The sequence below is a fragment of the Haliotis cracherodii genome, unplaced genomic scaffold (assembly GCF_022045235.1).
Source record: "Haliotis cracherodii isolate W230 unplaced genomic scaffold, xgHalCrac1.p SCAF_3, whole genome shotgun sequence".
NCBI lineage: Eukaryota > Metazoa > Mollusca > Gastropoda > Lepetellida > Haliotidae > Haliotis > Haliotis cracherodii.
Window position 1 is genome coordinate 48,218,666 of NW_027266286.1, and position 72,089 is coordinate 48,290,754.

General features: G+C 40.3%; 4 protein-coding genes across 6 annotated transcripts; 1 reads left to right on the forward strand and 3 right to left on the reverse strand.

Moving 5' to 3' along the window:
* Positions 1 to 493: 493 nt before the first annotated feature.
* On the reverse strand, positions 494 to 20,943 carry LOC139475487 (uncharacterized). The gene is made up of 8 exons (XM_071258688.1): positions 20,925 to 20,943; positions 20,075 to 20,107; positions 5,970 to 6,056; positions 5,300 to 5,344; positions 3,664 to 3,999; positions 2,927 to 2,989; positions 2,253 to 2,343; positions 494 to 970 (listed from the first exon to the last, which is right to left on the reverse strand). The coding sequence occupies exons 1-8, from the start codon at positions 20,941 to 20,943 to the stop codon at positions 550 to 552; spliced, it is 1,095 nt and encodes a 364-aa protein (XP_071114789.1). The 3' UTR covers positions 494 to 549.
* Positions 20,944 to 21,857: 914 nt separating this feature from the next.
* On the reverse strand, positions 21,858 to 29,435 carry LOC139475488 (uncharacterized). The gene is made up of 6 exons (XM_071258690.1): positions 29,399 to 29,435; positions 28,669 to 28,713; positions 27,517 to 27,870; positions 26,197 to 26,271; positions 25,531 to 25,612; positions 21,858 to 22,998 (listed from the first exon to the last, which is right to left on the reverse strand). Exons 1-6 carry the CDS (start codon positions 29,433 to 29,435, stop codon positions 22,758 to 22,760), a joined length of 834 nt encoding a protein of 277 aa, XP_071114791.1. The 3' UTR covers positions 21,858 to 22,757.
* A 2,096-nt stretch (positions 29,436 to 31,531) lies between these two features.
* On the forward strand, positions 31,532 to 36,920 carry LOC139475791 (uncharacterized). Its single transcript, XM_071258994.1, has 6 exons — positions 31,532 to 31,709; positions 32,709 to 32,756; positions 33,962 to 34,315; positions 35,354 to 35,419; positions 35,713 to 35,797; positions 36,029 to 36,920. The coding sequence occupies exons 1-6, from the start codon at positions 31,592 to 31,594 to the stop codon at positions 36,285 to 36,287; spliced, it is 930 nt and encodes a 309-aa protein (XP_071115095.1). The 5' UTR covers positions 31,532 to 31,591; the 3' UTR covers positions 36,288 to 36,920.
* A 9,720-nt stretch (positions 36,921 to 46,640) lies between these two features.
* Positions 46,641 to 52,561, reverse strand: LOC139474078 (uncharacterized). 3 transcript variants are annotated; one of them, XM_071256941.1, is made up of 3 exons: positions 52,418 to 52,561; positions 50,370 to 50,424; positions 46,641 to 49,275 (listed from the first exon to the last, which is right to left on the reverse strand). In XM_071256941.1, the coding sequence occupies exon 3, from the start codon at positions 49,057 to 49,059 to the stop codon at positions 46,771 to 46,773; it is 2,289 nt and encodes a 762-aa protein (XP_071113042.1). In that variant the 5' UTR covers positions 49,060 to 49,275; positions 50,370 to 50,424; positions 52,418 to 52,561; the 3' UTR covers positions 46,641 to 46,770. The 3 variants fall into 3 exon arrangements, with proteins under 3 accessions (XP_071113042.1, XP_071113040.1, XP_071113043.1); XM_071256939.1 differs by lacking the exon at positions 50,370 to 50,424; XM_071256942.1 differs by lacking the exons at positions 50,370 to 50,424; positions 52,418 to 52,561 and adding an exon at positions 52,288 to 52,383.
* Positions 52,562 to 72,089: the final 19,528 nt, after the last annotated feature.

Genomic DNA, 72,089 nt, shown 5'->3' on the forward strand with positions numbered 1-72,089 from the left:
TGCGTATATTTCTGAAGCATTCTATGTTGGACTAACCTCCCACAGTTAACACTCGTTCCAATACTTGTCAAACACGCACTTACGAGACACACGAGTTTTGATTCTAATCGGAATCGATAAATCCAGTCGATGAGAATATATTCAAAAAACCAGCCGTGATATTGTTTGCGCATACATGTATATAGATATATGCAATTTAAAAGAAGAAATGACAAACTTGTGTGTGTGCGATATCGATAGTGTGACGCCAAGAGCACATAAAATATGCATCACTAATTGATTCCTGAACGACAGACAATTGCTTTCATTTAAGAAATAACAATTCTATTTTATTGAAAAATAAACAAATAATGTCCGTTCAAGTTACATAATCACTTTTTATGCATGTAGGAAAACCACAACACATTTGAGAGCCACAAGGCAAGTTATATCTTCAGGCAATTATTGACATATTTGACATTTTTTTATAATTTGTACGTTTTAACCTGGACACTATTAATTCGGTATGGGTACTTCCCTCTGTGCATGTTCGTAGTGCTTAGCAAAACCCTATTTTCCACCAACACAGCTTGTTTCATAGAGCATATTATCGACCATTTGGATTTCATCTCTGTCGTCATCCGATTTTCCTACTCCATCACCTTCAGCAGATGGACCAGTCTGTGCATCACCATCAGGTCCCCCGGACTCCCCAAGGGTCCCCGTTTCACTTGTCGGCCCAGCGTAAGAATATCCACCATCTGAGCTCTTGTTGGCCGTCGCTCCGTCATGGATGACCTCATAATGGGAGATACTCGCTCCTTGACCCGTGTGGTCTGGGAGTGCAGGGTCGCATCCACTGGACATCCTCTCCAGCCCCTCCTCCGCCGCTACAAGCCCCTTGTCCTCTCGCCAACTGGATGCCTTTTGTAGGGCTGTGAGTATCTCATCCTGGGTACGGGTGCTGAATCTGCCTCCACTTCTCATCCGCCTGTGAAGTTTATGTATATTTCATGTAAAGCTCTCCTAGTATATGACAACATGTTGAAAGTATGAGTGAACTAATGAAAGTAGATTAAAGCTCTGTTCACCAGTAGCAATATCACAGTTTCAGGTTAACAGAGTATACGCAACCGTTACCAAGTTGAATGGGAGTCAGACACATCTGTAGCTGATATTGAATTGTCCATATAAAGTGAGTGAGTGAGATTGGTATTGCGCCGCTTTTAGCAATATCCCAGCAATATCACGGCGGGGGACACCAGAAATAGGATTCACACATTTTACCCATGTCGGGAATCGAACCCGGGCCTTCGGCGTGACGAGCGAACGCTTTAACCACTAGGCTACCCGACCGACCCTGTCCAAATAAAGACTCGTGGCAGATCGAAAAACCAGTTGGGAGTCAATGATGAAGCTATATAACGTCTGGAGGTTAGATAAGCCATTAGTCAGCAACGACAAAGTTTTAAAATGAGTGAGTGGGTGAGTATGGCTTATCGCCGCTTTTAGCAATATTCCAGCAATATCACGGCAGGGGACACCAGAAATGGGCTTCACACATTGTACTCATGTCGGGAATCGAACCCGGATCTTCGGCGTGACGAGCGAACGCTTTAACCACTAGGCTACCCGGCCGCCCCGCTTTAAAATGACCCGAGTTAGGCAAACAAGTAGTTGACAATAGTGACGCTTTATAAGGCATAAACCAGTGGCCAACAATGATAAAGTTTAAGTGTCACACCAGTTAGCTCTGTCTTCAAGTGCGGGTGGCTGTCAGAGAACTCTCTGCAGCCATTGTGGTCATCTAATCCACATTAATTCGTCCTTTCCACAGGCATGAGATGCAGAAGCCGCCCCTACTTCACCCCCATGCATTGGTAAAATGAGATCAATAGTACTTTACCATCGTATACCGTTAACAGTATAAAATGTCAATAGAGACAGCATTGATGTGTTCTTTTTAGAGACTGAGGACTTAATTATGAGCGAAATATTACAGAGACAAATGTCCGTTTTGAGGAAATATAAAGCTTGTTCAAACAATGTCAAAACTGTAAATATTGAACGATTGTAACACAACTGCAGCAATGGCCTTATGATAATCAGATTTGAACAACTTGACCGAATTGGGATGTCTTCAGTGATAGTAAAAAATATATGAAGTTTCGGCGTTATTGGTCCTTTGACTTATGAGAAGGTGCTTAACGACGGACAAAATTGTCACGACATCAGCCAATTTGACATTCAGGTGAGCTACCAGGTTTGTTTACCTCTGTCGTCTGTTAAAGAACACCACAGAGACTGTCGTGACAGCGAGGGCACCAGTCAGAATAGACAGGAAAACAATGATCAGTGTTGTGTCTGGAAACAACGTCAATACCCGTGTAAGTCATCGAAGCAAATGATACAATGTGACGAACTTGGTACTATTGTGGGATGCCATTTAAAATGAACACACGGAATTCACTTATTAATAATTGACTTGAAGATGTGTTACTTCAAATACTGAACTGTATGCTTAAACTGTTAAGACCTCAACCATTAGGTTAAACGCCGCCTTAAATATTATTGCAGTTAAATAGTGACGAGCATGCGCGCGCGTGTGTGTGTTTGGTGTGGCTGCTTTTAAGAGTCGGACTAATTCGATTTTATAGTGAGATATATACCATGCCGCAGTTTACCATTGATTCTCCACTCTCACACAGTATACAGACTCCGAACCAACCAGTCCTTCTTTTAGCCCCTTTAATAATGCCGAGCGCCAGGCAGGGCAGCAACAAGTACCATATTTTAATGTATTTGGTTTGACGCGGCCGGGGATCGAACCACCGACTTTCCATTCGGTCAGATGATCTATCCACGAGACCACGCAGGCGTTCCAACTATTACGATTTAGAGATGCGATTTATGTTGGGCATGTCGCAACCGATTGTGTTTTACATACTCGCTAACTTGTCCGTGTCAAGTTCCATGTTAGAGGTCTGGCATATAATGGAGACCGTTGTACCTGGTGGTAATATAAAACGAGAAAACTGAAAACGACACAGGTTATTGTAACATAAAGCAAAAATCATGGCGAATCTGAGATTGTTTTCTGGCAGGTACAAATGACGATAATCGTGTCAGGGAGTCATAGCGGCTTACTTAGCAATATTGTAGCTAGGAATAGAAGAATGGCAACATAGTAGCTGGGAATATGATCATTACAACTTAGTAGCTAGGAATAAGGGCATTGCAGCATAGTAAGGAATAGAGGAATTGAAACATATATAGTAGATAGGAATAGGGGCATTACAACATTCTAGCTAAGAATACGAGCATTACAAGAAAACTTGGAACAGGGGCATTCTGACATACTCACCTAGGAATAGAAGCAAAGTAGCCAGGAATAAGGACATTTCAATATAGTAGCTAGGAAAAGGTCAATTGCAACATTGTTGCTTGGAACAGAGCCATTGAAAAATAGTTGTTTTACAATGAGTAATTCAACATTTGTATGGAATACAACTGGCCCGCTACATATTAGATTCGCCATTTCGACATGTGCATCATAACGTCAATGCAAGAGAATAACCAGTCTTGATTATCAGACGAAACACATTAGACAGTGTTTAACAAAACATAGGCCAGCGTCAATGTATGCATGGATTCTCATATACCTCTATATATTTATATACCTACTTCCACTGAGAACTTCATAGGTGAAACACAATCCTTGAATTGTAGGGAGTTCTACTTTCAGATTTGCCTTCGACAGGTACAAGGTCCAGGGTATCTGTTTAGATATATTATCCTCCCAGTGCCCCTTCTTGCCATTTATACTGCCACCGTCACCCCTCGCCAAGTCGAAGACGAAGTCATATGTTGCGTTGTCTATAGTCTCTGCATACTGCACATTCAGTGTTACCTCTTGGTCTGTTGCTAGGCTGCAGTTGCACAGCACAGGGGAGGCGGACATGTTGTATGTGAGAAAACCGGAGTCCCGATTACCAGAGCTGCTTTCGCACAGTGATATTGCTGTAAACAGAAACACCATACCCTGTGACTACATGAACATGCATACACCTCAAAAGAAGTTAAAGATCACAAGATTTCTTTATCATATCCCCAAGGTTATTCTGCCTTGTCACTTAGTAGAACATGTATATTACGATTCTGAGAAATTTAATCCACTGCCCCCCGTTAATCCCGACTTCATTTTCATATCTATAATACTAAGATAGTTTAAATTTATCGTTCATTGAGAAAAACCTCAGCCATTGTTACAGAATTGAAAGGGGATATCATCAATCTTTGATTTGAGTTTCGATTAAAGCCATTTTTACAGTATTCCAGTTATATCACGGTATGGCAGAAACCCACGAGCACGGGTATGGTGCTGACAAATGTAGAAATATGATCATAAAGGCGAATAATTGATCTGAACATATTGTTTTCCAGTACGCATAAGGGAGGCAACTCTTCATAGCTACACACATGATAATAAATAAAAAGCACACTGTCATAAAACAGCTAAGTTAAGATAAAGTTCAGTTGAACGGTAAGGAACTAAACACAACAGATAATGTACAACAAACTATAAAAAGCTCATGAATATTTCCAAGAACAACGGAAATATTAATAAGCTTTCATATCATACTTGTTGCAATAAACTCATTGTCTTTAAGACGCCGCGATATAACTGTAATACTGTTAAAAGCGGCGTTAAACCCAACTCACTCACTCACTCATTGTCTTTAAAACTTCACGAAAAGGATTACGTACAAAACTAAGGTATGTCGGAGGGGACAACATAGCAATGTATATCATATATATTATAACAATTAATATTACATAACGGCATTCATCTTCAGTTAAAATAATAATCATCAATCGATTTCATAAAATATTTTTATTTTAAATTGATTCATTTATTAAATTGAAAGGTCCAAACGTACGTTACATTGTAGTACACGTATTGTGTATAGCGAGACAGTTGCAGCCAATAGAACAGATGAAGATCAGGGTAGAGAACAGGTCTTCAGCAACCGATAATTGCCGTGAAAGGCGACTAACTGGATCGGGTGGTCAGGCTCGCTGACTTTGTTGATTGATGATGCATGTCATCGTATCCCAATTGGGTGAATCGATGCTCATGGTGTCAATCTCCGGATCGCCTGGCCCAGACTCGATTATTTACAGACCGCCTTCGTATACCTGGAGTATTGCTGAGTGCGGAGTTAAAAAACAAATAAACAAATACAGCAAATTGGAAGCTTCATTCACTCGCTAAATATGCACGTTTTGACAGAAACGTGACGCAGTACTAAACACGTACCTTTTTTGTTTCTCTCACACGGCTGAGTGACGCTTTGTGTTGAATCTGGAAGGAAACTTAACCTTGATTCGCATACCTTCCGATGTCCTCTTATAACACTCAAAATAATTCATAATTGAATATTAAAATAATATGACTCTAACCATGCACCGGTCCAAAATAAAAAAAATAGGTTACATATCACATTCACAAGTCAATCCTGCACTTCCACTCTGGAATTTTCGAAAACAATATCCCATTTAAACAAACCATATACTCGAAGAAGGCAGCTTCATATAAGATTGCCCCTTATTCCGAATTTAATCTGCAAACACCGAGACTTACCAACTGCACTGAAGATATAGCACAGTATTTTATGATTGAGTGAGTGAGTATGGTTTGAAGCAATATTCCAATATTCCATCAATAGCACGTCAGAGAATACCAGAAATGGGCTTCACATTAATTTTTTACCCATGTGTGGAATCGAACCCGGGCCTTCAGCGTGACGAGCGAACGTTTTAACCACTAGGCTAACCACCGCCCCCACAATGTATAATGACGCCGTTTGTGAGCCCCTTCGAATTTGGAAAATATTTTCTCCACATTTCTAACACCTTTTAAATAAAGAGCTGAAACGTCATATTGTGAACCACATCTTATATAGAATTCAGTTGTAGGAAGTTGTTACCTTTGATTTCACTGTATATGATGCTTGTCAACAACACGAAAACAACAGGATGTGACGTGCTCTGTTCCATTTGTGCCAGGAAGATATCTGAGGAAGAGTTGCTTCTTAAGTGAGAAATGTCATTATGTTTCTAGGACAAACATTGATTTACAAATATATCAAGAAAGTCAAGAGTTGAACAGTAAACAACGGTTATAACAAACCCTAAGGGACCACTTATTTGTATTCGTTATATACGTTGTTCGTTATAAGCATACAAACAGCATATATACAGCAATTGGGCGGGATCAAGAAATAGTTCGTTATATCCGTCAGTTCGTTATAAGCGTAGTTTACTCTAATTTAAATATACGACGTAATTGATAATCCCGATCAACCTATTCTTGTCTTACGATGCAAATGAATGTATGAGGTGGTCAGGTTGAACGATTACAATGTATGTCCTGGCTGTTCATGTGTCATATCCTGATGGCGATGGTCATATCCTGATGGCGATGGTCATATCCTGATGGCGATGGTCATACCCTGACGGCGATGGTCATACCCTGACGGCGATGGTCATACCCTGATGGCGATGGTCATACCCTGACGGCGATGGTCATACCCTGTCGGCGATGGTCATACACTGACGGCGATGGTCATACCCTGACGGAGATGGTCATACCATGATGGCGATGGTCATACCCTGACGGCGATGGTCATACCCTGACGGCGATGGTCATACCCTGACGGCGATAGTCATATCCTGATGGCGATGGTCATATCCTGATGGCGATGGTCATACCCTGACGGCGATGGTCATACCCTGACGGCGATGGTCATAGTATTACCCTGACGGCGATGGTCATAGTATTACCATGACGGCGATGGTCATACCTGATGGCGATGGTCACTGCTCAGCATTAGTTTGCTGGTCCTGATTCGATTAGACTGTCGTGATGCATATTGCGTGTTTGCAGCGCATGGCAACATGCCTGCCATTTAAGCGTGTCACTGGAGTTTCTGTTCCATCCCCTGGTTGTCTGGTTTGTTTACAGGCGGTCGCCGTATGGCAGGGGTATTATTATATTGCAACGTATAAGCACTTAGTAAAATTTTTAATGCAAATTGTGTGAGTGGGGGAAGCTACCGGTAGGGCAGGACATGCTTACCCCTTTCCCATATTTGCAGTGATTTTAAGTCCAATGGAATCTGTTTCGGCGGATAGTCGAGACTGGTTGCTCTCTGGCTTTGAATAGTTCTCAATAGTTGACAATCGATTTATTTTTGTCACCACTGCCAACAAACTGCTCATTTTGAACTTTTAACTCTTAATGTAATATTGTTTTTACATTGAGAGCAACAATCCGTAACCATTAATGTAAACCTTATTTTGTTCTTACATTAAGTGTTGATATCGTACATATTTATTGGAAATATAGGGTACCTTTTTCCTATTTTAACCCTTTTCATTGCTTTGGCTCGGTGTCTCATAGTTATTCGTAATATTTTCTTCCTTCAACTTTCTCTTAAACTACATATGGTAGAGCCATGGAACTTATGTTAGTGCACTGCACCTTCGTATTCCAACAACCTCTCAAAGACAACAGCCTGGTTGTTAATTACAGGTTTTCCTTGAGTGGTCATTACTAACATGTCATTACGCTGATTTTGTTCAATTTTGTTGCAACGGTGTATCTAGGGACACTCTACAATATATGCGTTACTACCTTGCTTCCATGGCAACGGAAAACGGCATCTGCAGAGCTCATTGATCGATATTTAGAGATTCCGTTCAAAATTGGTATTTAGACATAATGTATTTCAGCACTAAACCGAATGGAGTTTATTACCATGGCAATATAACCGAGGCATCTGACTGGTCGAAATTTATATGTTCGATTTCGTTCAAAGATATTTAGATATATTTTTGCGCACAAAGGACATTTTATTACAATAGAAACGGAACTGAGTCCTCTGATTGGCCGATATTTAGATAATTAAAGGGGGACCTACCTAAAGCAATTCCCCGGGACTGGTGGGTGCCTTTGTTATTGTTTTCCCCCGTGAGTACCCGGATGATACGCAACGGAGCGTGACAAGAGACTGGGCTACCGTCTGCAAGGACAGCTAAATAAACTTGGAGGCAATAATTGTTTTACTCATTTTTGAACACTGCTTAACCGTGATCTATAAAGATTTCGACAAAGGGCGCATGTTAATTAATATTTCTTCAGCCTAAACAAACAGACAAAAAGAAGCTCATCGGATGTCGTCATTTGGAAATAGTTATAATATTGTTATAGTTTAATAATAAAAGAGTATCCATGCAGTGAAAGCATTTTCGGATTTCGGATTGCGTCGATAATACGATTTCTACTCCCTTGTTGTCATCCACGCTTTCTGGTAAAACCCTACACTTGTGTGTATTTGTGGTGTCTAGCCGGTTGAGCCACATTTCAAAAATGACTATTGCCGAATGCGCCACATTTTCAGCTGTGTGCATTTCACCTACTCTAGCCGGTAATTAATTAATCCGACTACCGATACCTTTATATGAGTGTCCCTGTGTTTTAATGAGTTTATCCTGTTATTCATAACATATTTAAGTGACGTCCTGTTCACTCCATGTCAGTACCATGGAAAACGCACAAGTTCAAATAAAGTTAATTGAAAGCGGCAGAGGAGGCGTCATTTTAAACTATGATGGCTTTCATCTCAGAAATTTGGAATCACTTCGAAAACCAAGGCCACCGTACCAACAATCACCTAGAAGGGTGGCACAACAAGATAAAGAGACTTGTCAAGAAGTGCCACCCGAAGTGCCGATCTTCAATGTAGTGAAGCTCTTTCGGCGCGAGCAGTCACTCACAGAGTTTGCAATCCTGAGACCCTCTCACCAGTGGTCAGAACCTTCATGAAGAAGGAAGTACAATTCATTACACAATCGTGACCTGTAATGTGACAATGTAATGTGACCTGTCATGATATCCATCAATGTAATGTTGAATATACTATCCCTGTTATGATCTGAATATAAAATGAGAAAACAAGACTTGTTTTGTTACATACGGTAACCTGTTAGAATCACAAAGCATATTTTGACAGCATAGCCATGTGAGCCACATTCCACAATCACGCAACCATAACCATTGCCACGAGAGCCACATCCATTTTGACTATCTATTTTCGAAATGTGGCTTAGGCGGCCTATAACCGTATTTGTCGTCATTCACTTGATGCTCAGTTAATGAATGTATCACAGGTATAATTAGTGGTAGCACCGCTCAGAATACCTGACAAAGGTTCCCATTTGGCATTTATTGTGTCTGGGGTTATTCAATTATTCAATCTAAATCCAGGTTTGAAGTGAAGTGAAATGTGTGTTATGTAATATACACGTGGCAGCCAAGCAAGAGATGAATGATCAGTTGATTTACTTTTTTGCAAATCAACGGATCGTTCCTAGTCATCAAAGGATTGACAGAAAATACATTGATTGATTAATCACTGTTATCTTGCGCAGTGGATATGTCAAAAGTGAGTGTTTACATGTCTAGATTTCTAGATAAACAAAGGGAATACACTCATATCATGGCGTGAAGTGCCGATGTAAAAACAACATACTTTGTTCAAAGGGTTAACCGATAATATATTGATTGATTGCTCATTGTTATCTAACTCAATGGATTTTTTTAGGAACCGAGGACGTTAGGAAAATAGTTGTCACATGGGCTTTCTCAGCCGACTTTTGAGACATGACACCTATGTGAACACCTGAAACAATCTAAGTGATCAGTTGAGAAACGAACACCGGTCCTCCTAAATAACGCCCCGGGGCGTCTGGAAACGTCCGGGAGCGTCCGGGAGCGTCCGGGAGCGACCGGGGGCGTCCGAAAGCGTCCGGGCAATGCCAGGGAGCGTCCAGTAGAATGATACTAAATATTAACGTGTATTCTATATGATTGTATTCTTGTATAAATTATACAAAATAATATATAGTTGATTTTTTTCACATACACTCCTATTCTTTTTAAATGGTGAATCTGCGAAGCAAATACGATTTGATTTTATTCGAACTGACGAGGTATTCGTAACGTAGGCTTTGAAAGATACAATGTAAATTTGCTTATGGAACGAAAATAATTTTATTTTATAGTGTCATATTCTGTATACTATTCCATAACTAATACTAAAACACAGAAGTTCATGCGTGGCCCCAGAATGGTTCACTGAGTGTAAAACGTCCGGACAACGTCGGGTAGCATCTGGAGGGAGCGTCCGTGAGGTTTCATCAGACGTCCGGAACGTCCGTGAGGTTTCATCAGACGTCCGGAACGTCCGTGAGGTTTCATCAGACGTCCGTGAGTTTAAAAATAAAGTGCAGTCAATAAAACATGTCTTTCTCAGTTTGGTAAGATCGTGAGAATATCAACTGGCGTACGTGTTTGCCACCTGCAGCGGCCAGAAAATGGAAGTACCAGTACCCGGAAGTGCGATTTAGTATAAACGAAAATCGCACAATTACCAAGCAAGTGACTTATCAAAGGTTCGTTACCATTACCGATTCTACCCACAAAGATACCTACATTTCCTTATTATTTCCAAAACTGTATTGCATTTTGTTGATGGATGTGACCATACGCCCTTATACTATCAATAATCAGTGACAAATGCGCTTACGAATTACGCAGAACAGGTCGCGAACTAGTCTAGGGTTCTGCCATATCATCAGGGTACTCACGGGGAAAAAACAATAACAAAGGCAACAACCAGTCCCGGGGAATTGCTTTAGATCAGTGCCCCTTTAAAACTTTTTTCCAATTCTTATAAGTGCTCTTTATCAAACTAGGTGTTAATGATCAGCACAAGGTCCAATAAAATAACCTCATTCAGAAATTCAAGATGGTCTCACAGTCGCCATTTTACAAATACATGTGTCAATGTAAAATAGGCCTCCGATTGCTCCTTTGAATGTAATGTTCAGATGAATAACAGAGGTTGCGATCATATCTTAAATACGATTGCAGAAGTACGTTTGGATACTCATGTTAATATCATCATACGTCTGCGGGAGGTATTTAATTCCCCATAGGACAGTTCTGGCTTCGTTTTATTCCATACGTGCAAGATGTCCGAAAGGTTTATGTGACGTATTGCCAATCGTCCACAAGGAGTGAGAAATAAAAAGGCTGCAAATGAGGTGCCTGGGCGGCCCTAATAGCGTTGAATGACTACAATACATATTTACCAAAAACATTTCCTCTGATATATGCTTTCTATTGTAATAAAATAATACTCCTCATGTAACTAATGTTATATTTGGGATAACAGTTTCTTCGTAAAGTACAGATTCTAGTACTTGTTTTGGGTTGAGTCCCGTCCGGGATTCGAACCCACACCTGCCAGGGTGAGGCTCCTAATCCGCCAGCACATAAAGTCAGCGATCTAACCCACTCAGCCACCAAGGCTTCCACCAAAAGGTACTAGAACCTGTACTTTACTAAGAAAGTGTTATCCCAAATATAACATTAGGTAACACGTCCCATTTTAATTCTGGAAACCCAAAAGTCCGGAAACTCTATGGTCTTTGCCTAGTCTCGGTCAAATGTATTTACAAAATTAAACATGCTATTTTCATGGGAACATACCAAAGAAGAAAAAATGAAAAAAATATTGTTCAAAAACTCAATATTTACACTATATCACCCTTTACTTAAAACTCATGTTTTGTTTCGCAAATACAAAAACATATTTTAACTTAATTCAACTATTTTACGGCTTTATTGAAATATTTCGCACTGGACGAGAAAGTTTGGCCCATGGGCGAGAATATTTTCCTTTGCTCATCAGTTTTAGTTTCGCAAATACATAAAGGTGTGTCTTCACGCATGACACATGATTCAACCATTTTACGGCGTTATTAAAATATTTCGCCCATGGTTTCGTCAGTCCCTTTAAAGCATCAACTAACTGTGTGCAAAGTATATTGTATCATGTGAAATATACTTTATATTATATCATTACATTACTATTTAAAAAGGGCCTTTGGTTGGATGTTTCCTTTACAGAAGTTCTTCAAATTTCACCTGTTTTACATATTGTAGCGATATTTAATGAACCCGGCCTTACCTCCCAAAACATTCTGACAGTTTATCAATTCATGCGCGTGTTATTATCCACAACATTAAAGTTTAGTTAGTTTTTATTTCATTTCCCATTTTATGTCACGTTGATACATCACACTGGGCAATTGCGTGACACTAGGCATGCAATATACTGGCACGCGTGCGCGTATTATAATGGAAAAAAACTATTCGTCTTTTATTGCATAACGTTTGGCTGAATATCTTTCACTCTGACGAAATCTCGAAATAATTATTTAATTACATGCGGTGTCGAACTGACTAGTGGGAATTATGTTTCAATGCGATTGAGGAAAACGTGAGTGAATTTTGTGACACTAAAGCAACTTTTAAATGCATTGTTACTTTTGATATGAAAATGGTAATAGTTAAGAAAAACGCAACAGCCTTCTTATGATAATTCTCATATTCTCATTAGTAGGTTGTGTCTAATTACAGTGTCGGCCTTATTAACGGGTGATTCTACAATACCTGCTGTCGGTCAATTACAATCTGCCACACCACGCTTGAATAAGCAGTTATGCAGGTGTTGCTGTGGGCAAATACCTAGCCTGTACATGTATATTTTCGTTGATATGGGAAATGTTAAGCACAAAGACACAAAAAGTTTATGAAAGATGAATTGGTGCCTTGATATATATATTCAACGAGAACGAATCTTGTATTTTCTCCGCGATCCTGATGTGTATAATCGTTTAATGGGTCATTCATTAAAATTATGTTGTGAGGCGATATCAAAGGAGCCGCTCAATTTAAACAGTGTCGTCCGTTTCGCGTGAACTCCCACCCCACCCTGTCAGTAAGAGTCATGTAATCGGTACACAAATATATTTGATGCGATGTCAGTGTGGAGGGGTTTGAATTACGTCAGCCACTGGTGACAGTAATCCTCAAAGTATAGTAACAATCAACAAGGCCAATGCCGTACTAATAACCTAGTGACTCACGTAACAACGGCTGTCAATCTGTCTGCTACAGATACCATACCATCATCCCTGTCACAACTGGCGTATTAACGGCTCATTAAAAATATTAATTGTAGAAACGTCGTTAACAGACCAACGTACGTCGTATTCAGTCCTCAACTGGATGTTACATTCCTTATATCAGCTAACAGCCCTGTTTGTGAAAATATGTACTAGACATAAGATTTAAAGACTAATAAAATCAATTGTATGACCGCATAGACCACAAAACCGAATAAAATATGTCTTGGTATCATCTCTTGTGTATTAGAAAATGGCTATGACCTGAAATGTTATAACTTTAGATTAAGAAGGAGAAACATTAAAGTGTTTTACAATACTTTGAAACATGAGCAATAAGATGTAGCAACATAAACATGCATGGAATAGGGAAAATGGTGAAAAGCATGGAACAGGGAAAATGGTGAAAACAAATTGAAAAGGATTTTAATACAAAATTATTGAACTAAATATCTTGCCTGAACAGGAGGGGTACCCAAACTTGTTTGACAGTTATTCGTGTGTTGTAGACTGTCGAATGGGACTCATGTGTGTACGTAGGGTACACATACCTATTGCAAGTTTTAGTACTCATTCACTTTCTCTTTTTGTGTTGATGTGATTTCTATTTTCGTTCATGATGTGATTTCATTTTTATCTTTGGCTGCTATGTTTATATATGTTCGAGTAGCTGTCTGCCCCTCATAAATTGACATAGTTCTGCCTCGCTATTGCATCTCTTGACTACAGGAGATCTACAGCTTATAGCGGATCTAACTGCAATTCTTGTTTTAACCAAGCCTGGGTTTGACATTCAATTAACTGGATTTAGGTTGATTGCAAGATATGCATACCTCGTCATAGTGATTGTTGTTGAATTCCTCAAAGTTTTGTTTGTTTGTTTGTTGTATAACGCCGCATGGTCTGTAAATAATCGAATCTGGACCAGACAATCCAGTGATTGGCATCATGTGCATCGATCCACGCAATTGGGATACGATGACATGCATCAACAAAATAATTGCTTATCATGAGTATATATAATAAAGTTAAAAGTTACTCGTACACTGTATATGTATTCACTTTAAAGTCGTATACGACCTTCCCGAGCGAGTTGAATGATACAGGTTAATTGGAACGAAGTCTAGAAGGGGTTATACAGTTTTGTATTTGGTAATGTGAAGGTTTGTTAAAGATTATTTGTTTAATGCCTTTTATTCAAAATGTAAAAACATAAAAATGCGCTTAAAAAAAGAGCTGACTTCATGGGAGATATTGCGTTAGCAACCTGAGATTGTCTGGTGGACACGGTTTAACCTTACTGTGCCCCCACCCTGGTTGTTGTTACCGTTGTTATAAGGGATTAAGAGCTACGGCTCATTGCATTTTTGGTTACAGTCTGTATCACTAAAGTGGACATGTGCAGGTTAACTCTGTTCAATTAGTATATGAAATGCCCCAAAATGTGAATTCCATTGTGTAATGTGTATATGTATAAATGACTACACTGACACCGCATATTCTGCAATAGACTATAATTAATCACCCTATTATTGTCTCTCCATTTACCAAGACACTAACACGGTGTAGGAACTGGTCGTCTCCCTCAGTCTGGGAGTACCGCGCTTAGTAATTTAAATGTGGGACATTCATATAAAGGTATCGGTAATCGGATTAATTAATTACCCGCTAGAATAGGCGAAATGCACACAGCTGAAAATGTGGCTTTACCGGCAATAGCCATTTCTGAAATGTGGCTCTCCCGGCTAGACACCACCAAGACTGACTGCACTAATAGCCTTTTAACAGTGGACGCCGATTTCAGTATACATGTAGGCTTTTCCTTCAAAAAAGGAATATGCAGGTATACATGTAACAATTAACTGTGTACTAATTACATGTTTGAATGTTATCAGTTTTGCGTTCTGAGATACAGTGATGTAAGCATCTTCTACAATTAACAATACATGTATATAATAAAATACAAAACTCTCTGCCGTAATGTTTTTGTGGAAATCATACGATCAAGTAAACATGTTTGCGTGACAAGACGAATCAACTATTTATACCCGATAAAAGAAACTGCCTTATTTTAGGAACAGTGCCATAACAGGACATTTGAAATTTCTATCAAGCAGATACATTAGAGACAGTGACAAGACTACATGTACGTAATCCGTATCAATCAAAGGTGTAAAAGAAACCTGAAAATCATATCTGTCGGGGCCCTACCAAATTACCAAGTTTTATCTTTACTATACTTATTACAATGCAAATACTTTAGTGATACATTTTTCAGAGGAGAGGGCGTACACACAAGTATATTGCTTCCGTGTGTGAATGCAGGTTGTACTTAGCATCTCAGTTCTCAGTTTCATACCGGTTGTATATCTGAATTTGTATATGGAACCATGCGTACAGCATGACAATACTTGCTATTCATCAGTCTTCAACACACATAACACGGTCAAACAATTTTGGGCACGCTTTTGCAAGTTATTTAGTACAATAATGTTTCATTAAAATCTATTTCAATTTGTTTTCACCATTTTCCCTATTCCATGCATGTTTATGTTGGTACATCATATTGCTCATGTTCCCAAGTATTATAAAACACTTTAATGTTTCTCCGTCCTAATCTAACGTTATAACATTTCAGGTCATTACCATCATCTAATACACAAAAGACGATACCAAGACATATTTTATTCGGTTTTATGGTCTATGCGGTCTTACAATTGATTTTATTAGTCTTTGAATCTTATGTCTAGTCTAGTACATATTTTCACAAACAGGGCTGATATAAGGCATGTAACATCCCGTTGAATTCCAAGTTGTGGTACTTACTTGTTTTCATCAAATATGAGGACTGTATACGGCATACGTTAGTCTCTTAACGACGTTTTTACAATTAATATTTTGAATACGCCGTTAATATGCCAGTTGTGACAGGGATGATTTTATGGTAGCTTTAGCAGACAGATTGACAGCCGTTGTTACGTGAGTCACTAGGTAATTAGTACGACATTGACCTTGTTGATTGTTACTATACTTTGAGGATTTCTGTGGCCAGTGGCGGACTTAATTCAAACTCCCTCCACACTGACACCTCATCAAATATATTTGTGTACCGATTACATAACTCTTACGAACAGGGTGGGGTGGTAGTTCACCGGACGACACTGTGTATATTGGGCATCTCCTTTGATATCTCCTCCAGACATACTTTTTTGAATGACACCATTAAACGATGATACACATCTCTTTGAATATATCAAGGCTCTAATTCAACTTTCATAATTTATTTGTGTCTTTGTGCTTAATATATCTACATATCAACGAAAATTTGTAAAACATGTATATACAAAAAATATACATTTTCAGGCTAGGCTTAATGCCTAGCCAGAAAATGTATATTTTTTGTATATACATGTTTTACAAATTGTAACTGTTTATTCACGCGTGGTGTGGTAGATCGTAATTGACCGACAGCAGGTATTGTTGAATCACCTGTAAATAAGGCTGACACTGTAATTAGATACAACGTCCTAATGAGAATATGAGAATTATCATAAGAAGGTTGTTGTCCTTTTCTGAACTGTTACCATTTTCATACCAAAAGTAACAATGCATTTAAAAGTTGCTTTAGTGTTATAATATTCACTCAAGTTTTCCTCAATCGCCTGTAAACATAATTCCCATTGGTCAGTTCGACACCGCATGTAATTAAATAATTATTTCGAGATTTCGTTAGAATGTGAGATATTCAGCCAGACGTTAACTATGCAATGAAAGACGAATCGTTTTTTGTTTCCATCAAAATACGCGCACGTGTACCTGTATATTGCATGCCTTGTGTCACTTACTTTCCCAGTGTGATGTATCAACGAGACATAAAATGGGAAATGAAAAAGAAACTAACTAAACTTTAATGTGTTGGAAAATGTGGCCAATGAATTGGTGTACACGCGCATGAATTCGTATGATAAACTGTCAAAACGTTTTGAGAGGTAAGGCCGGGTTCACTAAAGATCGTTGCAATATGTAAAAAAGGTGAAATTTGTGAAACGTCTGTAAAGGAAACATCCAACCAAAGGCCCTTTTTAAATAGTAATGTAATGATATAATATAAAGTATATTTCACATGATACAATATTCTCTGTACACAATTAGTTAGTTATTTAAAGGGACTGACGAAACCATGGGCGAAATAATTTAATAGTTGAATTAAGGTAAAATGAGTTGAATCATGTGTCGCGCTTATAAAACCTTCATGTATTTGCGAAACTAAAACTGTTGAGCAAAGGAAAATATGCTCGCCCATGGGCCAAACCTTTTTCTCGCTCATGGGCGAAATATTTCAATATCGCTATAAAATAGTTGAATTAAGTTAAAATGAGTTAAATTTTGCGTCATGATACTTGAGCAAATACATTTAATGTATTTGCGAAACAAATACAGGAGCTTTGAGTACAGAAAAATATGCTCGCCCATGGGCCAAACCTTTTTCTCACCCATGGGCGAAATATTTCAATATCGCTATAAAATAGTTGAATTAAGTTAAAATGAGTTAAATTCTGTGTCATAATACTTGAATGAATACATTTAACGTATTTGCGAAACAAAAACATGAGTTTTAAGTAAAGGAAGATATTCTCGCCCATATTTTTCTTCCTTGGTATACGTATGTTCCCATGAAAACAGCGTGTTTAATTTTGTAAATACATTTGACCGAGACTGGGCAAGGACCGTAGAGTTTCTGGACTTTTGGGTTTCCAGAATTAAAATGGGACGTGTTAGTTACATTTGACCACTTTCTAAATGACATTGTGTATTCATAGCTTTTGGCCATGGGAGCCGTGCCAATTTACACTTGTCATGATCAGGGGGGTACTCAAAGTACATTTTGGTGGAAGCCTCGGTGGCTGAGTGGGTTAGATCGCTGACTTTCTGTGCTGGCGATTAGGTGCCTCACTCTGGCAGGTGTGGGTTCGAATCCCGGACGGGACTCAACCCCCAAAAAAGTACTAGAATCTGTACTTTACTAAGAAAGTGTTATCCCACATATAACATTAGTTACATTTGACCACTTTCTAAATGACATTGTGTATTCAATACCCTTCATGGCTAATTTGGACTGGACAAAACTGGTTTTTGTAACAAAAACGTAATTGGATTCGATTCCTTGTAGTTTTTAACATCATATGGATCTGGTGTATGCTTAACTGTTACATGTATGTGCGCAATACTCCTTCAAAATGCCCATTCTTCTTAGCCTAAAACTCTGTTAATAGACTGTTCTAAAAACCCACCACCATCTACGACTTGGTCTGGTCTACTCCATAATGACTCCGCCGAAGCAGTTATACATGTAGGTTCATAGGTGGGCATGGAGGTAGGGTTCCCATAACAGGTATACACATTGAACGAAGACGGACAATAACTACATTTCAATCAACCTCCTCAGTCCTCCTTTCCGTCGGTATGGTATTGGGATAGTAACGGAAATGAGGATGAATTGTGGAGTATCGTAAGATAACCTATATACTACAGTAACTTTGATAGAAATCGGTTATAAGGGTCAGGACTCATAAACCCTTTTATAAAACCTGCATAAAGCAACCAGGTGGTCGTTGTAGAGAGGGAATCTAAAATTAGTCATTTGCACATTAGGCAAAGTAACGATAAGTATTATTTCACAACGATAACCTGGTATAAATATTTAAAAAAATATTATCTGTCACATTTTACCCTTAATGTAAAATCGTTTACAATTAGAGTAATGTTTACAGTAAGGGCTGTAAGGAGGGTCAACCCGCAACCTTTAATGTATTTTCTTTTACATTAAGCCTAATGATTACATTAAGGGTTGTAACAGCGCTTCCTGTGGATGATGACTGCGCACTCTTGGACAATCTACACTCCAGCCTTAAACAAACAGCTGTGAGTCAATGTGCTGACAACGGTGACACACGTGGGACATTAATGGCAGTGTTATCTTTATTTCACTATTACTTTTATGTACGAATTCCCACAGAGTCATATACATGTACATATTAGTCATACAAATAGTGATCTTGCGGTTTTAGTGGCATTGCATTTGGTTTCTGGTTACTTCACTTCACCTCTTACATTTATAGGTTGACGGGCATGTAAACGGTACATTGATTTATATAAATAATGAAATTAACCTTTACCTTAACCTTTAGTATTATTATCGTTCGTGATTGTTTTCGAAATTCATTAATCATGCATACGCTTACATTGAGTGAGTATGGTTTTACGCCGATTTTAGCAATATTCCAGCAATATCACGGCGGGGGACACCAGAAATGGGATTCACACATTGTACCCATGTCGGGAATCGAACACGGGTCTTCGGCGTGACGAGCGAGCGCTTTAACCACTAAGCTACCCGACCGCCCCCATACGCTTATAGAAATGTCTAATATACTATACTGTCTACACAAAATACATACTGTCGCTATTTTATCCTTTAAATGCACTAATTAATAAAATATAACATTTGGACACCAGCAATTCCTGTTGACAGTTTACTGCAACACTCCCTTGGCCCTGTAATGTCCTACAACCAGTCACCACAATTTATATAACGCCTAGTCAAATCCAGTTTCACATAAAGTAATTCACCGCTTCGGTGTAATCCTCCAGAATAAGTGAAATTCAACTCATACACTCACAGTACACGTGCAGCTATTTATATTAAAATGAATCATGAATCACCATCACGAGTTGATGTGAAAGTGAGTGACCAAATGGCTTTACGCCCTCGTCATTAACCACAAGGCTATGGGGCTCTCATTATATAAAGGCTGTGGTAACACGGACCCTTTAAGAAATTCGTATTGGATAACATGCATTAAAGAAAATGAGATTCTCGGGAGTAAAATGTAGATGGTAATTTTCCGGTGTTGAACAAGTTTAACAAAGAAGATGGAACTTATATTAAGAATATTTATATTTGTCATAATGGTAACACTTAAGGTCTACTTACAATGACAGCTTGGCAGTCCAGCTCTGTCAGTTACTGGCAGTTAATGACAAGGAAGTTTAGCGTTTCACGTTCAGCGTTATTTCCTGGTTGAGTTTATATATAAACTGGGCTTAGTTGAAACAATGCAGTCCATATGTCAAATGTATACTCATCAAAAAGTATTACTAATTATTTGACCTGTTAAATGCAGACGTTCTAATTTGACTTTTATTCGACGATCCAAATGTTATAATTCTTCCGATATTTATTGTTGGAAAATAGAAATGAATGGGACACATGAAGAACCGGGTTAGAATTGATCATCTGCAACCCTGCTTGTCGTAAAAGGCGACTAACAGGATCAGGTGGTCAGACTCGCTGACTTGGTTGATGCATGTCAACGTATTCCAGTTGTGTGCATCGATGCTCATGCTATCAATCACCGGTCCTTCCTCTTCGTTGAATGCGGTGTTAAACAACAATCATACAAACACACTTAAATGAATGGTCATTCCAAACTTACCTACTATGAAGTGACCGTTAAATCAGAGGCCCGATCAAATTATTAGTTACATCATAGGATGTCCAAAAACAAAGTTTTAGATATTTCAAGTTGTACATCACTATCCCACACTACAAACTGAAGGAAACTTCGAATTCACTCCTTGATCCATGAGGTATTGGTCACAAAACGTGGTAATCATAGACATAGTTACATCACTATCATCAACGGTTCAGGGCAGTTTGTCAATGAAAGTGTACTGGGAAACAATATGTGACATTCTGGACTTCCCTACAGATATATTTTTTGTGAATTTTGGAACATGCCATATAAGCAAGAAGTAGGCATCCCCGTGGCCATGGGCACCACTTGCTCCCTCGAGCTCCATGCTGTTATGTTTCGTTATGCTTATGGATTGAATTGACAAAATAACAACAAGGGGACCTCGCCTAAAGGTTGATCTTCAGCTTCAAGGTTATTGATCATCTAATGTCGTTCTGTAAAGGTCAAATAGCCAATTCCCCTCACTGATTTACCCACCTGAGCTAGAAATAAAAGACACCAGTGAACCGCCTCATGTGCTTCTTATCAAGGTCCATGTACGGGGTTGGCAACCGATAGTCACAAAACTGTATGCCAAAGGGATGGGGCAGAATACACTTACTTTTGAGCGAAAACCTGGTATGATCACTAACTGATAGTGGTTCATAAACCGATCGTTATGTTACTGTCAGATTTGAACACAGAACAATGGATTTCGTTTTATGGTTATTGAATAGTCTTGTTGCTTATATTTGTTTGAAATGCGGTTGAATTGAGTCAGACTGTATACGATTGTTTGGTTTGTTTTGGACTGCTTTTGGTGTAGATAGATTGTTTATGTTCTCGGATCACTAAAGGATGGCCAGGCTCGAGCATTGGCAGTCCTAGCAAAGTTGACGTTCAAGCATCGCTTTTGTGCCATGATTATTTCGTAAGAATGTAGGTCATTTACCCAAATACATATGATTGGTCAACCAGTGAACAGTAACAATATCCACTACAAAACAAATTTTAAGAAATACTGTCCACGGAAAATAGTTTTTGTTATAGTTTGTATTTTGTTTATTAATGACATAACAAATGTATTTGGCAAACATTTTTATTACTTTTTCATGATGAAGACATTAATGAATTATAATGAAACAGTGTTGGATGAATAACACATTTCTTTGTTAACGTATCAAATCGATACATAATGCTCCTCATCCTCTACAAAATTACCAATGAGGAACTGGCAAATCATTTCATGCCTTGGAATATTATAATACCACCTCGTTCCTATAAGGAAATTAAAGGGAAATGCTACGCGACTTTCACAAAGATATTCTAAAGTGTGTAATGGTAATTTTTTCTGAGAAATGGCTAAAAGGAAGAAAACATTTGAGTTTTAGAATTGTTTGACAATGAGGAACGCCAGTCCTGTACAAAAGCACATTTAAATCTTTCAGTGACCACTTCTTTGTCTGTTACTCTTCCTATAAAATACCTGCCGTGATATTGCTGTAATATTGCTAAAAGTGGGGTAAAACCATACTCACTCACTCACATATAAAATACCAATGCTACTGGGAAAAATCCCCCAATCCTTTGATATAGATCAATGTTTGGAAAGAATGCATTTTTGCTGAGGATTTTGGACAGTCTTGAAAAGGAAAGTTCTTTGTACAGTGTGGATCCTATTAATTCCAGCCACGTGATCACGCAAGGTGTTAACTGTGTGTCCAGTTACCATATGGTTACCATATTTCAAGAATGTCGTTCGTTTACCATAGCAGTGAATTTACTTTGGATTCCTAATTGTATTTCAAGAAACAAGAATCACATTTTAATAAAGACAAATGCCGTTTGCTATTGATATTTTCTTTCCTCGTTTCACATCGCAGAGCCAGAATTAAATGAAAAACTGTTGAATAAATGATAATGTGTTGGAAACTTACGAGTAAATCTGTTTCACATCAAAGTTCAGTATCCACTTATCACTGTATATACCAAATTGTACAGTCGGGAATGTGGGAATTTTCAGACTGTCAAGATACTTTCTTTTCAAACACAAGTAACCATCGGCGTGCACAAGTTATACACTGAAGTTAACGACTTAATGTAATATATACACGTCACCACATCACTGATTATAATATGTCCTTCGTCTCTGACAGATGGTTATGTGGGTACATTTCTGTCGTTCTCTGGTGACCATTGTTCCGCTTCTGTGTACGCCTCTGGTGGGGGCTTAGGGAACTCCCATTCCCCGTCCCTTGAGTCCGAGTCTGTCACGTGACCCGCACAAACATCCGGGTTAGTTTTGAAGGTTCTTGTCAAAGATGGAGTATTTTTGGGTGATGTTGTTTGTGTTTCGAAGGGAATGCTCTTGAGTTCATATTCCGCTCGGGATTTGCTTCTACTGTGAGAGAGATAAGGTATACATGATACATGTTTATCTATAATCCTGACATTCACTCCTGCAACTCGGGCGTAATCAGTCCACGTGCGATTTGCGTGCAAAATGACATGCTGCGTTATCACGTTGCAAATCGTTCATGTAATACGATACGTTGTTAGCCAAATATACACGCATCCATGGAATCCGACATGTCATCTGATCTAGATACGTGCATACAGATGACAAGATTTGCTAAGACTGTACACGTGATTTCACTCAATGGGATATGATATGTTAACAATGTGCACATTCATCCACGCAATGAAATACTATATATGTTAACAATGTACACGTGAATCCACACAATGGGATATGACATGTTAACAAAGTGCACATTCATCCACGCAATGAAATACTATATATGTTAACAATATACACGTGATTTCACTCAATGGGATATGATATGTTAACAATGTGCACATTCATCCACGCAATGAAATACTATATATGTTAACAATATACACGTGATTTCACTCAATGGGATGGGATGGGATATGTTAACAATGTGCACATTCATCCACGCAATGAAATACTATATATGTTAACAATGTACACGTGATTTCACTCAATGGGATGGGATATGTTAACAATGTGCACATTCATCCACGCAATGAAATACTATATATGTTAACAATGTACACGTGAATCCACACAATGGGATATGATATGTTAACAATATGCACATTCATCCACGCAATGAAATACTATATATGTTAACAATATACACGTGATTTCACTCAATGGGATGGGATATGTTAACAATGTGCACATTCATCCACGCAATGAAATACTATATATGTTAACAATGTACACGTGATTTCACTCAATGGGATGGGATGGGATATGTTAACAATGTGCACATTCATCCACGCAATGAAATACTATATATGTTAACAATGTACACGTGATTTCACTCAATGGTATGGGATATGTTAACAATGTGCACATTCATCCACGCAATGAAATACTATATATGTTAACAATATACACGTGATTTCACTCAATGGGATGGGATATGTTAACAATGTGCACATTCATCCACGCAATGAAATACTATATATGTTAACAATATACACGTGATTTCACTCAATGGGATGGGATATGTTAACAATGTGCACATTCATCCACGCAATGAAAAACTATATATGTTAACAATGTACACGTGATTTCACTCAATGGGATGGGATATGATATGTTAACAATGTGCACATTCATCCACGCAATGAAATACTATATATGTTAACAATGTACACGTGATTTCACTTAATGGGATATGATATGTTAACAATGTGCACATTCATCCACGCAATGAAATACTATATATGTTAACAATACACACGTGATTTCACTCAATGGGATGGGATATGTTAACAATGTGTACATTCATCCACGCAATGAAATACTATATATGTTAACAATGTACACGTGATTTCACTCAATGGGATATGATATGTTAATAAGGTGCACGTTCATCCACGCAATGCTATATGTGTTGACACTGTACACGTGCATAGCAAGTCAGTTGGATATGATATCTTAACAAGGTAGACGTGCTTCCACTCAGTGGTTTTGTTTACAATGTACACGTGCATTTGCGCAATGGTAAATAATGTGTTAACAATATCCAAGTGAATACACTCAATGGTATATGGTGTGTTATAAATGCACACTAGCATGCACGCAACGGTAAGTAATGTGTTAACAATATCCACGTGAATCCACTCAATGGGATATGATATGTTAACAATGTACACGTGCATTCACGCAATGGTATATAATGTATGAAGAATGTTCATTCGCGTTATGGCATATGATGTATTCGCAACGTACATGTGCACCCACACAATGGACTATGATATGTTAACAATGTGCAAGCGCACATACGTAATAGAATAGGATGTGTTAATAATATGTGTAGGGACATCACTTATGGTATAATATGTGCCATTGATGTACATGTGCATTCACGGATTGGGTTATGATGTGTGCCACGCAGAGATATATGTGTGATATATAGATAGATAGGTGCGGGGTATATGGAGAATCTCACCCGAGTGTCTTTTGATATCAAATATATCAACATGAGTTGATAAAAGTGGGAAAACTCCGAGGCTTGCCGAGGATATTTTTCCACTTTTATCAACGAGTGTTGATATATTTGATATCAAAAGACACGAGGGTGAGATTTTATTTATCATCCAACATCATTCTTTCAACTTTTTCAGTTTGTAGAAGTGATAACCAGTGTTTTAAGTGTAAAAAGTACTGCTAACAGCTTCAGTAGCAGAGCCATTAGTGATGTCATTTGATTGTGACGTCATGGTAACCAATGACGTCACAATGTTCTGCAAAGCATTTTGATGCAATTTCATTGCAGCGATATCTACAGTATAGATATCGCTGGATCTCACCCGAGCGATATCTCCTGTGGGAGCCAGTTTTGGAAGATAAATATGTATATTCGTCATGTAACAGAAGTATGAGCCCACTAACCTGTAGACTCCGTAAGATATTATGATGACAGTAAGCAGGAGAACCAGGAGAACAGGCACCAAGATGGCCAACCCCAGCGTCACTGACAACAGACAACGCATAGACTGTCATGCCTTACCGACAGTAGAAACACATACAGGGGTAACAAAACACACTAGACTAAAGGTTTCCATATTTGAAACACGAATTTCATTTATTTGGGACCGTCACGGGTATCAATATCGTCTAAGACGAGTTACGCCCTTGAGACGTGCAAAACTCTATAATCGGTATTCATATCCCATATTTTCACTGATTATGAGTCATCAGCAAAATACCTACATCGCCAAAGTGGTAAATATAACAGACCTGCATATCATCAACATCAACATCATTTAAAGTTCAACTGAACTACTGTTCAAAGCGTCATTAAACCCAACTTACACGCCCCCTTACTTTAACAGTTTTATTATAACGCTTGTGTATAGATAAAAAGCTCCTCAAAAGTGAAACATTTTGAATCCATATTTACGAAGGTCATATACGTGGGTGATGCTGACGGACCTAGGATCATAATCGGAGCGAATCTGAAATTAGGACCCCAAATCAGCAGATCCTGACGATTAAAGGACACAACTTTGAACATCAAAATACGGCGTCAACCGTATTAAAGCCCTGATAATATACCTTTCCTCAAGACAGGCGAAGCAGTTCTTCCATGTTTGTAAAATGAAGCGTTGCACTTGACCGATACGTCCACGCCTGGAAATTAAAGTGTTACAGTAACTGAGAAGAGATATGGAATGAATGCTCATAGTAAACGGGCGAATCCTTTCTTAATCAAGTACTATCTCCATCTATATCTCATAATGAATGTTGCGTCTTTATCTTAATATTTCCACATTTAACCCTGACTGGGTGATGATGTTCTCCATAGCGTCCTTGTCAGAGTTCAGTACATGGCGATGACCCCGAGGCACAATTATCAGTGTATAAAGTAAAGATAAACTTCAATTTACACAATGTCTTATCCATCTGGGCCCAGTTCCTCAAAGCGGGGGCGGTCGGGTAGCCTAGTGGTTCAAGCGTTCGCTCGTCACGCCGAAGACCCGGGTTCGATTCCCGACATGGGTACATTGTGTGAAGCCCATTTCTGGTGTCCCCCGCCGTGATATTGCTGGAATATTGCTAAAAGCGGCGTAAAACCATACTCACTCACTCACTCACACACTCCTCAAAGCGATCTTAGCGCTACGATGATCGTATCCCTATGTTAAAGTATGGGACTTACGATCACCTTAGTGCTAAGATCGCTTTGAGGAACGGGGCACTGGTGTGTATACAGATCTTCGTCCATATTTTCAATTAACAGCGTTCGTGATTCTACTGATCATGGCGTTAGTTTGAGGGTGTATCTACAGAGAACCACATTCGTTTTAAACGTTTGTCTTCTGAGTGTGACTCTCATTTTAAACGGCGAGACAGGTTCATTCTTACGGTTTCGGAACTCCTCGTATCATCAACATGTGATAGAGATTCAGAAACACATACTTATGACATTATTATAATCATACAAACAAATATCGCTTATGATCATGGAAATGTATTTTTTCGGTACTATATATGCTCACCGCCAAAAGAAACGCGAACCATAGAAACATATATAGAAGTATGTATGTGAAGAAGAGATGTTTCCAATGTGTACCACTTAATGACAACATTAACAAGTCAAGTGTTACCACAGAGTGGCTTTATTCTTATCACGACATTCCAAGCTTTACACACTAATCCTACACAAGACAAATAGACTAGTGCATCTCAAGTCATGGATCTATGACGTCATATGTGATGCGTTCATGAGCGTAGGCTCACACACTATAACAGTATCTATTGAATATGGGTAGATCTTCGTTGATTAATTAACATTAAAAATTCGCGTTTCTTTTGATGGTGAGTATATCCACAGCAACGTTCATTTTAAACGTGTATCCACAGAAATATACTTACCACTGACGCTATATCCCAGACAAAGACTCTCATTCTGGCTGGTCTGACTGCCCTGCTTGATATGCCAGTTCCTGCTGAGGTTCAGTTGCCAGGGCTGGGTGCTGCTGACCGCCCCACTCCCCACCCCCTTCCCTACTATACCCGCGTTGACGGCTATCTTGTTGACCGGCCCCGCGAACAGGTTGAAGCTGTGGGGGAAGTAGCCATCCGTATATAGTCCCACGTGGAGGTGGTCAGGGCGTGGCGTGGACAGTGTACAATTGCAGTCCAGCAGTGATGACCCGACACGAAGACGGAGGTACCCGGATGTTGAAACATTCGCCACCTCTGTGTGAGTTTGGCAGATGTCAAAAACTGCAACAAAATATCAAACAGTGAACCTCGTTAATCCAGACTGCATCGCTACCAATGTGAAATCGATCAGATCAACGCTAACATGCATTAATGTATGTTTGATGTCCAGGTTCCTAACTAACGGTATGACTGTTTAAACTGGTACTTAAAGCTATTGATTACTAAACTAAATATTCTTCTGGTATCTTTAGCCAACATCAATGAGCGAGTGCCAAAAATAGAGAAATGGTTTGTTTTGGTTTTTTAAAACGTAAGGTATCACTGGCAGGAGTGTCGGCAAGTGTGTGTGTGTGTGTGTATGTGTGTGTGTCGGGAGGGGGGGGGGGGGGGGGGCTGGGCTATCAAGGAGTAGGTACGGTGTATGCAGGTGGGTGGATGTCATTCAACAGTTTGTTTCAATACTACAGAGACAGGTTATCAAGTTTGGAAGTGATTCATGCATGCAGCATATCGGAGGTATTGGCAACAGATGTTGTCATGTGGACAAACGCATTGCTACATGACTTCTAGGTTTCTTGACGTGGACAGAAGGGGATAAATATTACAGCATGCGTAAAGAGCAACAACACTGGCGTAATGAATCTCAGGACAGCACTACGTTAATATGCACATATTAACATAACATCGCTCATTAGGAACAATTATATCTTTCTGTCGTCGCGGTTGCCATTAACATGTTTAGCATTCTGAGACTGACAAATTAATTATTTCATCATTTGATAGACACCGCATGTTCGCTCATCTTTATATGAGTTGACCAGAATATATATACAAAATAGAAAAGTCGTTTATAATTACTTAAGTTATCTTCATGTTCTTGTGGACAGGTATGGGAGATTGCCACTGAAATACAAATATTGAAACATTGTAGAATACTTTATACAACTGGAGAATGAGTGAGTTGAATTTAACACTGTTTTTAATAGTCGTTCCGTTATCACGTCGTGCCAGCCTAATGTGGGAGAAAAGCCCGAAGTAATGCAGCTCTCAAACGTTTATTACTTTGGCGAAACCCACGAGCACGTTTGGAGCTGACAAGCCGTAAGACATTATGAGGACGAGGCACTTGATTCAAACCCATAACGCAACTTGAAATAATGTCTATTAAACAATAATACTGGTATAGGGTTGGGATTCGAACACTTTGTCAGCGGACCATGTACACGTCGATTATGGAGCCTACGAGCACAGGGCCATACGTGGCTCAAGAAATCGAACAAGATTACTGAATATTGGCCACAATCCAATTGTGAATTCTCGAAAGTAGCATCCTTTGGAATGTACGGACGTCAGTCATTTAGAGATGGTGTCCCGTGTAGAGTACAGTCTTTAAGGCAGCATGCCCGAGTGATTTGTCAACCGGATGAGCGCAATTCCACATTTGACTCAGATAAGATCCCGAACCCGCACCTAGCGTGGGCCACATCCCAATAGAAGCACATATAAGTTCATATATTTCCATATACCATGATACTGGTTCCCAGTTACCTGTAACATGAATTTTGAAATGAACAAAGGCAATACTTACAATACATGACAGATATATAGAGAATAGCTATGTCCATTGCGCTATGTATTACATTCTGAAACTGCCCGTGCTCTATACATCAAGTGCGTTATGAGCAATTGACGGTGATTAGTATCACTGACAATCATCTGGCTGTCTCCACGGGTTATTATGAGAAGATGACAGTAGAACGAGCCTTAATCAGGGACCAGTCAGTGCTGGATCAGCTCTTACTGTCAACATGACTTTTTGTTATGACGCCACATAAAAAAACAGTGTTGGTCTCTTTAATATCACATCCCGGTGTTAGTGAACACATGAACGGAACATACATATACATGTAGGTATAGGACATTTGGAAAGGAATGATATAATTTATGATTGTATCATATCAAAAACAGCAATACAATTTGCTTGCATTAGTTTGTAATGTGTCAGTGTTCGTTGTTACGTGTCTGGTGTTGGTATGGACGTGACATGTGCTGTGTTGGTATGGACGTGACATGTGCTGTGTTGGTATGGACGTGACATGTGCTGTGTTGGTATGGGCGTGACATGTGCTGTGTTGGTATGGACGTGACATGTGCTGTGTTGGTATGGACGTGACATGCGCTGTGTTGGTATGGACGTGACATGCGCTGTGTTGGTATGGACGTGACATGTGCTGGTGTTGGTATGGACGTGACATGTGCTGGTGTTGGTATGGACGTGACATGTGCTGGTGTTGGTCTGGACGTGACATGTGCTGTGTTGGTGTGGACGTGATATGTGCTGTGTTGGTGTGGACGTGTCATGTGCTATTGCTGGTATATAAGTGTCATATGCTATTGCTTGTATGTAAGTGTCGTGTGCTATTGCTGGTATGTAAATGTCGTGTGCTATTGCTGGTATGTAAGTGTCATGTGTTATTGCTGGTATGTAAGTGCCATGTGCTATTGCTGGTATGTAAGTGTCATGTGCTATTGTTTGTATGTAAGTGTCATGTACTTTTGTTTGTATGTAAGTGTCATGTGCTATTGCTGGTATGTAAGTGTTATGTGCTATTGCTGGTATGTAAGTTCAATGTGCTATTGCTGGTATGTAAGATCACATGTGCTATTGCTGGTATGTAAGTGTCATGTGCTATTGCTGGTATGTAAGTGTTCATGTGCTATTGCTGGCATGTAAGTGCCATGTGCTATTGCTGGTATGTAAGTGCCATGTGCTATTGCTGGTATGTAAGTGTCATGTGCTATTGCTGGTATGTAAGTGCCATATGCTTTTGCTGGTATGTAAGTGCCATGTGCTATTGCTGGTATGTAAGTGTCATGTGCTATTGCTGGTATGTAAGTGCCATGTGCTATTGCTGGTATGTAAGTGCCATGTGCTATTGCTGGTATGTAAGTGTCATGTGCTATTGCTGGTATGTAAGTGCCATGTGCTATTGCTGGTATGTAAGTGCCATGTGCTATTGCTGGTATGTAAGTGTTCATGTGCTATTGCTGGTATGTAAGTGTCATGTACTATTGCTGGTATGTAAGTGTTCATGTGCTATTGCTGGTATGTAAGTGCCATGTACTATTGCTGGTATGTAAGTGTTCATGTGCTATTGCTGGTATGTAAGTGCCATGTACTATTGCTGGTATGTAAGTGTTCATGTGCTTTTGCTGGTATGTAAGTGCCATGTGCTATTGCTGGTATGTAAGTGTTCATGTGCTATTGCTGGTATGTAAGTGCCATGTACTATTGCTGGTATGTAAGTGTCATGTGCTATTGCTGATATGTAAGTGTCATGTGCTATTGGTGAAATGTAAGTGTCATGTGCTACTGGTGGAATGTAAGTGTGCTATTCATGGTAGGTAAGTATCATATGGAAGTGGTACATGATTCAGAGTAGTAGAGTATGAAATGAACTGTTGCCTGCCTAGAGGTTGACCGGTGAATTGACTATCTCGTTGCCTGGTGTCGATCTCTAATAAGGATACTTCAAGAGGAAGTAGTATTTCTATATCATCCTAATCTGAACAATAGGCGCAGTGACTACTCTCTCTGGCGCTTGAAATATCAAACTGATGATATCACCTTCCTATCCCCATAATAACCTTTAGAATCTGTTCCCATCATAACACTGGTGTGTTCAACTGATAATCCTTATTTAGAGTGTGAAGAGTGGACATATTCTTCTGGATATGATGCGTATGGTACGCAAGTTAAACTGTGTGGTGAGACTTCCGCATGGTGACCACGTGTTACGGAGACAGATGTGGAGATATTATACCGGTAAACCTCTCAGCACGGAACATGGACACGTCGTATGCAATGGTGGCTGGCTACATTATGATCATAATCCAACGTAAGTAGAAATATTGTACACAGACATATTGTGATGAAGTCTAGCCGCTGTTCACGACTACTGTATCATGTTCATATAACTCATCATCATCATCATCATCATCATCATCATCATCATCATCATCATCATCATCATCATCACCACCACCACCACCACCACCACCACCACCACCACCACCACCACCATCATCATCATCATCATCATCATCATCATCATCATCCTTATTATTATTATTATTATTATTATTATTATTATTATTATTATTATTATTATTATTATTATTATTATTATTATTATTATTATTATTATTCATAGATTAAACTAAAAAATGAAGCAAAGGGGGTTTGGGTGATCCTGGCACAGTCAAGCTGGTTAGGTTCATCATCACCTCAGGGTCCTTGCCCCCTCTACACGTAGCTCAGACAGCGAATGGGACTTCTCCCAGGAAGCGCTGCCAAGACAAACCCACCCAGAACTTTTCGGAGAATATGAAGACTCTCCAACACTGCAGCCTTCTGCATTTCCCAGATTGTCAGAAGGGCTGTATTCCTGGTAGCAAACCCGGGTACTCTCCCAATGTCAGTCAACAGATTGGGAGGTACCAAACCTAAGGGACCGAGAACAATGGGAAGTCGAACAACTTGGTACTTGATATGCAAGCGTGACATTTCGAAAGCGAGGTCTGCATATTTGCCATGTTTTTCCTGAATCTTGTCAATCACATAAGTGTCAAAAGGGACAGACATTTATTATTATTATTATCATCATCATCATCATCATCATCATCATCATCATCATCATCATCATCATCATCATCATCATCATCATCATCATCATTATTATTGTTGTTGTTGTTGTTGTTGCTATTATCATTATTATTACATTATTATTATCGACGTCGTTGTCGTCGTCGTCGTCGTTGTTGTTGTTGTTGTTTTTGTTGTTTTTGTTCTGAAATTCCAAAACATCGATATATAATCTGGTCTCTTCTATATCTAGTGTGTATTCGACCTGCTCGTGGAAACTGCCCCGATCAAGGATTCCAATGTAAGTATACATGATATATATGTGTGTTTTTTTATAGTTTTAGGTGTGCAGAGGTTTTACAGGACTCATCAGCGACTCTGTGAAACATGTGTTACATGGGATTCCGATGGAATTAATATAATGCTAAAGACCCGAAACCCCCACCCCTCCCCGCTCTGATTTACTGACTGCTGCTGGCTGTACTGAGAAATAATGTTTTGTGGGGCGGCAAAACCAACTCTTGGAGCGCTTACTGCAAAAATATTTTACCGAATGGTTGGTCGCCATAATCATAGTTTTGTTTTTTAATTTTTGTTATAAATTATATATTACACATATGTAAAGTGAAATGGACGTGACATATACCGGGATGGGGTAGTGATATATCTCTGTAATATTGTCACTCTCTGTGTTCATAGTGTAGTGATAGATCTCTGTAACATTGTCACTTTCTGTGTTCATAGTGTAGTGATAGATCTCTGTAATATTGTCACTCTCTGTGTTCATAGTGTAGTGATAGATCTCTGTAATATTGTCACTCTCTGTGTTCATAATGTAGTGATAGATCTCCGTAATACTGTCACTCTTTGTGTTCATAATGTAGTGATGGATCTCTGTAATATTGACACTCTCTGTGTTCATAGTGTAGTGATGGATATATGTAAGATATTGTCACTCTTTGTGTTCGTTGTCTTGTAGTGGATCTCTGTAAAAGTGTCACTCTCTGTGTTCATTATGTGATGATGGATCTCCGTAATAGTGTCACTCTCTGTGTTCACTCTCTATGATCATTGTGTAGTCACGGATCTCTTTACTAGTGTCTCTCTATGATCATTATGTAGTGATGGATCTCTGTAATAGTGTCACTCTCTGTATTCATAGTGTTGTGATGGATCTCTGTAATATAGTGTCACTCTCTGTATTCATAGTGTTGGGATGGATGTCTGTAATATATTGTCACTCTGTGTTCAAAGTGTTGTGATATATCTCTGTAATATATCGTCACTCTCTGTCTTCATGGATGTCTGTAATATTGTCACACGCTATGGTAATGTGATTCATCTTTATTAAATCGGTGTTCTGTATGATCTGTGTTTAATGATGGAGTTCTGTCAAGTCCCTTTCCTTAACGTTACGCATGAAACAAGCCATCGAGTATAAAATCCAACACTGTGTGAATCCATCATTGGATAATTATAACTGTAACACATTCTCTTGTCAAACAGTGATTAACATCTGTCGGCGTCCTCAAGATGAGTTCACCTTCACCATGGGCAGCATCCGTCTCCATCCGCAAGACCTGCAACCGCACCTGGCTATGTGTGTATGTCAGCTAACGGTGAACAGATACACGCCGGATTTACTTGTTGCCAGGCGACACTACCCTGCTATGCGCCAACTGTTTGATATATACATACTTACCCCTGATGTTACAGTAAATGCGAGTACTGTGTCATTTGAAAACATTATAAAGCCAATTGATGAAGACAGCCCCTGGAACTTTGTCGTGAGGAAAAGAAATGCATCACGTAACGCTGACGATGACTCATCCACGTATTGTTTCTCCGTACGGTCATCAGGTCAGTGTATTTGCAGTTGTCATTCTGTCATCCTTGTATATTTGTATATTCTTAATATTGTCTCTCTCTCCATAATCATTATGTAGCAACGGATCTCTGTTGTAGTGTCGGGGGCAAGGGTGGCCAAGTCATCTAAGGCGCTGCGATTCGCTGTGCAGAGTTGCGTCGCTTGGACACGCCAGAAACCTATGATTGTGGGTTCGAATCCCGGTTCGCCCCGATTATGTTTCTAGGTTTGTCAGCACCATACCCGTGCTCGTGGGTTTCATCGAAGTGGTAAACGTCTGAGACCTGCATCACTTTGGGCTTTCCTCCCACATTAAGCTGACACGCCGCGATATAACTCGAATACTGTTAAAAAGCGGCGTTAAACCAAACTCACTCACTCACTCACTGTTATAGTGTCTGTCTGCGATCATTGTGTTGTGACGGATCTCTATAATATTATCGCACTGGTATCATTATGTCGTGACTGATCTCGGTTATAGTGTCTCTGTGTAGTGACGGGTCTCTGAAATAGTGTCTCTATAATCATTGTGTAGTTACAGATCTCTGTTAAAGTGTCTTTCAATAATCATTGTGTAGTCACGGATCTCTGTAATAGTGTCTCTCTATGATCATTGTGTAGTCACGGATCTCTGTACTAGTGTCTCTCTATGATCATTGTGTAGTCACGGATCTCTGTACTAGTGTCTCTCTATGATCATTGTGTAGTCACGGATCTCTTTACCAGTGTCTCTCTATGATCATTGTGTAGTCACGGATCTCTTTACCAGTGTCTCTCTATGATCATTGTGTAGTGATGGATCTCTGTAATAGTGTCTCTCTATAATCATTGCATAGTGGCGGATTTTTGAATAGTGTCTCTGTATAATCATTGTGTAATTACAAATCTATGTTAAAATGTCTTTCAATAATCATTGTGTAGTCACGGATCTCGGTACTAGCGTCTCTCTATGATCATGGTGTAGGGACAGATCTCTCTATGGTCATATAAGCCGCATTAAAACCATTTCACTCACTTACTATGTTCTACAGGCACAACAACGTTATCCCTCCACTGCGAAACGTTTCCACGTCGATCTTCAGAGACCATCACACAAGGTATTCATTTGCTGGTCAAACTGACTTCCTGTCTACGCACTGGTCGCCTACGCTTTACTTTCAATGTATCTACATTTATTTCAATTGAATATATTGTACAAAACCATAAAGAGCTTTTGTAAACACATACTATGAAATAATCACGGATACCACTGTGATTCAAAGCTACATGTAATGGTATATTGATACAATGATATGTCTCTTGTAGGATCTTGAGGATCAATGTTTAAAGTACGTGGTTATTCAATAATTGTTCAATTAAAGGGAACTGCAATGATGTTTTTTTTCTTCAGTGTCAGTGACAGTGTTGGCCAGCTGCCTCATGGGTGTTGCTGTTGCGTGTTTCGTTGCAGGTGCTTGTATCGCATATTGCTGCAGGTGTGTATATGCATCATGTTTCTATCTACATATTCATGCAACAATATCTTCCGTAACTGATCGGCAGTAAATATAACACGTACTCTCGTCAGTATCCACAGGAGGTCAACTACTTATAGCTATGTCTTACGATATCGAACACATTTATTGTATCTCGAACAAAATACAAATTTATCCTAATATTGTGAATACATTACTAAATATTTCTAATCACTGATGTTGTTCTTTCAGCAGCAATAGGTTTCGCGTGAGGCAGCTGAAGGGCGAGACGGCGGTGTGTCAGTTCAGAGATAGCGGCATAGACACCAGCAATCAGGATAACCACCACTTGGCTGAGGAAGTGGACACTTCTAGCGAGTATGCTACGGTCGACTGGGATTGTGTCCATGGGATTCAGGAGGATGGGGGGTTGAGAATGACTACAGTGAAGGCATCCGCAGACACAGACAAAAGCAGCCTCGTGACCATAGAGAATGACCTGTATGAATGACACGACACTGACAATTAAACCGACAGCAGACATCTATTGTTCCACTCAGGTCAACTCGACATAGTGTCCTAAAGTTAATAATACACAGGGCTTCACTCGGCTTATTACGAGTGATATTTTATGATTTCACAAGCTCCTTCTCCGAGCGTTATACCTTTGGTGCCCTCCTGTATCATGTCTGGCATCTCTGATGCGACCATTTTAGGAGGCCTTTTAAAATCACTCTCCAACCAAACATCTTGGGAAGTTATAATTAAGTATGTGTATGTTAATCGTCGTTCATGACATAGTTACTGCTTCATGGATAAATATATGTTTGTGACTCCGTGGAAGCGGAAAGAATCCATATTCTCCATTACATTCTCATCGTCCCGTTGTCTGATAGGTTAGATAAAGGCGCTGTCCAGATTGACAAACCAGCAAAACAATAAATGTGGCAGCAGTAGACAGCGTCATGTGAGTTTGTAAACACAACGGTCTGTCTCCACACAAGCTGGAAGAAAGGCCGCCTGATAATGGAATCTGGATCAGACAATCAAGTGAAGGATGTTATGAGCAGCGTCTCACGCCGTCGGGGTACGTTGACATGGAAGCAACCAGGTCACCGAGTCTGACCATCACCCGATACCATCAGGTCGCCTATCACGATGGGCATGAGTTCCTTTGGACCAGTTCTAAACCGGATTCCATTCGGGTGTGGCGAGTTACTGGCAAGCAGTGATTGTACAAGAGAACCAGAAACGATGATGATGATGATGATGATGATGATGATGATGATGATGATGGTGGTGAGGAGGAGGAGGAGTAGGAGGAGGAGGAGGAGGGTATACTTTCAATAGACTTACAAACCAAAAACCATCCTGCTGTGGCATGCGATAGTCCATGAATGAAACTCGTTACTGACTGAGTAAATCCAACAGTTAAAACTACAGTCACAGTATGTCATGTAATGAACATTTTGCTGACACGCTGCTTGAGATTAGTCTACGGGGATTAGTTTCAGTGAACAGAAAGTGACAAATTGTCTCCCTGTTTGTCAGAACACAGATTCTTTCTTTTCAATTGCAATATTTCAACACACCATACTGATAAGTCCTATTCTTGGCGGATTTATGTGGCCATTTAAAACATGTATGGCGCAGGAGGACAGGCAACGTCAACAACATCAACAACGTCTCACCGATCATTTGACTAAATGTGAGGTGGGAAACCAGCGGTTGATAGCATGAACACCTATCACGCCGTCGGGAAACGATAGCAGTCACTCTATGAGTGATTCTCTTCAAATTACCAATCAGATTATACAGTAACTGAAATCAAATTATTGACATCGTTATTTAAACACTAGGTTTGCCAAAGCTTAAAGAACGAACACATTAAAATATCGCCATATCATTACTAATGAGACCAAAAATGTAATAATATTAATTCCGACAGTTCCAATTTTTTGTTGAAGTTCACGATTTCATAACCTCGCCCATTGCATGAACGTTGTTATATTAAGGGCAATAAACAAATTAAAATGATTTTTGGAATTTTCTTTTCGGAAATAACAAGGTGTGGTCTTAACGTCGCATACATGCTTACTGCACTTATACAGCGAAGTGCATGTGTGCGTGCGTGTGTGCGTGCGTTCGTGTGTTCGTGTGTGCGTGTGGCTGCTTGTAATAGCCCGGATTAATGTCGATTTTTTAGTGCTAGCCACCTGAGATATCATGCCGCAGTTTAACATGAATACCCCACTCAGTTTACTGACTCCGAGTCGACCAGTTCCCTTATACCGAGTGCCAGGCAGGGTAACAACAAGTACCATATTTTAACGACTTTTGGTATGACGTGGCCGGGGATGGAAACCCCGATCTACCACAAGACCACGGAGACGGTCCGGACATTATAATTAGACATGTTGAGGAGAACATAGATTTAAACACTGAACAATTGTATTTTCCTCAGAAAGTTTTAGAACAGGGCTCAAATATACTTCATTACAATGGGTACAAAATTTAAGCGGCAATTAATTAAAATAATTGGGTAGTTTTGCTGATCATGTATGCATTTGCTTCTTGCTAGTCTCAGCACGGATTGAAGTAAGCGATCGGACATAACTGGATCAATATTGTTGCAGGTTAAAAATAGCTATAATTCCCCGTCATTATTCCCACTGCATTGATTGAAATGCTGAAATGGCAATGCCATGGAACAGCAAACACACAAACCGTCACCGTTCCATCCAGTAGTTGATGCACAGTAGGCCTTCGACCAAATACCACTGATAATAAACGTCATCGTTCCACTAAGTACCTAACGTAAGAGAGCGGAAGGCCACACTAAATGTACTACACTAAATGCCACATTTCAGTCTACTGTACGGATGTACGGTAGGCAATGAAACATATACCACAATAGTGAGTGAGTATGGTTTTACGCCGCTTTTAGCAATATTCCAGCAATATCATGGCGGGGGACACCAGAAATGGGCTTCACACATTGTACCCATGTCGGGAATCGAACCCGGGTCTTCGGCGTGACGAGCGAACGCTTTAACCACTAGGCTACCCAACCGCCCCTATACCACAATAACCACCACATCTCCATCCAGTACAGAAGATGCACGGTAGGCCATGAAACAAATACCACAACAATCGCCACATCTGCATCTAGTACAGAAAATGCACGGTAGGCCATGAAACAAATACCACAATAACCGCTACATCTCCACCCAATGCAGAAGATGCACGCTAGGCCATGAAACAAATACCACAACAACCGCTACATCTGCATCTACTACAGAAAAGGCACGGTAGGCCATGAAACAAATACCACAACAATCGCTATATCTCCATCTTGTACATGAGATATTTGGTAGACGATGAAACAAATACCACAATAACCGCTACATCTGCATCTACTACAGAAAATGCACGCTAGGCCATGAAATAAATACCACAACAACCGCTAATCTCCATCCAGTACAGAAAATGCACGCTAGGCCATGGAATAAATACCACAATAACAGCTACATCTGAATCTACTTCAGAAAATGCACGCTAGGCCATGGAATAAATACCACAATAACAGCTACATCTGAATCTACTTCAGAAAATGCACGCTAGGCCATGAAATAAATACCACAACAACCGCTACATCTGCATCTACTACAAAAAATGCACGGTAGGCCATGGAATAAATACCACAACAATCGCCACATCTGCATCTAGTACAGAAAATGCACGGTAGGCCATGAAACAAATACCACAACAACCGCTACATCTGCATCTACTACAGAAAAGGCACGGTAGGCCATGAAACAAATACCACAACAATCGCTATATCTCCATCTTGTACATGAGATATTTGGTAGACGATGAAACAAATACCACAATAACCGCTACATCTGCATCTACTACAGAAAATGCACGCTAGGCCATGAAATAAATACCACAACAACCGCTAATCTCCATCCAGTACAGAAAATGCACGCTAGGCCATGGAATAAATACCACAATAACAGCTACATCTGAATCTACTTCAGAAAATGCACGCTAGGCCATGGAATAAATACCACAATAACAGCTACATCTGAATCTACTTCAGAAAATGCACGCTAGGCCATGAAATAAATACCACAACAACCGCTACATCTGCATCTACTACAAAAAATGCACGGTAGGCCATGGAATAAATACCACAACAACCGCTATATCTCCATCCAGTACAGAAAATGCACGCTAGGCCATGGAATAAATACCACAAAAACAGCTACATCTGAATCTACTTCAGAAAATGCACGGTAGGCCATGGAATAAATACCACAATAACCGCTACATCTGAATCAAGTACAGAAAATGCTCGGAAGGCCATGAAACAAATGCCGCAACAACCGCTACATCTCCATCTTGTACATGAGATATTTGGTAGACGATGAAACAAATACCACAATAACCGCTACATCTGCATCTACTACAGAAAATGCACGCTAGGCCATGAAATAAATACCACAACAACCGCTACATCTGCATCTACTACAGAAAATGCACGCTATGCCATGAAACAAATACCATTATGTTAATAACCGCTACATCTGCATCTACTTCAGAAAATGCACGGTAGGCCATGAAATAAATACCACAACAACCGCTACATCTGCATCTACTACAGAAAATGCACGGTAGGCCATGGAATAAGTACCACAACAACCGCTATATCTCCATCCAGTACAGAAAATGCACGCTAGGCCATGGAATAAATACCACAATAACAGCTACATCTGAATCTACTTCAGAAAATGCACGCTAGGCCATGGAATAAATACCACAATAACCGCTACATCTGAATCTACTTCAGAAAATGCACGCTAGGCCATGAAATAAATACCACAACAACCGCTACATCTCCATCCAGTACAGAAAATGCACGCTAGGCCATGGAATAAATACCACAATAACAGCTACATCTGAATCTACTTCAAAAAATGCACGGTAGGCCATGGAATAAATACCACAATAACCGCTACATCTGAAACTACTCAAGAAAATGCTCGGAAGGCCATGAAACAAATACCACAACAACCGCTACATCTCCATCTTGTACATGAGATATTTGGTAGACGATGAAACAAATACCACAATAACCGCTACATCTGCATCTAGTACAGAAAAGGCACAGTAGGCCATGAAATAAATACCATTATGTTAATAACCGCTACATCTCCATTTAGTATAGAAGATGCACGGTAGGCCATCAAACAAATACCACAATAAATCACCTTTTCAAACTACTCTAGTACTTACATGCGTGGTAAGCCAGTGACAAAATTCTACAATTATCACATTTCCATCAAGTACCGAATGCAGATGCTCAGATCAAATGTCACAATAACTGTCACGTTTCCATCGAAGGTTGATTTCTGAAGTTCTGAGCCTCATATGGATAGACTTGACCTGAGATATGAATACATTAAAATTATTTATTTCCTAACATAATCCACTTCCACATTGATAGATTTTTGCTAAAGATGCTTGAGAGATTTTATCAGAGTTTTATAGAAGTCTTCTGGGCTCTCAAAAAGGGTCTCTACAGCTGCCATGACGACGTTGTTCGATTCGGAATGGGTTGGGGTAAGAGCTGTCGTCATGTTTGGAAGTAGCTGATGGAGGTCGGAGCAGGAGAATAAGTTGGGTGCTGGAGGAGTTCAAAGCCATATTCGTGGATTACAGCCGCGGTGATGACCGAATCGTTATTGTGCACTCGCGCATTGATCTGATGGAAGAGCAAACCCTTTCTCAGCTTTTCACTTCTTAATTTCATCCCGTAGTTTCCTCAAACGCGCAGCATAATATGTTCCTAATTGAGTTTCAAAGATAGTCAACCATTGCTATACCCTTGGGACCCCCCAAAATATGGAGGCTATATAGAACTGTTCCAGCTGATGGAACAGTCTTTGCCTGCTGTGGCGGTGGTCAAATTTGTCCACTGTTTTTACTATTGTTTGAAAGGCGTGGCCTGGTCACAATTCAGTGCAAGAATTTGTTTGCCTGGTACGTTTTTGACGTCGCATGCCTACCAGGACAGGAGTCCTCTTCAAGACTCTCCCTGCTACAATTAGACACTGCTGCTGGTGCTCCTGTAGAATGGAGATGGGCATCATTCCCTGGTATTGTGCGCATATCTGCATGGATGGAATGTGGTATAATGTCCAGCCTTCTGCAAGTACTTGATCACTGCACGTTCGTCACGTTTGTCCATTTTCCAAAGGTTAGAGATCCTGTTTGTTTTACCGACTTGTCACGGCGAAGCAACTTCTTCAATGCCTAAGGTTTTTATGGTTATATTCAATGACAGCATTTATTATCTCACCTTACATTAAAATACGAGCCTCTGATGGTTAAGGAGCGGGCAGTTATTTTCAATTTTCAATGTAGCCCGCTCATTTACCCCGCTGAGAAATCAATCGGAAAACATCGCAGGTAACTTGCTTATCTCGTATAAGTATCGTTATCGTTAGCTGAAAAAACCCCGATGTCTCTTCGAATGTATTGGGTAAAGGGAAGTAACTCGGTTCGTTTGCGTCGCCTGCTAGCTGACAAAATGGCGGCGGAATCAAAGCGTTTTACTGGTGAAACTTCTGACATATATTCCGGGTCTGGAGAATTAATGTCGGTGATCAATTTGTTGTTAACCAATCTCAAGGGGATTATAATATGATGCAGCCTGCGTGTGCGCCAATGGGCCTATGATGGCTCGGGGTACATATCCTCACACACAGGATACATCACATCATATACTCCTTGAGATCGGTTGACAAGTTGAACTTATAATGTCCACAACGAACTATTTCACTATTATGCAATTCCTCCCTTGTGAGACAGAGAGCCCTCGTAGTACTGTGCGTACAGGGTCATTGAGTGAGTGAGTGAGTATGGTTTTACGCCGCTTTTAGCAATATACCATGTCGGGAATCGAACCCGGGTCTTCGGCGTGACGAGTGAACGCTTTAACCACTAGGCTACCCGACCGCCCCACAAGGTCATAGAAGTGACCGTGATGGGAACTCATGATCAGCTACAGGATGCTACTCTAGTATACGTGGAACATTTATGAATATGACTTAGTGTTAATGCCTTTTCAAATGTTTTTGTTTGGCACCGGTGGTCAGATAAACGAAATTAGTCTATGGTTATAGCATGTGTTCCTTGACATGATTTAGGAAATAGAAGTTTGACAAAACATAGTATCACTTTAATATGACAAATACAGGATTCATCACGAGTGTTTTTTAATATGGGAAATATCAACCGAGCCTTTCTTATAAGGCTCAGAAACTACCGATCAACGGGACGAGGTTGATATCTCCCTTATTAAAAAAACTACGAGTGATGAATTCTATTGATCATTTTCACATTATTGTATCTCTTTTAAGAAAGAAATGCATGCAAATCACAAACCTATAGAAAGCTTACGTATCTATCGTGCGTAGTGATACATATTCTTCATTGCCGTGTAACGTTACTGTGAACCAAAATGAATAACCTGTTTACTCTTTTTGGGGCATATTCATTCGTTTGGAAAAAAGTTCCTAGCATTATTTAAGAAAATATATAATTGAACAGAGTTTTGTGGAATAATTAGATACTGTAATAACGGTACCAACAACGATTCTGTGTCATTGATTATACCTCTGGTATAGTCTCACTGATATTTTGCCTTCGAATCAAACCGCGATCTCACTTGAACAATGTCTCGTGGGAGGAGAGGTCAGAGTATGCTTTAGTCGGTGTCGACCGCCTGCGTGGTCTTGTGGTAGAGCGTCCGTCCGGAGAGCGGAAGGTCCGGAGTTCGATCCCCGGCCGCGCCATACCAAAAGACGTTAAAAGATGGTACAAGTTGTTACCCTGTATGGCGCTCGGCATTAAGGGCTAAAACAAGGACTGGTCGGCTCGGAGTGAATATACTGTGTCTGAGGGGTATTCATGTTAAACTGCGGCATGGTATCTCTGTGGGCTAGCACTATAAATCGGCATCAGTCCGAACTGGTACAAGCAGCTACACACACACGTGTTTGCACGTCGCTATATAAGTGCAATGATCTTGGACGCGACAATAAACCCAATTTCACCTCACCTTAAGTCGGTGTCGCTGTCACTTTAAGTGACAATGATCCGGCGTCTTTTGATTGGAACGGGGCTTTTAGATTTATGTTTACACCAGTAATGTTGCAAGCAAACATAGTGTTCACACCAGCAGTGACATTTATAATTTGAGACTGCTAACTGTTTTGTCTACTGACGATTCAGACATTACCCGAGGGGCCGCTCTGCATGACGGGAGTTTTATCAACACGCTGGGATGTCACTGTGTGGAATGGAGTGTTTCCTGAAATTCTGTTGGATATTTGTTTGTGCTGGTAAGGATTAATATGGCAGTAATTCTTCATAGAATGAATGGTGTTTTTTAAATCAGTTATCTGGATTATTTTTTAAACTGGCGGAACATTATTGTCATTCAACTTTTGCACGAGGTGTTTATTCGCAGAGTGATGAGTGATGAGTTTCGATGTTTGGAGACTGGCGGCATTGCACATGTTTTTCATGAGTGATGAAAGTTTGTTTTTTTCCCAATACGAGCCAGGTTTAGGCATGCCTAAAGTGTGTTTGCCGTTTTAAAAGGGATCGTCATCTCGACAGATGTCGAGCGGACGCGTGGAAGCAAACAACTTATACACCTGCACAGGGATCGAGAGGGATCGGCAACATTAGACCACGTTTGGAGGCTTTACAATCACGAAGATTCTCACCAGACCTTTTCTATTCTTGTTTCATGGACAGTTCAAGATGATCTTGATCGTCTCCGTCACCATGCAAGGTGATGTCCCCACAACACATGTTGTGATCATTGACGCCCCTTAACCCGAAATGGGGGGCGGTTGGGCAGCCTGGTGGTTCAAGCGTTTGCTCGTCACGCCGAAGACCCGGGTTCTATTCCCGACATGGGTACAATGTGCGAAGCCAATTTCTGGTGTTCCCCGCCATGATATTGCTGGAATATTGCTAAAAGCGGCGTAAAACCATACTCACTCACTAACCCGAAATGGATTGTGTTGTAGAGCTCATAGACAGTTTATTATTCTCACTGGATTATTAATTCCAATGGATTCAGACTGCCACAGGGACTCTGATCTCTTCATCACTACTCTACTCGGATCGGCTCTCCTTGGTAAGTTGCGACTACCTTATGTCTTTAGTTCAATTTCCCTCCCTTTTAATAGTGAGTGAGTGAGTGAGTGAGTTTGGTTTAACGCCGTTTTTAACAGTATTCCAGTTATATCACGGCGTGTCAGCTTAATGTGGGAGGAAAGCCCGAAGTGATGCAGGTCTCAGACGTTTACAACTTCGGTGAAAACCAAGAGCACGGGTATGGTGCTGACAAACCTAGAAACATAATCGGGGCGAACCGGGATTCGAACCCACAATCATAGGTTTCTGGCGTGCCCAAGGAACGCAACTCTGCACAGCGAATCGCGGCGCCTTAGGCGACTGGGCCACCAGTGTTCATCCCCCCCCCCCCTTCCCTTTAATACCTCCCGTGATCTTGAAGGTTCTAAGGATGACGTGAGGGAATAGCCATACCCACTGTGTATTAGTGATCTCTCGATACTGCCCTGAAACCCCTTGAGACTGGTTGGTTCATAATTTCCCCATATGTTTATCAAACATCATAAAACTCGCATAGAAGTGTGTCTAGTTCGTGTGGAGGTATGTCGTGTATTTGGCGAGTTTCAATTTGGACTTTTAGAAAGCTATAAAGTAGTTCTAAGTCATACACAAATTTCCTTTCTCCAAAGAATTTGACCCTTATGTTCATACTACAAAATCCCAATAAGATAGGCACTCTTCATGTAAACTGTGGGGCGGTCGGGTAGCCTAGTGGTTCAAGCGTTCGCTTGTCACGCCGAAGGCCCGGGTTCGATTCCCGACATGGGTACATTGTGTGAAGCCCATTTCTGGTATCCCCCGCCGTGATATTGCTGGAATATTGCTAAAACCATACTCACTCACTCACTCACTCACTTATGTAAACTGTCCTCAGTGAGATACACATTGGCTTAGTATATATTGTCACAGGCTTGTGATGGTAAATTGAATCCGTTAGGATTATACATGTAAAGCGATATTATGTCAAGAAAATATGAAAGTGCCGAAAATTGGAACATATGATTTATTAAGTCACGTTAAGCGTCAGTCTATTCTAGAATACCTGTTTCAGTCGAAACATTATGTGTATCACCACCCAAAGTGTGTGTCATATATCCACGCAGGTGTATCAAACCCGATATCTCGATATCGCATTTTATCGAAGCCCTACTTCGGATAATGGGTTTATAAGTGTCGAAAGTTATATTTCTCTCGAAATGTACGTTAATATGTCTCGAGACCAAAGTTGTATGTACATTTGTGTTTAGTGTATGTGTATATAAAATATGAGAGGCGGTCGGGTAGCCTAGTGGTTAAAGCGTTCGCTCGTCACGCCGAAGACCCGGGTTCGATTCCCGACATGGGTACAATGTGTGAAGCCCATTTCTGGTGTCCCCCGCCGTGATATTGCTGGAATATTGCTAAAAGCGGTGTAAAACCATACTCACTCACTCACTCACTCACTCACTCACTCTAAAATATGACGTGTGTGTTGACGTTTTCTCTCGGATAGTGTGTGACAAATTTAGTGATTGATTTAAATAGATGTTGATTGCAATATCATAACATTACGTCTGTCAAGCCAGTTAATGACGCATTGCATTTAAACGTCACGTCATGACGTGTTTGATAGTTATGTCATTTTTGACACATAAAACAGCAATGTCCTTCAGAGTTTAATAGTAATTGCACACGTACGATAACGTGTTTCAAAGTCATGTCATTGAATGACGCGTTCCACAGGAATTTTACACATCGACATGTTTCATGGTCACGTCATATGGTGACAAGTTTCAGAGTAACGTCATATGGTGACGTGTTTCATAGCGGAAGGACAATTCATGGACAAAGTAGGACGTCTTAACAAACGTTGTCACAAAGTACATCTGGCCAGGTTTAACCGTTAATTTCACTGGTAACTTGACGAAGGAAAACACGTTGATCAGTCGGCCGGTGAAAATGAAGTCGTACTGCCTATCATAGCAAACGTTCATGACGTAGTACCCAGCGCTGTCAGTAAAACCACGCACCAGCAAAAACAGACATTCTCCATGAACCCGAATCATTCGTGGTTTAGCCCCAAAGCTTAAGGCGCTTCGAAGAAGTAACGGGATTTTAGACTTCGACATTAGTGAAAAGTTCACATCCAGGTCACCTGAACACACCAATGGAAGGATTTGTCCCTCAAGCAATGTCTTCATACCCCCTTCCTTTGTGTTGATCTCCAAAGTATGGTTGTTATTAGATTCAGGTTTCAATGTTACAGTAATATCATTTAAGAGTAGAACCTTCTTTGTGGAGACGGCTTTTATTTCTAAATCCATAAAAGTCACACTCCTGCCGTGTTGGTGAGACTTTCGCACATTACGAAATCTTACACCTACCACTGGACGACACCTCTCCTTAATCCTTTTATCCGTCTTCATCCGTCCTTGTATATAGTTGTTAATGAAGCCCACGGCTGTCTCGGCAAATGCAGCTTGTATGGTATCATTAGGATAGTGTAGTTGTCTCGACTCACATATAGGGAAACTAGGGGCTCTTATTCCTAGTTGTTGGGTTGAACGGGAAGGGATTATAGATCTCAACAAAGATAGTCCTCGGTATCGACTGGGATCCCATACGTGTTTACTCTCATAGTCAGCAGATTGAACTGGGGAAATTAAATCCGAAATCGTTAGATGAATGTCTTCTACAGAAATCAATTTATCTCTGTTCTGGGCCAGAACTGCCAGTTTTCTTTCGTTCTCAGAAGATGAAGGGTAGAAAATAAAGAGGAAGGGATTTGAGGACTGGGTTTGCATGAATAGTGAGTGGTCAAGTCGGGAGAAAGATGGGTTCCCAACGTCGCTCAACAGTATAACGATGGAGCCCATGTCGGCGTGGATGACGCTGTTGATAGTGTCAGTAATAGCATCATCAACAGCCTTTTCAGTGGAGGATTCCCAATGTGTGTTTTCCATAAATGTCATCGTCAGTACTTTCTTTGTCCTGGGAATGTCATTAATGTTGGATAAGCATTTTCTCAATTCTTCCAACTTTTGTTCAGGAGTATATTCAGCCCCTTGGTAAACGGAACACTCACATGATGGGATGTTATCAAACGGTTTGTCACGTTCTCCACCGAATAAGCACTCTGTGCTACTGTTTTCTAAGATATGTTTTAAGTCAAGAGACCGATGATAATCCTCTTCTGATAAATCAAATACTCTTACACTGAATCCATTTTGTCTGGCGATGTCAATGAGTGTGGGTTTGGAATCGTTTTGAACTACCTGTCCCTGAAGTAGAGCCCTGAGATTGTCAATGTCTTCCCACACAAGGCTCTGGTACTTCGAGAAATCTACCACTCTCATTCCGTGCTGGGGTTTGGATGTGACCAGGTCACTCAACCTCTTCATCCGAGCAAACAACTCCCATCTTGATAGAAACCTCACGTTAATTATATGGATGTTTTGAGGATATATCGTTACGTTCTCATCACGTTCACAAAGCCTGCTACGCCGAATTTCTAAACTCTGCCAGGGAGTATCGTGAACGGTTTTCGTCTTTCCCTTGTCACAGGTCACATCGATTCCAGTTGTGTTGCTTCCTCGTAGCCTCACAATCTCTCCCAGTGCCTCAAGGGACACATCGTGTATGATATGGCTTAGGGGTCCCATTTTAACCGTGAAGTGAGAACAGATATTTGTCTTGCATGCTACCGATTCCCGTCCCCCACAGTCATCCTGAACCAAGCATGTCACCAGCCTGACCACATCACCCTGCTCATTTGTTCTCCTGTGAGGTTTCCCGTCCATTTCCTCATTAGAAACCCGCGAAAGAAGCCGTAAAAGTCTCAAGTCGTCTTCCGACGGTGTCAGAACCTCACATGTCCCTTGGAGTAAAGCTGATTTTTTAACTCTTTCCTTAACACGGTTCGCAGAGGTAGCTCTCCTTGATGAGACTCTCCACTGCGTGTGTTCATTATCCCCAGGAAGGCTCCACATTAACGCCGAAAGAAGGAACGCTACAGTAACAACTAATACGACGACTCCTTTTAAAGACGACATCACTACAATACCATCCCCGAAGGTCGGCATGGTGTAGAGCTGGAGAGGATCAGTCTGCCGTTACAGCGACGAGCATGTCAGATCAATATGGCTTTCATTCATCACAGTTAAACCGCAGTTTTGACACAACGGATCAGTTAATGATGGATGTTCTGTTGCGGATAGCAACCAGTGTATGTCCTTGTTGTGCTGGCTGTCTTCAGACGTTTAGGGTTGTTGTGACTGATAGTGTCAGGCGCGTCAAGCCTGAAAACAAGAAAAAGAAGTAGAAACATATATAATTATGTGGTTTTATAGCCGCACATAGCGACTAACGGTATTGAAAAACGTTTCAAAAGAGATGATATTTGGAGGTGAAAATAACCCATAGGGGACAGAGATTTGCGGGAAATAAATAATTTGTTCCAGAACAAACGGTAAAGCTCAGGATGTACACAAATAAAATTGTTTTATCTGCTGGGTTTTCGCTACCCTCCTCCACATCCTCCCTCAACCCCCTCAACCCCCCTCCCACACACACCAGCCCAACAATATCAATTTATAATGGTATGCATTTTGCTTATATCTGTAGCCTTGCACAACAATTTAAAAGAATTGATTCAGTTTATTAGCCAGATTAATGGTCTGGTATAGGCAAATTGCATTTTGAAGATGCATGATATATGGAGCGAGGTGAACATGGTACTTATGTCTGTTGTGGCACAGCGGAAGCCCAGTGATATATCCATACAGTGGATATCCCCGAGACATGACGGTAGAAGGTCCTGTCGGATGCAGTGAGTTATACACTTTTATGTCATAACTGGTAATTTGAGTTCATCGTCGACCTACGATTTGGAAGAAAAGTCTAGCGCGAAGTGGGAATATAACAGACAGACATCTACTCATGTAAATATAACACTTCATCGCTAGAGGATAATCAGAGTCGATTATCTGCCGAAACAGAAACCATAGAGTGTAATATGCACAGTAGCTGTTGCTTGGTTAGTTGGTTTGTTGTTTAACGCCGCACTCAGCAATATTAAAGCTATATGACGGCGGTCTGTAAAAAAATCGAGTCTGGACCAGATAATCGAGTGATTTATATCATGAGCATCGATCCACGCAATTGAGATCGATGACATGTATCAACCAAGTCCGCAAGCCTGACCACCCAATCCCGTTAGTCGCCTTTTACGACAAGCATAATCGCCTTTTACGTCAAGTATGGTGGGCTGAAGACCTATTCTACCCCGCAATCGGCACGGGTCGCACAATAGCTGTAAAAAGTATATGAAGCATAAATGGAAATCAACAATAACACTAGGTGTTCGCGAAAAGGGCAAGCATTCGCCACTCACACAATATGCAAGAAGAGCACGTGCTTGTTGTCTGGCGCCGCCGTACGACTGTAACCTGTAAACAATCGAGTCTTGACAATCAAGTGATCATGATGGTCCAGACAATCAATTGATGGATCACACACTTGGATTTAAGGATAACAAAGTTGCAGCTATGATTATGATAAATCTAAATATAAGAGCAATTTCGGATACACAAAGTCTGTCATGGCCAGATTTACTATTTTCTGTTTCAAAATATCATACTATGCTCTGTTAAAATAGTCAGCTGCGACGATAATGTAAGATTTATAACAAAGTTTATTAATTCCATATACGCCTTATATAAATTCGATACAGTACTCATAGTTTGGAAAGACCCTATGAGCAAAGTAAATGCCGAGTTTGTCGTTCAGAGCCATTCAAAACGAGTTATGTTTAGTTAGCATGTTCAAATTATCATGATTAAAGAAAGATGCGTCTTTAAAAAACTTCAATTTCATTTAGAATGTGTATGTGGCCTGTACATGCCGAACTGAATTATTGTTAATACCTCGCTTTGATATGGACACCACACACCACCCACCCCCTCCCCACCCACCACACTCCCATCACCACCACAACCACCCACTGATGACTCCACAGTGTGGTCATGATGACCTCTCAAGTAGAAAGTACATAGCCTCAGGTTCATGACCTTGTAATTGATGACCCCAGATCTTACGACCCAACGTGTGGATGGTCTCACAGCGAGTTTAAAGGTAGTTGGTCCCACACTCTAGAAACCCTACAGGTTGATAGCTCTATAGTCTCATCACCCTGGGCCCAACTGGCCCCAAAGTCGCATGATCCGGCAGGTTGATGGTCCAAGAATCTTCATGGTGCCGGAGGTTGATGGTCCAAGAATCTCATGGTGCCGGAGGTTGGTGGTCCCAGAATCTCAGGATGCCGGAGGTTGATGGTCCCATAATGTCATAAAACCCGGAGATTGTGGCTCCCACGGTCTATCGACCCTACAGGTTGATAGTCACATAGTGTCATGATCCTGGATATCAACCAGACCCTCATGGCCCCGGAGGTTGATGGTCCACAAGTCACATGACTCAACAGGTTGATGGCCTCAGCCTGACAACCCCTACATTCAATGACCCACCAGTTTGAAGACCCCCACTTTCTGGTGTCACATGTGTGCCGAGCCCTTTAGTCTCATCAATAGTTCGACAGCCCCTAAACCGAGCTAAGACCTTCGCATTGTGCGTGCGTGTGTGTGTAAGAGATATTATGCGTGTGGGGAGGTGGGAGGGGTTGCTAGTACTTACAGTAGTTAGTAACGTTAACAGTAACGTTCCCTACTCTTGTAAATGCAAGAAACGTGGTATTTCCAAATTGGCTTGGACTTTGCTACAACACAGTGGTATTTCGGTTTAAGGATTTTTCACCATGTTTAGGACACTGACAATATCCCATAATCTAGTAATATGATATCATTAATAATAATTACGTTTCGTTTCTGCACAGAGTTTCTATGGCACTTCCCGATCACGTGATCGTCAAAATTGATATTCGTAAATGAATAATATGAGTATCAGACAAATAGCGAAATGACTCTTATTCTTATCTTGTCCTCCAGCGACAGGCCTCATATGACTCCCTCAGAGCTTCTTAATTCTTATTAATGTTTTCATGTATGAATAAATTATCAAATGTTTGGGGAACCTTCGAGAAAAAGGATGACGGCACGATAATGGATACACTGAACATTGGTAGCCACATTGAGCCAGAACACACACGAGAGATCACGTTAACAAACTTTAATTTCATATCAAACGTATAAACGATCGAGAAAAATCAACCGATTCTTATTTCATAAATATGTTTCAGATGATCGGTTATGAAATATGAACCAGTAAACACATATAACAGAATCAATGCAACTTACCATTACGTCAACTGTTGACTTCATGACAGCAGGCACACACCCTAGATACTGTGCATGAGACGGCAAGGTACGCTCCGTGGTCGGTCTTCGACTAGAAAAGTGTGACAAGCAGAGCGCGTTTCAAACTTACCTCAGAGATCACTTGTGCTGGGAATGGCGACAGAATTGATGTAATTAAGATCGATTCTTCTCCAAACCTTCTCCAAACCTTGCACAGTCCAATTTGGAAAGGAAAAGACGATATAAGATGCCAAATCCATGTAATCTATATGTGTCTGACAATTGCTGAAACGAGGCAGTGCGAATATTTGGCCTGTGCCAACAGCCAGGAGCGAGCGAATCAATACACCACAGACCGTGTGTGGTGGAGCGCAGGCAATTGTGCTGCTCACTAATAGACTGTACCGGGGGAACGAGGTGGAAGCCCATGAATACACACTTCGTTATCGAGCTTGAGGAGGAATTAGATGACCTCCTGCCCGGCTTGCTGGTTGTATGGAGTGGTGGATGCTACAGTGTGCATTCTGTAGGTTATCCTGTACATATACTTTGACATGTTTTTCATCGACCTGAAACATTAACGTGGGCTTTTCTTGAGTAAAGGGTTTTTCATTAGTATCGTTTAGTTCTGTGATTCTATTTATGTGTAAATTTTGGGTCTCCAATTTAAAGATATTAACACAATCTGAGTCATTGGTAAATATATATTCAACAACAAAAGATCCTGTGACAGCAATATTGTAATTTTCAAACAAGTAAAGTTTGGTTTTCAATATTGTAGTACATATATGGAATCAAGTCACAAAAACGCAGTTGCAACAGAAAAGCATGCATTCCATGCAAAAGTTGGCTTTTATGCAAGCCCCATGCATTTCAATACCCAAGAATGGGTATAAAAACATGTGCGTTAAAGGGATTCCATATGCATTATTTGGCATCGTGCTGACAACAACCACTCAGAAAAACAACAAAATTACGCAATTATTCAACATTACAAAATGCCACGCCTGTCTGAAAATGTGCGTCTGCGAGCCATTGGTATGCTTGAAGCAGGATCGAGTCAACGTGACGTTGCAAGACAATTTAACGTCCACAGAAACACCATTTGGTGTTTATGGCAACGTTGGCAAAAGACGAATGCAGTCAAAGACCATCCTCGGAGTAGCAGGCCACGCGTAACCAATAATCGACAAGACAACTGGATTCGAACAACACACCTACGAAATCGATTCCAGCCAGCAACGGTGACTGCAAGAAGCATCCCTGGACTTCGACGAATATCTTCACCAACCGTACGTCGGCGCCTCAGATGTGTAGGGATTGTCGCCAGGAGACCTGCCAGACGTCCCATTTTGACAGGAAACCACCATCAAGCACGTCTAAAGTGGTACAGACAGCGTCTACGCTGAACGGCCATGCAGTGGGGACAAGTTCTATTCACTGACGAGTCTCGTTTTCACCTCAGCCACAGTGATGGACGGATTCGAGTGTACCGACGTCGAGGTGAACGTTACGTCAATCATTGTCTCATGGACGAAGATCGGTTCGGGGACGGCAGTGTTATGGTATGGGGTGGGATTACAGCAAGACATAGGACCCGTTTGATAGTGGTATAGGTAAATCTCATTGGACAGCGCTACCGCGACGAGATCATCGGCCCTGTTGTTCTACCGTTTTTGCGTCGTCATAGCCCAGGCATTACCTTTCAACATGACAACGCCCGGCCCCATATTGCTCGACTTGTTCAGGATTCTCGCCAACAAAACAACGTGAATGTCATCCCCTGGCCGGCTCGCTCCCCCGATCTCTTACCAATCGAGCACATGTGGGATGATATGGATCGGCGCCTTCGACGTCAACCACGTGTTCCACAGACACTCCAGCGAACTTCGAAACATGCTCCAGCAGATGTGGACAGGCATCCCACCGGACTTTGTGCGACGCCTGGTCCATTCCATGAGACGAAGATGTGTTGCTTGCATCGCAACCAGAGGTGGACACACACGCTATTGATTTGTAGATTGACATTTTGGCATGTTCATGTTTTTTTTATGAAATCACGCATTTTCTCAGTATGGCAAATTAAACCATTTGAACACTTACAGGAGTCTTTTATCTGTTGCAAACCGAAATTGTTTCAGATTTGGTAAAAAACATAACTTTGCATTAAATCTTATTCAATGTCACAAGAACTTTTGTTGTTCAGTATACTTCATGTTTTGAGATCATTAAATAGAAAGTAACTACGGCTATCTGAGTTCCTTCATGGAAGATTGTTATGCAGATGATGTTAACCAGAACGTGTCAGAGAGAAAAACAGAGAGGGAATATTGTTCTATTGGCGATGGAAGATCTTGAAACAGTAGATGACAGATCTTTTAAGTTTCCTATTTTGACTTGTACCATATGTTCCCGTTGTTTTTTTTCAGGTGAAGAATTCACTTGCCCTTGCATGTGTCTGTGACGTGTGCCACCGGTGGGACAGGATACACTCACATTTTCGCAAAAACCTGTTATCATCACTGTTTGATAGTGATTAATAAACACACGCTGATGAAACAGTCGGAATCGTACAATAAACTCTGAATATCTGGTGGCCGTGGAAAGGGTTGTCGCTTTTATTAGCTACAAGTAGATGATAGATGATTGCTCTACAGTTGACAGATTGCTCTACACAAGGTACAGATTACTGTCCAAAAAGCTGAATATGGTTATACAGAAGATGGAAATGAAGAATAAAAATGAAAGTAAAATGGGCAATTGACATAATGAAGATGGTTGATCGTTTTACATTAGTAGACATATTGTGTTAATACTGATTTCCGACTGTTATAGAGAATATAATGGAAGATTGTTGCACAACATATGGCAGGTTGTTCTACAGAAGTGACATATTGTTATACAGGATGCCAGATTGTTATACAGAAAACATCATATCGTTAAATAAAAGATGACATATTATTATAAAGATCACATATTGTTATACAGAAGGTGACATGGCTTTATAGAAGATATCATATTGTTCTACAGAAGATGACATATTGCGAGACAGAAGGTAGCTTGTTACACAGGAGGTAACATACTATTTTGCAGAAGATGGCATATTGTGAGACAGAAGGCAGCTTGTTACACAGGAAGAAACATATTGTTCTACAGAAGATGACATATTGTGATACAGAAGGCAGATTGTTACACAGAAGGTAAGAAGGTATATCTACTGAAGATGACATGGCTTTATAGAAGATATCATATTGTTCTACAGAAGATGACATATTGTGATACAGAAGGCAGCTTGTTACACAGGAGGCAACATATTGTTCTAAAGCAGATGACATATTGTGATACAGAAGGCAGCTTGTTACACAGGAGGTAACATATTGTTCTACAGAAGATGACATATTGTGATACAGAATACAGCTTGTTACACAGGAGGCAACATATTGTTCTACAGAAGGTGACATATTGTGATACAGAATACAGCTTGTTACACAGGAGTCAACATACCGTTCTACAGAAGGTGACATATTGTGATACAGAAGGCAGCTTGTTACACAGGAGGTAACATACCGTTCTACAGAAGATGACATATTGTGATACACAAGGGAGCTTGTTACACAGGAGGTAACATACTATTTTGCAGAAGATGGCATATTGTGAGACAGAAGGCAGCTTGTTACACAGGAGGTAGCATACTATTCTGCAGAAGATGGCATATTGTGATACAGAAGGCAGCTTGTTACACAGGAGGCAACATATTGTTCTACAGAAGATGACATATTGTGATACAGAAGGCAGCTTGTAACACAGGAGGTAACATATTGTTCTACAGAAGATGACATATTGTGATACAGAATACAGCTTGTTACACAGAAGTCAACATACCGTTCTACAGAAGGTGACATATTGTGATACAGAAGGCAGCTTGTTACACAGGAGGTAACATGCCGTTCTACAGAAGATGACATATTGTGATACAGAAGGCAGATTGTTACACAGGAGGTAACATACCGTTCTACAGAAGATGACATATTGTGATACAGAAGGCAGCTTGTTACACAGGAAGTAACATATTGTTCTACAGAAGATGACATATTGTGATACAGAAGGCAGATTGTTACACAGAAGGTAAGAAGGTATATCTACTGAAGATGACATGGCTTTATAGAAGATATCATATTGTTCTACAGAAGATGACATATTGTGATACAGAAGGCAGCTTGTTACACAGGAGGCAACATATTGTTCTACAGAAGGTGACATATTGTGATACAGAAGGCAGCTTGTTACACAGGAGGTAACATATTGTTCTACAGAAGATGACATATTGTGATACAGAATACAGCTTGTTACACAGGAGGCAACATATTGTTCTACAGAAGGTGACATATTGTGATACAGAAGGCAGCTTCTTACACCGGAGGTAACATTTTGTTCTACAGAAGATGATATATTGTGATAAACAAGGGAGCTTGTTACACAGGAGGTAACATATTGTTCTACAGAAGATGACATATTGTGATACACAAGGGAGCTTGTTACACAGGAGGTAACATATTGTTCTGCAGAAGATGACATATTGTGATACAGAAGGCACCTTGTTACACAGGAGGTATCATACCGTTCTACAGAAGATGATATATTTTAACACAGAGCATGGCAGATTGTTATACGGAAGGTGACATGGCTATATAGAAGATATCATAATGTTATACAGAAGATGACATATTGTGATACAGAAGGCATCTTGTTACACAGGAGGTAACATATTGTTCTACAGAAGATGATATATTGTACCACATAGCATGGCAGATTGTTATACAGAAGGTGACATGGCTTTATAGAAGATATCATATTGTTCTACAGACGATGACATATTGTGATACAGAAGGTAGCTTGTTACACAGGAGGTAACATATTGTTCTACAGAAGATGATATATTGTAACACAGAGCATGACAGATTGTTATACAGAAGATGTCATATTGTGATACAGAAAATTGAATATACAGAAGATAGGTAGATAGATAGAATATATCTTTGTTGTTGAGTCTTATTACAATACATACATACATAAAATACACACACTGAACAGCAGAGATGCCATATTGTAAAACAGATGATGACAGATTGTATTGCCGAATGTGACATATTGTTATGCAGATTTTATTCATATTTTATACATTGAATGGCCGATTGTTATACGGAAGATAACATTTTGTCGAACAGAGTATGACATATTATTATCCAAAAGATGACAGATTATTAAAAAGAATTTGAAAGATTTTCATACAGATGATGTGCAGAAGATGAACTATTGTAATTATGAAACTGACTGATTGTTTTAGAGAAGATAACATTTTGTCAAAAAAAACGATCGTGTAGTGCTTTACAGAAAATGACAGATTGTTATACGGAAGATGCCATTGCTATACAGAATATGACAGATTGTTCCACAGAAGACACCATATTGTTCTGCAGAAGATGCCAGATTATTATACAGAAGGTAACAAATTATCATACAGAAGGTGACATATTTTTGTACAGAAGGTGACAATTTATTATACAGGTGACATATTGTTATACAGAAGATGACATATTGTTATACAGAATGTGACAAATTGTTGTACAGAAGGTGACATATTGTTATACAGTAGGTCACATATTGTTATACAGAAGATACCATATTGTTTTACAGAAGACGGCAGATTGTTCTACAGAAGATGTCATATTGTTATACAGAAGATGACAGATTATTAAACAGGAGGTGACATAATATTATACAGAAAATAACAAATTGCCACTGCATGTTAAACAGGTTTATTAATATTTCAAAGGCCTCATATCCCTGCTTCTTTTACTGATTTGACACAGCGAAAACAATGCTCTACTGAATCATGTGGACATACCTCTATGAAAAGTCCATTGTGCGAATTCGGAAATGTCCACATATCCAGCACACAACTTTCTGACAGCTTTACTAAGGACTAGAATTTTGCAACCCTGATCAACAACTTTTGAGCAACACACACAGTTTTTTAAATCGACGTAGAGAGATTATTGTTGACTGTAGCACAACCATTATGAATTGTAGACACTGTGTGCTCGAGCTGCTGCAATATTCTTGACATGAAGGGAAAGTTGAAGTCATCCCTATTGTCATACAGTCTTGTGGATAGTTTTTTGTTACTCTGAATCTTTAGATGTTAAATAATTTATTCATTCGACGTTTGGAAAAAAATACATATTTAATCATTCAAATGTGAATGATGTTTGACTGTTATACCAAAGGACGAGATTAGCAAAACACAACAATTAATGTGCTAAAAAAACATTTGGAATTAAAATTTGCAACATGTTTATTGACATTGTCTGAATCTATTCATAATGCTATCTGTATCTCTAATAACAGTTCCTCGCTATGGCAATAAATATTTTACGGACGTATTGTACAGAAACTAGTGCATCTATCTACAGCACAACATCGGTCGAAGCGTCTTGAAAAGATCTAATATCTTGACCACGTTTACTATACGATATCTCAAATTATTAACTTTCAGTGACATCATCCTATTGTTCTTAAGGTTTCTTAAAATAGTGGAAAGCCCACAAAGAAAGCTCATAGTGTCAATGCCCAAGGCATTTTCTCAGATAATGCCCCTGAGTTTCTATCTTAACCGAAGAGTGTTACATCACCAAAGATAAACAAACATCGTTTTAATATGCATTATGATATTGACCTTTGACAAGTTTCCTCACGATCGGTTTACATGAAATTTCTAAGACGTGAATCGAACATGCAAGCTCGCATATCATGTATCAGTATTGTAACCCACTGTTTTCCCACTGCAAAACCTGGGCAGGTGATGAAAAGGTGTTCAATCTTACATGTCAGTTGTCTTTCTCTCACCCAATTCGTTTTACACCGTGACTTCTGTATTGTTTCATTTCAATGTATTCCAGTGGGGTTTGTTCCTTATTCATGCTTGTATGTTTTGCATTTAGACATAAGTAAGTTAAACTTTTTTTTTTCGGTTAAGGTAGAATATGTAGAACTGCAAGCGAAGGAACCCCTTTTCCCGAGCTTACGGTATTACCCGTTTAACCCAAACCGACGGAATAATAATCAGGAGAAATCTAGGATTGGAATCAGAGATCATATGATTTTACACGGCTACAAAACGCAACTCTGCACAGCGATTTGCATAACCTCAGACGATTGACCCACGCGTCATTTAGATGTGCCTTTTCTATAATTGCTTAATTATTGAGTATTATCATATGATTCTACACGGCTACAAAACGCAACTCTGCACAGCGATTTGCAAAACCCAAGACGATTGACCCACGCGTCATTTAGAAGTGCCTTTTCTATAATTGCTTAATTATTGAGCATTGTCATATGATTCTACACGCGTACGGCTCCAAAACGCAACTCTGCATAGCGAATTGCAACATCCAAGAGGATTGAACCACGCATTATTTAGAATACCTTTTCTACTGCATACGTATTGGGTATTGAACTGTAGTTGTGCACGTTGACGAAGTGTAGCATGCTTGTCATATGGTTCTTCTGAGTGTACGTGCAGGTTTAATGAGTTGTTTACCTTGACGCTGACAACATTTTGCCGTATTTCAAAATTCCCTTCTGCTACTTTTGGGATGAGGGATTTGACACATTATGTGGTGGTAGTATATTGCCAAAACAAACAAAAATTATATCGGTAAACGCGACACTGTTTTAAACGGATATGGGTGACATTCACTAAGGCGATAATGCATTATGACGGCACTATGACATATGTTTTAATAGTGAGTGCGTGAGTTGCGTGTATCGCCGCTTTGAACAGTATATATCCGGTATACATCATAGAGTTTCAGCTTAATATGGGAAGAAATCCCGAAGTGGTATAGATTGTGAACAGCTACTGATTTAGTGAAAGCCGCTGATGTATATGTTGCTGATCACATTTTGAATCGTAATTAGTACGAATCCGGCTTTCAAACTTTCCTAATTATTAGTGACGTGACTCTGTACGGTGAATTGCGCCTTGGAGTGAGTGAGTGAGTGAGTTGGGCTTATCGCCGCTTTTAACAGTATTCCAGTTATATCATGGCGTGTCAGCTTAATGTGGGAGGAAAGCCCAAAGTGATGCAGGTCTCAGACGTTTACCACTTCAGTGAAACCCACGAGCACGGGTATGGTGCTAACAAACCTGGAAACAAAATCGGGGCGAACCGGGATTCGAACCCACAACCATAGGTTTCTGGCGTGCCCCAGGGACGCAACTCTGCACAGCGATTCGCGGCGTCTAAGACGACTGGGACTTGGAAGGCTGGGCCACTTGTGTTAAATAATCATAGCGTCCTTTAGACGTAGAAGAACAATATGAAGGTTCGAATCCCATATACGCCCTGATTTTGTTTCCAGGTTAATCATCACCCTTGCCTCGGGGTTTCACCAAAGTTAAGAAATTACATCGGACCTTCTTCCATATTAAACTGTTCAAAGCGTGGTTTTAATTATTATAATTTTAACTGCCCCATTCAACCGAGCTTACCACATGTCTGGCAAACAGCGTTGACCAGATTTAACCTGAGTTAACCAGTGTTAATCAAGGATACCTTAAGACAGTACCCGAAAGCGAATGCATAAAATGTACCATTTTTATTTTATGCAAGTAAAACGACCGGAAGGTTCCAAGTAACGGGTAGAACATCCAACGGAGATGCCGAATCACCATCAAAGTTGCATTATTGATCCTGAAGTATCTATAATCAATAATCGAAAGATAAAAGGCATATTGCAATATTCCAGCTATATGATGGCGGTCTGTTAATAATCGAGTCTGCACCATGTAATCTAGTGATTGATGTCATGAGCAATGATCCACGCAATTGGGATCAATGACATGCATCAACCAAGTCAGCGAGCCTGACCACCCGAACCAATTAGTCGCCTTACCCTGGACCCAAAACACCGGACCTTTCTCTCTGCACTTTAAGCTCGCACCCACGGCAACAAAATATATATGATTATGATTTATGACTTCGATGCAAAGAAAAGTGTATTCTCAGCAGCTTCATGATTGACGTACCAGTGTCCTTACATGTTTCCAAACTGCGTATTACATTGTTAACCTGCCTGCGGATATCGTTGAGTTTTCCGCTGATTATGAAACATATTTATCGGCTTTCATAACGTCAGTTTCGTGAGATCACAAAAATCCTATCTATTTCAACTGTTAACGTAATAGTCATATAATTGATTTGTGATGGTTTTTACTGTTTCAGCAGACACAATATTTCCATATATATTTTCTGGGGTAATTTCTTTTTACTTAATATACGTTATTAAACTTTAGATGTCATTAAACAGTGAATCAGGTGACAAGTTGACTGCAAAACATGAACAGTTTGCTGTTAGGATTATCCCTGAAACAGAGATTCCATGAGTCGTAAAAGGCAAAACGGCGGTTTAAATTATATGAGATATATGACATCTGTTAGGCCAAAGAACCTGCATATATACTGAACCAAATTAAAAACTTCACAATCCTAAAATTTTAACATTTTGACCAGTTATCATTGTGGGCCCTTATTGTGTATTTAAACATTAATGGCCACGTATTGTCTTCAGATAACACCCGTTCTTCTGCAGGTGAATCGATCAAAATCATGTACACAGCACTGTAGTGGCAAAAGTGGTTTTGCACGTGCAACTGGTCACGTGGCCATAATACCGCACGTGTTTTCAGCCATACTTGTTAGCAGTCATTAACAAAAAAAGAAAAACACAAGAAAACAAAAGTCTTTACGGCCATTTGTCATGCCACGCCTTTCAAATGTGCAACGTGAACGTGCCATCGACATGTTGCAGACGGGAACGTCCGTAGCTGAAGTCGAAAGGACGATGGGTTGCAGTCGACGGACTGTTTATGAATTACACAGACGTCAACGTCAATTGTGGGCACAGCGACACTTACGATGGACTCGTCAGATTGTCTTACGTCACCTCCGTAACCGATTTTTGACGGCTACATCAACCAGAAATGAACTGTTGAGGGGTAGACTGAGTGCGCAAACTGTTCGAAACTGTCTGAGAACTGCTCACCTTCAAGCACGACGGCCATACTGCGGGCCGATTCTGACTCAATTACACAGACGTCAGCGTCAATTGTGGGCACAGCGACACTTACGATGGACTCAAAGGAATTGGAATCAAGTCGTCTTCAGTGATGAATCCCGATTTAATCTTCGATTTGCTGACGGTAGGGCGAGGGTTTGGAGGCGCCGTCATGAACGTCACGCCCAGAAGGTGACAGATTTCGAGGCGGAAATGTCATGGTGTGGGGTGCTTTCTGTGGCAATGCACGTTCCAGGCTTCTTGTCATCCGTGGCAACCTCAACGCTGCTGCTTACCGCGACCAGGTACTGGCACCAGAACTTCTGCCTTTTATGGCAGCACATGGACCCGGTTTGATCTTGCAACACGACAATGCCAGACCCCACACAGCAATTTTGACAAGGAATTTCCTTCAAAATGCAGGTGTCAACGTCATGGACTGGCCGTCAAGGTCTCCCGACCTCAATCCCATCGAACACGTCTGGGATGCTCTTGGCAGAAGTCTGCGCACTCTCCAGAACCAACCACAGAATTTGCAAGATCTTGGCACCATTTTGCAGCAACAATGGCGTCGTCTTCCCAATCATGGGATCATGTGTTCACAAGCATCACAAGGTCATTGCAGAGGCGTTGTGTGGCAGTTGTCAACGCACATGGTGGCCATACACGCTACTTAACTTGTGTGCCATCAGATTCTCGTGCTTGGGACTTATGATTTAAACTGTTGATTGTTATTACCGAATACCGTAGGTGCTTGGAACAAATTATGGTTACCACCGTTAATTAAAATCCTTCTTTGGACATTAATTATTAAAAATTACCTTCTCTGATACATTTGTCCGTTGTATATCATATATGGGATTACTTATAAAAATGTGAAGTTTTTAATTTGACTCAGTATACTTTTAAATTGCGCGGTTCCATGGAATGGGATCTTGAATGAATGGACCACTGAAAATTAGTGATGACACCAAGTGTTCGCAAAAAGGGTAAACATGTGCTGCCTACCGGTAGCATCCACCACTCACATAAGCTCCTTTTTGTCGCTGGACGCCACAAGGCAGTTCATCGGGATGTAAACAACCCAGAAACCCCAAATGTGGCCGCAATTACCATGACGGCCTGTACCCTTCCCATGATACCCGTTTTGGCACATCGCTGTAACCACAGCATTACTCCTGTCCCTCATCTTATGGTGTACTTGTCGATTTCATGTATATTGTTAAACATACATATGTATATCTTCTAAATATCACATCTGTTAGCATTCTATCCATTATGTTTCACAATTACGAGAGCTGGTCAAAAAGTTATCAGTCTAACTAATTTTCATATACGGGCAATGACAATGTGAACTAGTTAATATAGTACATTGTTTGAGTAATTAGTTGCAAGTGTATTTGGTCTGTTGAGGTCGTTTGTAGGCAAGTTGAACTTCACAGGGGTCCAAATGGACATAGAAATGGAAAAGAATATGTACCGAACAGTCATAAGGTTTTTAACTTTAGAGAAAAGTACTCCCCCAAAAATTCATCACCGCATGTCACAAGTGTATATATAAATATATACATAAATACTATTGGGAAAGGCCATCTGAATTAAAACTAGTTAGCCTGCTACAAACAAGTTGTAAAACACAACTGTTTTAGATTTCTAAATATATATTAAATCCTGCCTATAGTAAATATGAAATCGTGTCCTACCTCCATTGTCAATATATATATTTTTGTTGTATCTGTTAGTCGAGGGGGTGAAGCCCAAGTCTTTTTCATGAATAAAATATCTGTTCTGTTCTGGTGATAAGCTACTCCACTCTTAAAAGTTGGGCAACTATGTTTAAGGCTTGGGGAACAAGCGTTGGTGATGACCCTAGGTAAGGACGTAACTCAGCTTCCATAAATGAAGATTCAATGAAGGAGTTAGACAAACTTATACTGTTAGACAGACGTATTATCATTGCTGAACTTATGGAAGACACAGGTCCTAGCCATGGATACATTGACACTATTATTCATGAATGTTCACAGATGAACAAGATATCTGCCAAAGTTTCTAAATTCTGATCCTCAGCAAAAAAGAACTGACATTGCCGGTGAAAATTTAGAGCTTATCGAGGAGGATATCGTCAAATTAAAAATTAGATTAGTAACAGGTGATGAAACATGGCTCTACCACTATGATCCCGAGTCAAAACGTTAATGGCAGCATTCACTTCTCCGGCACCAATGAAATTCAAGTATGTGGATGTGGGATGTGATCCTTGTTGATTATTTAGAAAGTTAACAGACGATTACCGGTCCCTACTATGCTGATTTGCTTCATCGCCTGAAAGATCATATTAAAGAAAAGCAGCGAGGAATGCTGACTGCTGGTGTTCTTCCCCTTGATGGCAATGCCTCTTCTCACACCTGTCGCCTTGCAAATTAAAAGGCTGCTGTGCGACTATGTGGGTTCGAAGAGGTTCCTCACCCTCCATACTCGCCAGACCTGGCACCAAGTGATTTCCACCTGTTTCTTAAACTAAAAGAACACCTTCCTGGAAAGCGCTGTAACGACAACGATGACCTCAAGGCTGCTATGGATGGGTTTTTCAGGGTGGCTTCAGAAAACTTCTTCCTGATTTGAATTGAAACACTTTCCTGTCGATATGAGAAGTGTATGTAAAAGCAGGAGATTATGTTGAAAGATAAAATTAAAAACACTTGCACAATTGTTTGTTTTCTTTGTTAGGCTTAGAACTTTTTGACCAACCCTCTTAAACACACCTGACAGTATCTTGAACCCACATTTTAATTTATGTACATTTGGGTGATTTAAAATATTGTCGAACAACATGTGTCTCCCGCGTAACATGATAGAATGATGTGAAATTAGCTAGTAAAAGTTTTATTTTTTTATGATCCTTAAGACTCCAGAAAAAATATTTACAATGTTGCTTTACATTATCTTATCAATAACGATGTTCACGTTAAAATAATTAGTTAACACAGAAGAAATATAAATTTCCTAGCTGAGTATAACAACAAACGATCGATAAAATATATACACGCGTAGGGCCCCATGAAATGGAAAAGAGCATTATGCCGCGCACTGTAAGGATCACTCACCACGGAGCTTGGGACACGTGCATTACAATCTGCCACACAGAGCAGCACGCTAGGGAAACTCACGCAGAATGAATGCAAAATGTGTTTGTGGATATTTTGCAAATATTTTTCACAAAGAACGTTTTGTCAAAGTCTAAATCCAGGGATGTATACTTGAAAGGTTTGAGAAAGTAGGGATGTGTTTTAAGCGAAAGAACATTCGAGTCTCAGCGATTTCCATTCACGAACCGACAGTTATTAACAAAAGTCAGTTTGACTGTAAGGAATATAACTCGATGTTAATGTAAGAGAATGTTGTCCTGAAATATCGAAATGTAGAAATGGATACATTTAATTTGAAATACAACTCCACGTAATAACCTTCAAGGTGTATTATACATCACGAAATATCAAGTTTCGTAAAATGTGAATGAGTGCTGTTTCAGTTTCATTATTTGCTGACATTGGCTTCACGTGTACGCGAAATGGCGTGATATCATCATTGTAAACAGTCATCATCATCATCGCCATCATCATCATTATCATCTTGTACAATTGCCAGTAAATCTTTTGAATGATAGGCCGAAACAAGTAATCAGTGACGTACGTTTTCTGTTTGTTGTGTAACACCGCACTCACTATTATTGCAGCTATATGGGGGTAGTCTGTAAATAATCCAGTGTGGACCTGGCATTCCAGTGACTGACATGCCTGACCATCCGATCCTGTTAGTCGCCTCTTACGACAAGCATAGTCGTCTCTTTCAACATTGCTGAAGCCCAATGTAGTATGAAAGTGCAGGGGTAAAGATATATGTATATCTGGTCACGTCATTTGTGTTTTGTTTGTTTGGTGTTTAATGCGACACTCAGCCATTTCAATCTTGACGATGGTGGTCACTAAGTAATAGTGTTGGACCAACAATCCAGTGAGTAACGTCATGAGCATCGATCAACGCAATAAGGATACGATGACATGCATCAACCAAGTTTAGCCTGACCACCAGACCCCGTTAGTTTCCTCTTGCAAGTGAAGATGGTTGGGGACCAATATTCTTACCCGGAACCGGGGGCACGGGTGGCCCAGTCGTCTAAGGCGCCGCGATTCGCTGTGCAGAGTTGCGTCCCTTGGGCACGCCAGAAACCTACGATTGTGGGTTCGAATCCCGGTTCGCCCCGATTATGTTTCTAGGTTTGTCAGCACCATGCCTGTGCTCGTGGGTTTCACCGAAGTGGTAAATGTCTGAGACCTGCATCACTTCGGGCTTTCCTCCCACATTAAGCTGACACGCCGCGATATAACTGGAATATTGTTAAAAGTAGCGTTAAACCCAACTCACTCACTCACTCATACCCGGACCCTCCACGGGGGACTTTATCCGTGTTTGAGTGAGATATGAAAATATGGACTAAGGTGATAATCGTTCAGAGTGGCGTTAAACCAACAGCGTGTATGTATCATAATCTTCGTCTTCCACCGAAAATAAATACAAAATTAATAAAAAAGAACATAATACACGCTTCAACATTCGGCTAAAAAAGATCATGGGTGGGTAAGTTAACGTACGATAGGTAGTTCAACAGAGCATAGTGTGTAGGCACACATGGATTGTAAATTATACTCTCCAGATTTGCTGATAAATATATACTCTTCAAAAAAAGAAACTTGACATAGATGTAAAAAACCCTTTTGCCAAATATGTAAAATAATTACATGAAATGAGAACCAAATAAGTCAAACAGAAAGATGATGTGTCTATAATTCCCGAAAACAAATGCAAAGCACATAAACGTAGCGTTTGGGGATCAGTTTTACAGCTTCATCCAAACGCAACCGCCTGTAAAAAATGTGCAGCACAGGATCCTGCATTTAGGCATGCATGCCCCCCTGCTGAATGGGTATAAAAATCCACATCAACGGCTGTTCATACAGTCCTTATAACGGCAGACGTCGGGGTGAACATTACGCCGCCAACTGTGTGCAGCAGTCTGTCCCATTTGGCGGCGGGAGTGTCATGGTATGGGCCGAACTTCATCACGGTGGTAGGACGCCTCTCGTGCATGTGGCAGGTGCACTGACAGGTGTGCGTTACAGAGACTTGATCCTACAGCCTTACGTTTTTCCTCACGTCAACGCTCATGGCGGACAGTTCCAGCAGGACAACGCTCCACCGCATATTGCACGTGTTTGTCAGGACTTCTTACAGCACAACAACATCCAGACATTACCTTGGCCAGCCCGGTCACCAGATTTGTCCCCGATTGAGCATCTGTGGGACGAGTTGGATCGACGCGTTCGCAGAAGGAATCCACCGCCCCAAACACTTCCGGCGCTTCTTGATGCACTTCAGCATGAATGGCAGCACATCCAACAGCGTGTTATTGACAACTTGATCGCATCATTGGGTCGTCGGTGTCAAGTGGTGATTGATGCACGTGGTGGGCACAGCCGATACTGACATTTTCTGCACCCCTGTGACATTAACTGTATCGTGTACGTGTGTCTGTCTAGGTGACACGATTAATGTTTTGAACATTGTGTTCATTGATCTTCAAACAGTGTTTCAATTATGGTTTCTATGTCCTATTTTGAAACAATCGCATTATATTACATTTTGAAAGTCAATGTCAAGTTTCTTTTTTTGAAGAGTATAGTTGCCTCTTAGAATGCTTGGTATTTGAGTTGCCAACTCCTGTATCGCTCAGTCAAGACTCTTCACGTCATCTACAACGCACTTGGAACATGTGTAGAATTACCAACCTAGGAAAGAATCATATTTTCAATAAAGGTGGAACGATTGCAGCAATAGTCTGAATAACTGGCTCTAATAACGCAAAAGTCTATGACCATCGGCAACTAGAATTTCTATCCTGTGGCGTTAGAGGTGGGCTCGTGTAGGCGTACATGTAACTAGAACACTCATGCTGACATCCACCTCCCAATGCCCTACAGCAACGATACAGTTGTTTCTTTCATTGACCAAAATATCTGATTTTTTTTCACTTCTTTTGTTTTGTTCAATGATAGATATAGTCAACAGTTTAATATCGGAATTGGAAGAAAAGTGTCTGGAGACATTTATACCTTTGGTGATTTATAAGGGCTTCAAAGCAATGCCTTCGAACACACAGCGACTAAACGTTACTTCTTTTTAGCCTTTTGGCATCATTGTACCATCAGGTCTTCTGGGCCCCGTTCCATAAAGCGATTTTAGCGTTAAGTCTATCGTAACTCCCATACTTTAACACTGACTAACGACAGCCGTACTGCTCAGATTGCTTTGTGGAACTGGTCCCTGGACGTTAGTTGGATACACAGCAGCAACGTACAACGGACGCGGGATTGAACGCATAATATGACTGTTTAAGTTTCTTTTGCTAGTTTGTTTATTTGTCTGTCTGTTTGTTCAGCGCCGCTTTCGGCAATAGTCGAGCTGTATAACGGCTACCTGAAAATTGTTCTGGACCGGATTTAACCAGTGATTGATATTATGAGGTACGTCTCACGTCGACGGGGTAATAACCGTCTGCAATCTTGGTCTGAAAGTCCAGGAGCTCTGATTGATGCACAAATGGGTTCCGGAAGCGTAGATCAACTACGGATCATATTCACTCAGATTGTTCTTTTACTGAAACTAGAAAATTAATTAAAAAAAGACTATGTGAAAGTTATGTAAGTGTGCATATACTTCGCTCTTACCGCTCTGCCTTCTCCAAATTTAGATCAGGTACTGCTCCTCCAAAGTTGGAAACAGGCAGATAAACGAATAGGAATGTGAATGAAAGAGTGTGTTTTCAGTGTAATGAATCATGTATGTATTGCTGGATTGCCCCGTGAACGATGATTTGCGTGAAAGGTTATACGAAGAAGGTCAGTTTTACGTATCCCAACTTCCCAGAGTTAAGTAATACTGATAGACTTATCTTATTTTATAAATATTATGTAGTTTTACAGCCCAAACCTGCTTTTTATTATCCAACAAAGAAAACATATTGCATATGGTCAGTGATCGGTGCTATATTTTGTATACTCCTTCTGCACTTAATATATTTATGTTGTATATACTGTGATATATTATAAGTCTCTCGTAACCCTTAACGGGTGGCTCAGTTGTATGTACTGTTATATGTATCTTTGTAAATATTTTTGTTTTTCTGTCTGTCTGTTAATCTGTCTGTCGAATCTGACCACACGATCCTTTAAAGAATCTCGTACGACAAGCACAGGTTTCTGGGGACCACTTCTTACCTTGACTCCCCATGTGTGCAGCTAAAAAGGACTAATTGTTTGTTTAAGAAAGTCAAAATATTTAACTCTTTTGAAAGCTCATATATTGCCCGAATAATGATCGCCCGAATGGTATGAAGTAACTCTTCACCTTTTGCATTAAACTTTGGTTGAACTTGATATCAATGTTAGACATTGACACACGAACTGCTCTCGGAGACATCTCCGCAGATGTCTCAGTCGACGGTGTACGGATTCGTATACGGCTTCACGTATGCTTCAGAGCATGTTCAACTCCTGAACTCACTAAGAACGGGTATCGATCTTGTATCCAATCTAATCGCCATAGACGAACGTGTTTGCGATTAAATGTATTTCATATTTCCATTGAAATGCAGTAACACTAAACATAATGATCGGACAATTATAAAAAATAGTTGAAAACTAATTGATTTCATTAGGAATATGACACTTGATGCATAATAAATGATAAGCAAGGTATATGTAGATGACATTTGAAAACTACATGTGTCCACAACTAATATATACTATTGTGGGAATAATACCCGAATATTATATTTGACAGTGTAAGCAACAGATGTTTCTTTTTTATACGTGACGTGCAGACGTTCTAATGCACAATATGCGCATAGTAAAACATGTTATTTATATGGATATGGAATTTTGCATGCATTTTTTTTACATACACAGTAGGACTATGTTTATTCGGCAATCCGATCTCCCGAACGATAAGAAGCGGTTTGATAGCACTGTGGGTAAAGTGTTCGTCACGACCGAAGACTCGGGTTCGATTCCCTAATTGTGTACAATGTGTGACGCTAATTCATGGCAGTCATCCTCGTGGTATTTCTGGAATGCTGGTACAATCGGCAAAGAAACGTTCATACGAGTCTGTACAAAAGAAAAGACGACATGCCTATGTTTCACTATGCCAGGGGGACGGTCGGGTAGCCTAGTGGTTAAAGCGTTCGCTTGTCACGCCGAAGACCCGAGTTCGATTCCCGACATGGGTACAATGTGTGAAGCCAATTTCTTATGTCCCCCGCCGTGATATTGCTGGAATATTGCTAAAAGCGGCGTAAAACCATACTCACTCACTCACTTACTGTCTGTCTGTCTATACTGTGTTAGAGTTTGGTATCCATGTGGCATTATATCTCAGTTGGCTAGCACTTTAAAACCGACATTAGTACAAACACAAGCTCGCTCGCACGCACGCACGCACGCACGCACGAATATTAACAAAAAGCGGCGTAAAACCATACTCACTCACTCACTCACTCACTCACTATACCTGGACTGCCAGCATGTCCCGACCACATCACTCAACGGGTAGGGGTTCATAGATATAACTCGAAAGAGGCGACCGGGTGGTCAAAGTTCGCTGACTTTGTTGGTGTACGTCATCATTCAATTCGTATTCAATTTGAGTAGATCAATCTCATGATTACAGGATTATCTGGTCTAGACTCTTTTATGTACAGACCGTCGTCATATTGCAGCGTTAAACAAACACAACATGTTTGGAACGTGATATTTGATTTGATGACATTTCCGAGGTAAACTAAGCATGTTTACGTCCTGTGTGACGTCAGGACACCTATAATTCTAAGTAGCGTTCTAATTGAGGACCATTGTAGTTGAGCGAGGCGGGGGTTTAATGTCACTTTGAACAGTGTTTCAATAATATCATAGTGTGTCAGAATTGACAGAACCCACGACTAGAGAATTCCTGACCAGTTCTAGCTTTAGTTCCCATGTACATACGGGCCACGTATACCAATGTTGCAGTGACGTTTCAAGTCAATTTATATGAGGGCTTTTCAATAAATATATGTTGAACCGGGAATTAATTTAACTTCAACATCATCAAAATGGTGTAATACTTTGACACGTATTGTTCCATACCACATCTTTTGACACAAGCTATGATATCCCTGGAATATTACTAATAACGGCGTAAAACCATACTCACGAACTCCCCCAGGTGTCAGAACCACCACTTGATGTATGGAAATGTGAAATGAACCTTTCCCTCGCTGTTCAGATGTTTGATTAACGCAGGTGGACTCCTCGATTGTCCTTTATAATTATATTGGTGTGTGGGATGTGTTTGCGAGAGGCAGTGTTTCCAATATTTATTGCAGTGTTAACGTGTTATTCGAGATAAAGGTGGCGTTATATTTGCAGGTTCAAATTATTGCAGTGTTATTGGATGAAGGAGAATCAGCTATTGAAGATCAGACACTCGCTGTGTAGCATTTCGTCCTTTCGTCAGTACTTACTTGTAGAATCAACGTATTCCAGGGGGCACGGGTGGCCCAGTCGTCTAAGGCGCCGCGATTC

What these genes read in the sequence shown, in the direction of transcription:
- LOC139475487 (XM_071258688.1), bottom strand. An exon ending in CATATACAGTGAAATCAAAG is followed by an intron (nt 5,345 to 5,969) that starts GTAACAACTTCC and finishes GTTTCCTTCCAG; the next exon opens with ATTCAACACAAAGCGTCACT. An exon ending in GTGTGAGAGAAACAAAAAAG is followed by an intron (nt 4,000 to 5,299) that starts GTACGTGTTTAG and finishes TTCTGTTTACAG; the next exon opens with CAATATCACTGTGCGAAAGC.
- LOC139475488 (XM_071258690.1), bottom strand. Translation starts at nt 29,435, where the DNA reads ATGGACATAGCTATTCTCTATATATCTGTCATGTATT. An exon ending in TTCGCCTGTCTTGAGGAAAG is followed by an intron (nt 25,613 to 26,196) that starts GTATATTATCAG and finishes GTCTGTTGTCAG; the next exon opens with TGACGCTGGGGTTGGCCATC. An exon ending in ATATCTTACGGAGTCTACAG is followed by an intron (nt 22,999 to 25,530) that starts GTTAGTGGGCTC and finishes TCTCTCTCACAG; the next exon opens with TAGAAGCAAATCCCGAGCGG.
- LOC139475791 (XM_071258994.1), top strand. Translation starts at nt 31,592, where the DNA reads ATGGTGACCACGTGTTACGGAGACAGATGTGGAGATATTATACCGGTA. An exon ending in CCCCGATCAAGGATTCCAAT is followed by an intron (nt 32,757 to 33,961) that starts GTAAGTATACAT and finishes CTTGTCAAACAG; the next exon opens with TGATTAACATCTGTCGGCGT. An exon ending in TTCAGAGACCATCACACAAG is followed by an intron (nt 35,420 to 35,712) that starts GTATTCATTTGC and finishes TTTTTTCTTCAG; the next exon opens with TGTCAGTGACAGTGTTGGCC.
- LOC139474078 (XM_071256939.1), bottom strand. Translation starts at nt 49,059, where the DNA reads ATGCCGACCTTCGGGGATGGTATTGTAGTGATGTCGTCTTTAAAAGGA.